Consider the following 70,235-nt stretch of genomic DNA (forward strand, 5'->3'; position numbering starts at 1 on the left):
GGCAGTCTTCAGGAGAAGTGTCTCCACACCCTGGCAGTCTTCAGGAGAAGTGTCTCCACACCCTGGCAGTCTTCAGGAGAAGTGTCTCCACACCCTGGCAGTCTTCAGGAGAAGTGTCTCCACACCCTGGCAGTCTTCAGGAGAAGTGTCTCCACACCCTGGCAGTCTTCAGGAGAAGTGTCTCCACACCCTGGCAGTCTTCAGGAGAAGTGTCTCCACACCCTGGCAGTCTTCAGGAGAAGTGTCTCCACACCCTGGCAGTCTTCAGGAGAAGTGTCTCCACACCCTGCACTCATGGCATCCAGTAAGGACATCTGGTCATATCGATGGTGGTCATAAACCTTCCACCTCCACGCAGAGAAAAAGTATGGAGGCAGGAATAGTACTGACATCCTGGGATGTGCAGCAAACCAGTCTGTGACTGCAGCAGAGTGGTGGAATGACACATTATCCCACAGAACGAAGGTAGGGGAGTTTCTTGCCCTTCTCTCCTCCGCTGGCACAAGTCGATTATGCAGGTCATCCAGAAAATAAATTAGCCTCTCTGTTGTATGGGCCAATTAATGGTTTGTGTAACCGCAAACCATCATTGGACAGTGCAGCACACATTGTGATGTTAGCTCCTCTCTTGCCGGTGACATCCACAGTTGCTCTCTGTCCAATCACATTTCTTCCCCTGCGGCGTGTTTTTGCCAGGTAGAATCCAGCTTCATCCACAAAGATGAATGTGTGTGCAGTTTGCCTGGCTTCCATCTCCATTACTCTCTAAAATACAGTAAATCCACAGTTTTACAGTACTTTACATTATGCACAGCTGTGTATGTACCTGTTTGGTTATTGAACAGACTTCTTACCTGAACATATTGATACCGGAGTTCTTTCACACGTTCACCGTTTCACTCAAAGTGTACAGTGCTTCATCCTTATTTTATGTTTCTCTGGGACTCTAGCAATTGTCGTTGTGCTGACCGTATTCACATTCCCAAAAGTGGTATTATCTGCCAGCACTCTGTCCCGAATTTCCCGCAGTTTTATTGTATTGTTGCCAATTACCATGTCAACAATGGCAATTTCCTGCGCATCTGATAATATTCTGCCTCTCCCTCCTATGGGAGGCAACCTTTGTATCCTACTGAAAAACACAAAAACAATCAATATATTTCAAAATGTCAGTACATGTTAAAATATTGTACTGCACTGTAATATGTAGTTCAATTATCATTGAAGGATGCACATCTCACCTGTTGTTTTGCCTGGAAATGTGTACTATTGATGCAAAGGCTGCACCCTTAAACCGGCCTCTCTCAAAGAGAGACCATGGTTTACATGGTCAATAATTGTGGCTCTTATCTCATCAGAGACCCCCGCTCTTGTTCTTCCTCTCCTTTGTCCTCCACACATTCTCCTTCTCCCTGACACTCTTCTTTCCCCACCAACCTGTCTTCTTTGATCCATGTTTCCAAATGAAATCATTCCCAAGCCGTCCTCTTTTGTCTGTTTGGTAACGAGACTAAAAACAAGACACTTGGGTCGGCTTTCAGCTGAAATTGCAATCAGCTGGGTTTGGAATTATAAAATATTCTGCTGAGATTTTCTATATGCTATATGCAAAGCATTTGCCATCATTCTGTTTTGAATGTGTTTTTAACAGTGTGTTTGCATTTGAAAACATGTGCTGCAAATATATAGTTTTGCAGGTGGTGGAGTATGAATGAGAAAAGAGTTCATGGATTTCAGAGAATGTGGTCATTTGTAACGATGTGCGCTGAGAGTCAGGAAGCAAGTTCAGGGAGTGAGTGTTTTAATAAATAAACACAACATAATCCAAAACAAGAAACACGAACAACACACAGACATGAAACTGAAACATAAACAATAACGCCTGGGGAAGGAACCAAAAGGACTGACATATAGGGAAGGTAATCAGGGAAGTGACGGAGTCCAGGTGAGTCTGATGACACGCAGGTGCGCATAACGATGGTGACAGGTGTGCGCCATACCGAGCAGCCTGGTGACCGAGAGGCCGGAGAGGGAGCACACATGACATCATTGAATGCATTTTGTGTGAAAGCAATGGAAAATGATTTACAGTTTGGTCCACATACATTTCTGTTTCGCTGACTGTGTGAAAAGTTTTGACAATGCATGTTAGCAATTGAAAAAATATTTAATTGGGGAGGACCGGCTCGTGGTAATGGCTGGAGCGGAATCGGTGGAATAGTATCAAATACATCAAACAAACCAGGTGTCTGATGCCATTATTATGAGCCGTCCTCCCCCCAGCTGCCTCCGCTGATTCAGAGGCTGTATTGTTTTGTTGGGCATGCGTACAAAGTCAAATACTAGTGCTTTCACGTCATAGTCTTCGTAATGTTGCGCTACAGCTGGACTGAATGCTATCGCTATGGCAGACTAGTATAAGAATACAGTCAGGTAACAACTCATAGAAGTGGGGTTACTGTAAATTAGTCTAATGACAGTCTGTTAAGTGACTCACAGTGTGATTGGCTCCAACTACATTGAGGTTTCAAAGGCAAAGAGATGATGATGAATGATTTTCTGTCCGTCCTCCATTTCCCTTTCATCAATCTGTAGAATCACATTAAGTCAATATACTATATCTTACTAGGACACGCGCAGTAGACAATTCTACAGGGGTTTTGCAGAGAGAGGTATCAATTCACAGACATTGGATGATCTAATTTTGCATCAGTTATTCACACATTTAAATTGTGAAATGAATTAGGTCTACTTTGACCATTCCTTTTTAACGTCTTGTCCAAATGAATCAAGAACATGTACTTGTGAGTGTAGGATAAGTCCATTGAAAAACTAATGTGGTATAGCGACCTCTTGTGGTCATACCGGGCTCTCACATTGTTGTTGTCTGCTTGAGTTAGATCAACATCTCACCATTTGTGGACTACTTCTTTGGAATACTTAATATTTCATGATATTTTCACTTAGTCTGACTGAAAAAGCAATGCAATCAAACTAGTTAAGCATAATGACTAGACATCATTATCTGATATAGGTTTAGTTTGTCTTTCATATTTTATATATTTACATACATTACATACACATTTAAATATATACTAGTTTTTTTTAAATGAAAAACGACATACAAGTTGATTAGAGATTTCACTTCTCCTGTGGAAATCATTCACTTCTGCTGCATAAAAGTCACTGTGTCGCCATGGAGAGATGACTTCCTTTTGGAAGAGAAAGCGGTCCAGCCGATGGTCAAATAAAGAAATAAAATACTGTCATGGTGCAATACCTGGGGATGACAAAAGAGGTTGCTACATGTACTTCCCTAATGAAATAGCATGCAGTATGGGTGCATCTCATACTGAAGTGGCTTCCTTTCCTTTCCTCCTTTCCTTCATCCCTACTAGGCACACACTGGTTGAATCAACGCTGTTTACACGTCATTTCAATGAACCAAAGTGGAATAGATGTTGAATTGACGTCTGTGCCCAGTGGGTCTGCATATATGTCGTTGGATAGAGTTGGACAGGTTAAAGCAAATACCTGATGAAGGTAATCACCATGTTGCTTTCACCTTTACTTTATTTTCAGATCAGTGCAGATGAGGAAGTTGAGAAGAAAAGAGGAAGCAGCATTAGACTATTGAGATGCACCCTCACTCACAGGGGTAGTGGTGGAAACCACATGTCCTGGTCTCTAGTCTATATAACTCAGCACATCACTGTCCCCCTTCCACTTTTCACTCTCTCTCTGTCTCTCTCTCACACACACACACACACACACACACTCAATCATCATTTCACCATGGGCAACTTTGCTGCCAACGAGGGACTTTCGGTCTTTGTCATTGTAAGTCTGTCAAATTAAATTCTATAATTACTCCACGTTTCTGTTTTGGGGTGTAATGTCCTACTGATCTAACCAGGTGAATTGGGTCTGTTTTAGCTGGTATGGCTGGGAATCAACGCTTACCTGTTTGTCCAGTTCTACATGAACTTCCTGACTGAGAGATGGTTCTACACACGGGTCCTTCTTGGGGTAAGTTTGAGAACCAAAGTCCTTAGATTTTCTATTTAAGAAATGGAGGTCAGTTTAAGATTTCATACTCTGCTCTTAGTGTATTAGACATCTTGGCAACCCAGAACCAAATATGAAGTGCTGGCCTCTGGCCAACTGTTGTCATCTGTCAGCAGGGCCTGCTGTATTACATATTTAACACGTAGACCTTTATCCTTATTTGATTTTATATTTACATGTATATTGTACAGTTAGTAGGTCATTCATATTGAATATGTGTAGTCCATATTATGCCTAACCCCTCTTGTCTGACAGAGATTGAAACAAAAGAGGAATCACAAGTTGATGTGATATCTTTACTCTGTGGTTACAGCTGTGTGTATGACTGACTACGTGTTCCTCACAGGAAGCCCAGGTGGCTAAACTAAAAGTAGCAATGACCAGAAGTGAAACTGAGTCTGCACTTTACTCTGCGCCCCTCTCACTCCTGCTCAGTCCCCGAGGGCCCCTTTCAATTGAAACCAGTAACCAGAAGTAAAACAAAACAGATTCAAACTGTAAAAATGGTGGTGTTCGACAAATGATTCCCCCCCTCTCTATCTAACCCTACTATCACTCCCCTCAGGATGCCCTCTCCTGGGCCAGGGCTCCTGCAGCCTGTCTCAACTTTAACTGTATGCTTATTCTGCTGCCAGTCTGCCGGAACCTTCTGTCCTTCCTGCGCGGCTCCATTCAGGTAACACAGACACACCCCGACCCTATTTAATTCAAATCTGTGTGGGTAGTCATCTATAAATAATAGCTGTATCACATTTTTTCTAACTTTTCCTACACGTTCAGTGTTGCAGTCGCACAGCTGCTCGACAACTGGACAGAAACATCACCTTTCACAAGCTGGTAGCTTACATGATAGCATTTCACACAGGTACCCTACTCACTCACTTAGTTTGCTTTACATTTGCCTTTGATTGTCTTCATTCGTCTTCATTGTTCATCAAACAGATGTCTCTGTACAGATTGTAATCTTTACTTTGCCTTTGTCCTTGCCTAGCGGTCCACATCATCGCCCACCTGTTTAACTTTGAGTGGTTCATGGGAGCCCAGCTGTACAGGAACAGCAGCTCTCTGCCCTTTGTGCTGTCCCAGATTGGCACCGGAGACAATGCCTCCTACCTAAACCCCATCAGGACTGACCAGACCGTGAGTATTCTATTAGCTACAGATTTTCATTGTTCATTATGTCTATGACTACCTAGGACACTGTGTTCATTACGTTTATAACTGCCTCGGACACTGTGTTCATTATGTCTATGACTACCTAGGACACTGTGTTCATTATGTCTATGACTACCTAGGACACTGTGTTCATTATGTCTATGACTACCTAGGACACTGTGTTCATTATGTTTATAACTGCCTAGGACACATTGTTCATTATGTCTATGACTGCCTAGGACACTGTGTTCATTATGTCTATGACTACCTAGGACACTGTGTTCATTATGTCTATGACTACCTAGGACACTGTGTTCATTATGTCTATGACTGCCTAGGACACTGTGTTCATTATGTTTATAACTGCCTAGGACACATTGTTCATTATGTCTATGACTGCCGAGGACACATAGTTCATTATGTCTATGACTGCCGAGGACACATAGTTCATTATGTCTGTCACTGCCTAGGACACTGTGTTCATTATGATTATAACTGCCTAGGGCACTGTGTTCATTATGTTTATAACTGCCTAGGACACCTTCTAATGTATTATGTAGTGCTATAAAGGCTTTAGGAATGCATAAAGTGTTAGAGTATTCTGTATTTAATGTAGCTATGTCAAGAGGTCAGTTCTGACCAAGGACAGAATGTTGACAATTGATAGCAGATTATGACAGAGAGGAATCTCCCAGCATAGAAATAGAATGAATAGAATGATAATGTATTTCTATGTTCCTCAGCCCATAACACACTATGACTCCTTCATTACTCATTGGCTGCCTCCTCTGAACAGAGAGACATAATATATGACTAAAACAGATCGTAAAATGGTCAGCAAATGTCCCACTTCTTGTAATATTAAAGCAAGTTCATTATGCTAAATCAGAAGGAAGCATTTCTGAACATTACCGACTTCCCTAAATAGGTTGAGCAGATAGTCCCAAACACAGCCTCCACACTCCCTCCGAGGCAACAACATGACTGCATTACTCTGAAATCCCCCTTCTCTGATTGGGTCAGAACCCAACCATAGTGATGTTCACTACCATCGCGGGGTTAACGGGCGTGGTCATCACCTTGGCCCTCATCCTCATCATTACATCATCCATGGAGGTCATCCGCAGGTCATACTTCGAGGTTTTCTGGTACACCCATCACCTCTTCATCATCTTCTTTATCGGACTCGTCTTCCACGGCTTCGGGTGAGTCAGTTAAAATGTGTGCACATTCATTGTTTCTCCATATTACCTCGTTTGAGTCAGTTGAACATTTACCTACAGAGACATAACATATTATTAGCCTCATTTTAAGATATTAAAAGGGTTCATACATGCTTATAACAAGTAATAAAAGCATTATACCTGCAGGTAAAGCCCTACCGTTTTATGTTATGTTTAAATCTCTCTAAAACGGTTTGCCACAGGCGAATTGTCCGAGGGCAGACCGCTACAAGTCTCCTGGAGAACAAGCCATCGCAGTGTGCAGATCAGTTTGAGTCATGGGGAAAGAACGGGACCTTCTGCCCTAAGCCAGAGTTTGCTGGGAACCCTCCTATGGTGAGCTATGACAGCTCGTTTTTTTTTTACATTACTTAAGTGTGCTGCTTCATTTTGGAAAGAACATTTTCTCTGTCGGTTTCCTCTTCAGACATGGAAGTGGGTGGTGGGGCCTATGATCTTGTATGTGTGTGAGAGACTGGTCCGATTCTACCGCTCCCAACAGAAGGTGGTCATCACCAAGGTCAGTACTGTCCTTCAAGACAGCTTGTACACTCCCAACAGGCAATTTCTCTAACGGACAATTTCTTTTAGATTTAAAGCCAGTGTGATTGAGACAGTCGTCCTTGTTAGAAGGCAGCCCTGGCCAAGAACCAGAATCATGCACTATGCAGTTCACGTCTACTCATCCAACAGTTAGTTGTCTCTTTTGGCCTCCATCTTGTTTTTCTCCCATCCTTCTCCTCTCCAGGTGGTGATGCACCCGTCCAAGACCCTGGAGCTCCAGATGAAGAGGAAGGGCTTCAGGATGGAGGTCGGCCAGTACGTCTTCATGCAGTGTCCCTGCGTCTCCCAGCTGGAGTGGCATCCCTTCACCCTCACCTCCGCCCCCGAGGAGGATCACTTCAGTGTCCACATCCGTATCGTGGGCGACTGGACCCAGGGCCTGTACGAGGCCTGCGGGGGGGACAAGAACGAGACCCAGGAGGCATGGAAACTGCCCAAGTACGTGCTTGAATGCAGAGCTAACATTTTCTACGACCCCGTCCCCTTAACTAATCTTCGGTTAAATATCCATTAGGTTGAATGTCAATTAGGTTTTTGTACTGCTATTTCTGCACTTCATGTCCCTAGTTGACATCGTAGTGTAGTTAGTGGGCTGTCATTTGGAACGTGACGATGGGGTTGTAGTGTTTTCTTTTTACTGTGAAATAACGGTGAGGGGAAGTGCCACAAGAGAGGAAACGTGGTTTTCAGCAGTGGTACATTACAATAATCGCAACATTGTGTAATTGTTTAACCAGAAAGTATCCAGTATATTAGATTCTTTCATGTGTTTACCATATAAATGTAATTATAAGACTATTAAACTGTTATATGACTGTAACTCTCTCCCTGGATGCAGAATGGCGATAGATGGCCCGTTTGGTACGGCCAGTGAGGACGTGTTCGGCTATGAGGTGGTCATGCTGGTGGGTGCTGGCATCGGGGTCACCCCCTTCGCCTCCGTCCTCAAGTCAGTGTGGTACAAACACATCCAGGAGAACCAGAACGTCTTCACCAAGAAGGTGAGAGAGGAGCTCTGTCTGTCTGGTTTATTGTCTTTCTAAATTGCAGTGTAGGGTACTTCCCCATTTCATTCCACCAATGTTTCAACTAAAATGTTCTTCATTGCATTGTGATTTGCTTTTCTATTTCATTTCATGAAGTGAGAGACAATCTCACTGCTATGAGTGCAATGTTCATTTATTTTCAACGTTGACATCGTTCTTTTAGGCTGCTCTTTACTTCTTGTTATATGTCCAATTTGTGATTCAAAATTCAAATGGGTACTCGCACATCTGAGCTCTTTGTTGCAGGTGCACGGTAACAGTTGAATAAGATGAGGAAAAAGGAGAAACCCGCGCACTGCTCTAGATAGTATCACTGCTCTTGATAGTATCACTGCTCTTGATAGTATCACTGCTCTGTATTAAGCTTCACGCTGTGGCCTCAAGGCCTTCCTCAGATCTTTGTTTTGTCCAATATGTGAAACGGACAATCTTTCTTCCATCTCCTCGATGCCAGATCTACTTCTATTGGCTGTGTCCTGAGACCCAGGCGTTTGAGTGGTTTGCTGACCTGCTGCAGTCTCTGGAGGGACAGATGACAGAGAAAGGCATGGTGGACTTCCTCAGCTACAACATCTACCTGACCCGCTGGAAAGAGACCGAGGTCAGCACACCACACTTTTCAGCAGGGGCGCAACTTTGGTTTTAGAATCTTTAAAAAATGTATATATATCCAGTCAGAAAAAACACTCCAAACACTCCAACCAGCCTACCCGACCGCTCTGAGATGTCCGCATGGTCCTAAAGCACACCTTTGCCACATTTTGTATCACATTCCAATTATAAAACTGGGGGGACAAAAATCCAATTTCAGAATGTGGTCCTCCCCCCGTTGTTGTGCCCCTGCTTTTCAGAGTAATACTGAAGAGAACTAACATTTTCTTAAACTCAAAAGACAAACCGATGTACAGATGCACAGCACTAACACACACATATTTATGTTGTATGTACAAGGATGAAAGCTAAAAAATCTGCATTGTCTCAAACTGAATAACTATTGCCCATAGATGAGAGTGGGACAATGCATAATCACAAAATTAATCTCAAAAAGTTTTTTTTTTTTTTTTACAAAAGGCTGCTCACTTCAGAGTTCACCATGAGGCAGAGAATGACCCTATCACAGGGCTGAAGCAGAAGACTCTGTATGGGAAACCTAACTGGGACAATGAGTTTACTACTATTGGGACAAAGCATCCAGAGTGAGTGCCTTTCAGCCTCTTCTAATCCAAATTACAGCCAACAGAAATGGCATATTCCAGAGACACATGAGTTAGATGTACTCAAATTGTAAAATGTGTTACATGTATAGTTCACAACTTGTGGACTATTCGTAATTAATGTGTGTGTGTCCAGGAAAAAAGTAGGAGTGTTCCTGTGCGGTCCCACCCAGCTGGCTGACGTCTTGGAGAAGCAGTGCCTGTCTCACTCTGAGGCTGGTGTCAAGTTCATCTTCAACAAGGAAAACTTCTGAGACCCCAACACCCCTCCAAGAGTACCAATTATTCCTACTTTATCAAAGTTAGCTTTCAATATTGCTCAGACCCAGAGTATCCTCTGGCTTGTAAGCCGTTTCACATTCCTAAACTGTTGTGTTGTTATCCCCAACATAAACAATTCATGTTTTTTTGTATGGATTCTTTGGGTGAATCACTTTTTTTTTTTAAACTTAAGTGCCCTTATCTCACACAACAGTTTATCAGATCATAGCAACAAAAATGGAAGTAAACTTCACTGTTCTAATGATCATGACCTTCCACACCCCTCCTCAGTGACATTTCACAATAGGTTTCTTGCACAAATCTGTGAAGAAATTCCCAAACCTACCCGCATTTACCACAGAGGCCAGAACGTTATTCTTGTTCTGCAATACAACATGCAAACACAGAAACTCTAGTGTCAAAACTCTCTTGTTCCACTTCCTCCTGTTTCTGGTGTTGTATTTACACGTTTGTATAAGCAAAATAATATGCATAAAGTTTACTTCATTTAAAAAAACATTTTCTTTTCACTGCACCAGGGATAGTCTACCAGACATTTTGCCTTTGCAGATTTCTTCAGTGTGTAGGTACAGCAAACGTTTGTCTAAAATGAAAATGAGCAGCAACAAAAAGCTGTTTGGGATGTGATATTCTAGTTATCCCAGCTGCAGCTTCTCCTGCTGGACTCAATAGCAGCTGAGAGTTTCTGTAGGCTGGCCAAGTGAGTGATACATTTCAGCGACCAGTGAGCACACTGAGACATGTCAGTCCTATGCGTGTAAGTGTGGGAGTTCAGCGTCTCTTTTTACTGAGGTCACGGTCAAATAAACCTAAAGTGTTGGTGAGGAAAAGTCTTGCAGCGTGTGGCTGATCTACTAGACTGCATAAAGTATTGTGATAACCCTTGGCTAGAGTTGTTAAATACCTATGGATCTGCATGGTGTTGTATTTGTGCTGCTTGATATAAGTTATACACAGACATCATAAAAAGGTTTAATTTGAACGTTTAATGACATTCAGCTATGGGTCCTACAGTCTATTGATGGCACCTTCCACCCCACAAAATTACAGGCATATTACTATTTCTATGGAACTTGTTCTTTTATTCTTCATTTGTTTAAACAATGATTGCAACTTGAAATCGTGTCTGTATACACTATCCTGTGATCGGTTTACATAGCATTTCCTAAAGCAAGTTGATCTGAGATGTAAAATAATGTACATAATAAACACTGCTTTTCCTCACCCTATACCAAGGAAGTGGGACAACAGGACAAATATAAGCACCCACCAAAATAATGACTTATTCATTATAAGTAAAGCCAACATTATAGTTGGAACATTGGTATCGTAAGGTAGCAGCTTTGAAGCCAAGCTGTCATAATAGGAAGATTTCAACTGATGCATTTAAAGTCAATGAATAAAGTGTCTTCGGGGTAGACAGCATTTCAGCCCATCCAGAGCATTTCACTAGATGCAGTAAATAGGTCAATGGAACGCAGACCGTGGGGATTGAAGGACGCAGGATCGGGGCACATTCAACAAATCTGATCTAACAAAGTAAATATTTGTCAAATCCATCATGATTGATGTATTGTAACGGGCCCACAATGTGGTTACTAAAGTTCGATTTGGATATATTTGGCTGTTTTCACTGCATAACATTTAGAAGTTGTCCCTTTTCAGGTTTAGAAGAAGTGACCGCTAAATGCTAACTCCCATTCCTATAAGCTGGTAGCATAGCTAGCATACAGAAGTCAGTGGTGGTCGTCAGTCGTTTCTTCTTCTAGTATTACATTGTTTTTGATTATTGCATTGTTGGGTTTTGAGTTTGCAATAAAGGCATTTCACTGTACTTGTGCATGTGACATTAAAAATGTGACTCTTGATGACATGAACATGTCTTGTCAAATAACCACATTTTTCTGGAGGGCAATTAGGAGAGTCGGGATCTTTCCTACACGCATTTCCATTGTTTTGGTCGAGTTCCATTGACCCCTTTACCACATCTATAGCCGTATCGCTGCTTGTCCCATTCAGCATAGAATGTACAGTGAGCTGCTGATTACTGAATACCTCCCCTGCAGGATGGGTGAAGCATGGCACCTTCTATAAGCAGTATCAGGGTTGGTCCTGGTCTAGGGGGTTAAGGCCACAGCAAACACACTGACCACACAGTACATGGTGCGGTTCTCCCATTTCACTGTGCAGCTCCCTGAGAGAAAGGAACAGACAGTGCATGAGCCAGTTTGATAAGCAGTGTTTCCTAGGCAGCTGGTTTAGTGAAGAGACATGTGGTTCCACCCCAAAGCGCCGCATGTCATGATGAATGAAAGAAGATTTGAGATAGACAAGATGGCGGCATACACATTGATGATTACTTCATGAAGTTAAACTTTTTTTTTTTGAATAACGGCGCATTTACTAAATTAAAACACCACCTGCCACTGGACATTTCATAATATACATGTTTGGCTGAATCAAGAATGAAGTATCGCCAACTTAAGGTCGTTCAAAAAATTCACTGTGCTACCAAACAGTACTTAACCTGTAACTCCCAGTAATAGATACCAAAAATCTTTGGTTAAATATCTTTATCTGGTGTAAGAATTTGTAACTAGGAAACCCTTTGAACTGAGCAGTGGTGGATGTTATCTTACCATCAGTAACAGTGTCCCAGTAGCAGGAGTTAGCTGTGTGGAGACCAGCACCACTCTTCTGCATGACAGCACAGCTAACTGTAGAGAGAGGAACAGGCAGGGGTCAAATTATGATCATTGTTAACAAAATATCAGTAAGTAATTGTGTTTTTTCACATGTTTTCCCACCATTGGTACCATACAATAAGTTTGCATGCTGGATTTACAGCAAAATTAACAAGTTTGTGTTCAATAGGAGATGAAGGCAGCCATACCAATGTACTTGTATGACTTAGTCTGTTTGACCATCAGGGTGAGGGCTTGCTCCACAATCTTCGCTGTCCACTGGTTCACAGTGTCCTGTCTGTAGCTCTCTTCTCCAATGATACTCTGAATACACTGCAAGACAGACAGTTTGGACACAGACACACATCTGAGAAGGCTGGCCCCTTTAGGCATGTGGGGAGCATGGGATCTGATGTGAACAGTGCTGTATTCAGAGTCACGTCTATACTGGGGATATGAGTGTTTGTCTTGAGTAACCAGGGGACAAACAGACTGCGAGACTGGATACTGTTTCACATGATACCTCACTGTAAATTTACACTTAGTAATAGCTAGCTAAATCTATATTTCAAAATCCATCTTAAATATCCATATTTCCATTTGGTTATCCAAACGTATTGATGCTGAATCAATAGATAACGTTAGTTGTTACCTCTTTCACCGAGTTACTGGCCTCTTCAGAGTTGAAAGAGCCCTAGAAACAATGATGTGTCAGACTTGCACTGGCATCTCTTCAACTCATCACACCTTTCACTGCAGTTAGAATGGTCAAAACTCTAGGACTAAAACTGAAATGCAGTAATAACAAGGTAGTTAAGTAAATGCTATAACGCAGATATCGTCTAGGTGGTTTAAACTTTAAACAATATCTAGCTAGTTGTCTTTTCCACTGTAATTGTATGGCTATTTGGCTAGATAAGAAGATAACTCGGCTAGCTAACAGGCGTTGTTGTGCCAGCCAGTTAGCTATCTATCTACATTCTGGATTTCATACTCAAAAGACGAACGAAATAGTTGGTAGCATATTCAGTACCTCTTCACAAGAAAATTCCTCCATTCTCGCCTTCTTAAAAGTGATAGAAATAGCTGCTTTTACAGTGAAAATCTGCTTGATAAATGTTTGAGATTTCCTGTTTGCCGTCACAGGTGGTTAACGAGTGGAGGGAAGCAGGTCACAGCCCCAAGAAATGACCTGAGGTTCTGTGAACACTGCCACCTAGCGGGCGAGCCTTAGAATAACACAATATTAAAGAGGACGGCGCTTTCCAGCAATCTCGTTGCATTAAAGTGAAAAATGATCAAAGCTTTCACATAAAGTTGTTTTACTAGTATCCAAATCATGAGATGATTGTCACACCAGCACCAAGTTCAAACGGTTTATGAGACGATGAAAATAACATATCAGAACACACACAAATGTCATATTTTCCTGAAAAACACACAATAAGGTTACATTTAAAGTGCAATTGTGCATTTGGGATATTTCAGTCAGCAATAAATAGTGTATCCTCACAGTTTAACACACACAACTACGTTATAAAAACACAATCAAAACACACTGTGGTTAATTAAAGACATTTTTGCGCACGTTAAATACAAGTATACACATTTATAATACACATTTATAATACACGTTTCGCATATGGGAAGTTTGGGAACTGAATGTCAATAAATAGGTCACTTTGTGAGAAGTTCGCTAGTGTTCAAAGTGGAGTGGTTGTTTGTTGTGTACAGTCAATGTGCATCCTCTTCAAGGGTTTATTGGTTGTTGGCGCTGCCAGTCCAGTTCTCCAATACCCAATGAGTGGCGTCACAGTAGGGTGCAGGTGGTAGAGCGGGCACCTCTACCACCAGAGTCCGAGGGTGCTCTCAGAGGGGGCTGGGCACCACTAGCGCTGGTCTCTGATGGATCTCTGTTCTCCAGCCCTGCAGAGGGACCCTTGGCACTGGCAGGCAGCTCCCCCATGCCGGTGCCCTCTGCTGGGGCTTCCGCACTGTCCTCTGTCTGCTTGGCTTTGGAGGAGGACAGGCGTTTGAACAGCAACAGCTGAGGGCCGTAGAGAGGAGAGAACACAGTGAGATCTGACCTACTCAATCACTGACAATCACATAGCTTTATGACGTGGTTTTCTGTTGTTTAGCTTATGCCTCTTTGTTCCAATGACTTTCTGTCATACCTTTCTGTTGGTCCTTGGTTGGTTCTTGGGTTTCTCCTCTGTTGTTCGATTCTGCAGCTGAGTGCTGGATGCAGAGCTCTCCTCTGTCGGAGCCAAAGGACTGGGCTGACCTGAGTCCTCTGCAACTATACACAACAGACACTTCATGATAATCCATCCACCCGTAGCACAGAAACAGTAAAGCATTAACCACATAAATAGTTCAAGACAAAGTTCACCTGTTTGTCAGACATTTCAGAAAATCTCTTCTATGCTCACCTTTCTGCCCACCGTCTGGGAGAGTTTCTTCTTTCACACCCTCTGGTCCCTAGAAAGAGGGAATTCTGTTTTAGAAGTTAACATACAGGTCCTAGATCTGTAGATTAGGGTCATCGGTAGGGTAGCGTACCTGGAGGGGTTCTGCTGTGGACTGGCTCTGACCCTGTAATGATTGTCCCTCCATGTCCTCAGATTTCTCTTTCTCCTCTGCTTTGTTGTTCTCCTCCTTCTCTTCTTCTTCTTCTTCTTCTTCTTCTTCATCATCCTTATGTCCTTCCCCCTCTTCAGCTCTTAAATCCTGCAAAAAGGGATGAGAGCGAGTGGGGCAGACTGGTTAAAACAAGCGATAGTAAGTTAGGTAACAGATACAACTTAGTCAGGGGAGAAACTGCACACTGGCGCACACACACACACACACACACACGAGGGAGAGTCGGCACTAAAGAGACGTGAGGAAGACTAGAGGTGGGAGCTTCACATTGGATATGGATAGTGGAGTCACAACAGGGAGCTAAGGGATTACAGACAGGGATAAAGGAATAAAAGGGATCCCACCTGCCACTGGAACAGTTTCATGCAAACAGCACAATGCATTCATGTGTAGAGAATGTGTTCAACACAAATAATATCATACGTGGTGGGACTAGTTCTTGACACTGATTTTGATAGTTTTAGAACAACAAATATTTATTTAAACATAAATAAAACTATTTTGTAATATTCATTATATCAAACAAATCATGATAAAGAAAAAATTTAACAAAATCGTTGGAGGGCATGCCTGGAAAATAGTAGCTACTATTAGTAAATTGTCTTTACAGAAGAACAAAGTTGAAAGGGGTATTTAAAAAAAGCATTTTAGCATCAAATCTTAACTGCCATGTAAAATGGTAAAGGACTATACAAGGAGATTGAAAGACAAGGCTGTGGACATTCAGTTGATACAGTAAAACAAAATGGAAGTTGTGAATAAAAACAGTGAGACAGTAAAGGCAGTTGATATACAGTAAAACAAAATGGAAGTCGTGAATAAAAACAGTGAGACAGTAAAGGCAGTTGATATACAGTAAAACAAAATGGAAGTCGTGAATAAAAACAGTAGGAGAAAAATCTAGTTATACAAAAAGTTATGGGTTGTAAAAAGGCATTAAAATGCTCAATTAAGAGTGTTCCTGAGAGAAGTTGACAGACAGCACTGGTTTGGAACAGAACAGATAGGGCTATCATTTGAGATTGAGGTACTGAGGTAAAACATTGTCCCAGAACTCTTCCCCTTTCCCTGACCTCTGTTTGGACCCGTTACGTCTGGCCGCAGCATTCTGATGACTCTCCTGGCCTTCATTAGCTTTTACTTTGTCAACCACCTCTTCTTCCTCCTCCTCATGTTTACTCTCCTCCTCCTCCTCCTCCTCCTCTCTGGCTTCATTTTCTTCTTTCTCCTCCTCTTTTCCTTCTTCTTCCTCACCTTCACTCTCCTCCTCCTCTCCAGGTTCTTCTTCTTCCTCATCATCATCATCATCATCTTCACTCTCCTCCTCTCCAGCTTCTTCCTCATCTACACTCTCCTCCTCATCTCCAGGTTCTTCTTCTTCCTCATCATCTTCACTCTCATCCTCCTCTCCGGCTTCTTCTTCTTCATCCTCCTCTTCACTCTTATCCTCTTCTTCCCTCTCCTCTGCAGTACTGCTCTCTTCCTCTCCTTCCTCCTCTGCCTCTGTTCCACTGCCTGCCTCATTCTCATCTTCCTCCTCTACAGATCCTACACTCTCATCCTCACCTTCTTCCTCTTTCTCTCCATCTTCTTCATCCTCCTCTTCATAATTGGATTCCTTACTCTTGCTCTCAGTGTCACTATGCGATACTTCCCCACTCTCTTCCTCCTCCTTGCTCTCTCCGCCCCCTTCTTCCTCCTCTTCCTCTCCCACACTCTCTCCCTCTCCTCCCAATGGGCTACTTGTCCCGTCACCCTCCTCCTCTTCCTCCAGTCCACGCTCCTCTTTCTCTGCATCCTCTAACTCACTTTCGTCTCCCTGATCTGTTTCAGTCTTACATGGCTCATCTCCTCCCTCGCTCTCCTCCTCTAATTCAGAGATCCCTCCATCCTCCCCCTCTACCTTCACCGTGTCATCATCCTCACTGTTTTCCTCATCTGTCACCTCATCACGGCTCTTGGCCACTTCTTTTCCACCCCCACTTTCTGCCCTCCTCATTCCAACCCCTCCCTCACTCTCTTCCTCTTCACCCTCACTCTCCTGCTTGGCCAGTGTCTGATCGTCGCTGCTCCCTGTCTCGTCTCCACTCTCCTCCCCTCTCCTCTCCTCCTGTTCTCTGTTGTCTGGGGGACCAGAGTAGGACCTGCATTGCTCCTCCTCCACCCCCTGATCAGAGCTCCCCTGGGCGGGGATGATGTTGATGCGGACTGCTGTTCTCTTGCCTCCTGGTTCGGAGGCCATGGATGCAGATGACTGGCTCCAGGAAGACTGGGCGTCCTCAGCACTCTGTCTGCTGAACCTCTGGGCCCTGCTCTGACTCCGGACTGACTCACTGTCTGAGGGAGAACCAAACTGTCCGGCTGTCACTAGCCCCACACCTGACCCCAGAGAGGACACTCCGGTCAGTAAGCTGCGCAGCGGTGTCTGTTCAGGTGGTTCAGTCTTGGGTTTGCTCTTTTCTCTTTCTGTGTTTTCATTCGTAATTTTTTGTGGCACTTCAGACACCAGGTCTGGTTCAGTTGTCTTGTCCACAGGCAGTGCATCCGTTAGCTTAAGGCCTTGTGAATGTCTGCCACTCTTTCTATCTGGTGTCCTCCTAACAGCTACATGTTGACTTTTCACCTTTGTAGATATAGAGTTGACCTCAAAGAGAGTATTTTTGACCTCTGAACTTTGACCTTTGGCTGTGCCCTTTATTTGGATTGCCTTAGAATCCACGACAAATCTCTCCCTCACTTTTCCCTCAACTGCTAACAGTTGTTTTTTCTGTGCGGACGGACAGGGTTTGGACTTGGCCGTGCTAATGTCCCCTATGCTGGATGGCTTGGCAGGGCCAGCCTTCAGCTCAGCAGGCTTTATCGCCTCCAGAGCCACAACGAGGTTCTCCTTGCCACTGCCTTTGCCCTGGGCAGCCCTGTGGCGCGGTCTCTTCTCTACCACCAGAGACCTGTCACTGGAGCTCCTCAGCAGCTCTGCGGGCAGTGCCCCCCACGGGGTGGGATCCACCCTCCTAGAGGTACAGAGTTCTGGCTGTTCCTCAGCCTTACCATGCCCTTTCACAAGCTTACCCTTCCTCTATCACCAGCGCCAGGAAGCAGAGGATGAAGAAAATATGAAAGAGTTAGAGGAAAATAGTAAACATGCAGAGAAAACAGAGTGAAGAACTCAATAGAGCTCAACGCTGAAAGAAAAACACAGGCAGATGGTAGATAGTCACTGTAAATGGTACAGGGAAGCAGAATGGCTAGCGTGACGTAAATGAAAGTGTATGTCCCTGAGTTCCTCAGTCAGACCGTCCCTTGTTCAGGAAGACATATTGATAGTGCCAAGTAATTTTGCAAGGAGCTTGCTGGTCGGTGCGCAGAGGCTGCTTGATCACAATAAGAAAACTCCTTAGTTGACAGTTATGCTGTGTGTGCATCTTACCTTCTGTACAGGGGACAACGTCAACGTCTTGTCACTGGGGTCCATTTTCATCACATGAGTCTGCCACAAAGAAGAGACTTTTGTTCAGAACTTTTGTGATAACTTCTGTATGAAAGCTCCACAGAATGTACAGGACAGAATTGGGTCAGAGTTGGTGACTCACCATGTTGAGGAAGTCCGTGGTGTCTCCCAGATCTTTAACACTCTCGTTGTCCATCATGTTCTCCACAGTGCTGCTGTCTCCCTCATCCCTTCCCTTCTCAGCTGACCTCTTTTCTGCCAACAACAAAATATCACAAGAATCTTTTCACTTCTTAAAAAGGAATATGTAGTCTCAAGAGAAGTTAGGAGAAATGTGAACAGTTGCATTGTGATGTGATAATGAAAAAGGGACCATGCTAGCTGTTGAAAATGCAATGCTTCACCAAGGAATATGTGTGTTTTCTAAATAGTTCAACAATCGAAACAGATATGCCTGCAATGTAATGTAATGCAATGTAGTTCAGTGTAGATACCCTTCTTGTTAGACCCAGTGCTCCTGTGTTGGTGAATGCCGTTGTGCACCTTTCTGTTGGTTAGCTCCTTGGGGGGCAGACTGGAGGGGATGGTCTGGCTAGACACGGGCAGGGGTGCGGAGGTATTGAGGTGTCCGGACGTCAGGGGGGGCAGGGTCCGGAACATGAGCCCAAACTGCTCCGGGGAACGCTCCTGAAACAGAGAACACAGGGTTAGTTAGCTGTGTTAGCTTAGCTAGCTTACTTATATCCACTACTTGTTAGGCCCATGATTAGGCTCCATGTTGTTACTTATCTCCACTACTTGTTAGGCCCATGATTAGGCTCCATGTTGTTACTTATATCCACTACTTGTTAGGCCCAATGTTGTTACTTATATCCACTACTTGTTAGGCCCATGATTAGGCTCCAGGTTGTTACTTATATCCACTACTTGTTAGGCCCATGATTAGGCTCCATGTTGTTACTTATATCCACTACTTGTTAGGCCCAATGTTGTTACTTATATCCACTACTTGTTAGGCCCATGATAAGGCTCCATGTTGTTATTCATCTCCACTACTTGTTAGGCCCATGATTATGCTCCATGTTGTTACTTATATCCACTACTTGTTAGGCCCATGATTAGGCTCCAGGTTGTTACTTATATCCACTACTTGTTAGGCCCATGATTAGGCTCCATGTTGTTATTCATCTCCACTACTTGTTAGGCCCATGATTAGGCTCCAGGTTGTTACTTATATCCACTACTTGTTAGGCCCATGATTAGGCTCCATGTTGTTACTTATATCCACTACTTGTTAGGCCCATGATTAGGCTCCATGTTGTTACTTATATCCACTACTTGTTAGGCCCATGATTAGGCTCCAGGTTGTTACTTATATCCACTACTTGTTAGGCCCATGATTAGGCTCCATGTTGTTACTTATATCCACTACTTGTTAGGCCCATGATTAGGCTCCAGGTTGTTACTTATATCCACTACTTGTTAGGCCCATGATTATGCTCCATGTTGTTACTTATCTCCACTACTTGTTAGGCCCATGATTATGCTCCAGGTTGTTACTTATATCCACTACTTGTTAGGCCCATGATTAGGCTCCATGTTGTTATTCATCTCCACTACTTGTTAGGCCCATGATTAGGCTCCAGGTTGTTACTTATATCCACTACTTGTTAGGCCCAATGTTGTTACTTATATCCACTACTTGTTAGGCCCATGATTATGCTCCATGTTGTTACTTATATCCACTACTTGTTAGGCCCATGATTAGGCTCCATGTTGTTATTCATCTCCACTACTTGTTAGGCCCATGATTATGCTCCATGTTGTTACTTATATCCACTACTTGTTAGGCCCATGATTAGGCTCCAGGTTGTTACTTATATCCACTACTTGTTAGGCCCATGATTAGGCTCCAGGTTGTTACTTATATCCACTACTTGTTAGGCCCATGATTAGGCTCCAGGTTGTTACTTATATCCACTACTTGTTAGGTCCATGATTAGGCTCCAGGTTGTTACTTATATCCACTACTTGTTAGGCCCATGATTAGGCTCCATGTTGTTATTCATCTCCACTACTTGTTAGGCCCATGCTTAGGCTCCAGGTTGTTACTTATATCCACTACTTGTTAGGCCCATCATTAGGCTGCATGTTGTTATTCATCTCCACTACCTGTTAGGCCCATAATTAGGCTCCTTGTTGACAGTGCTAAAAGGTGAAGGACGTCTAGTTAGGGATCTCCTTAGAGAACCAGGCCGCTAACATTAAAACAAACACTGACTCAATAGTTTCAGACAACTATCTGAGGAACTAGACCGCATCATCCCAGGGACATGTGGCGGTTCAGGGACTGGATGTTGAGACTCCCAACACTCCCACTTTTACATGTGTGGACCCCCAGGCCAGTACCCAGTACCCACCCTCTCTCTCCTCCTGACCCGGGCAGAGAGGCTACTGTTCAGGATAGCAGGAGTGGAGGTGAGGGTGTCCCCTAAGAGCTCTGTGTAGGACTTCTCCATGTAGTCCTCTGTGACATCATTCTCCTCCAGAGTCACTTCCTGACAGCTCTTGTCTCTGGGCTTGGCTAGAACCAGCATGTGGCAACCTCCGCATGTCACCTGGAACAAAGACAACATGTAATTGACCTGAATCTTGCACTAGACAAAATTATAAGATAAGACTGGATGTCCAACTATCATCACTTTTTTACGCATTCAGGGAAAAATCTAAACTTGAGATAAATTTGTTATCAGCCATGCTATGATGTCAAAGTGAAATTCTCAAATTACAATTCAGCCTTCAGTTGAAAACACGAGGCACAGTTGAAGTCGGAAGTTAACACACTTAGGTTGGAGGCATTAAAACTCGTATTTCAACCACTCCACAAATGTCTTGTTAATAACAAACTATAGTTTTGGCAAGTTGGTAAGGACATCTACTTTGTGCATGACAAGGGTCATTTTTCCAACAATTGTTTACAGACATTATTTCACTGTATCACAATTCCAGTGGGTCAGAAGTTTACATACACTCAGTTGACTGTGCCTTTAAACAGCTTAGAAAATTCAAGAAAATTATGTCATGGCTTTAGAAGCTTCTGATAGGCTAATTGACGTCATTTGTGTCAATTGGAGGTGTACCTGTGGATGCATTGCATCTTTGCTTTACATCATGAGAAAATCAAAAGAAATCAGCCAAGACCTCTGAAAAAAAATTTTAAGACCTCCACAAGTCTGGTTCATCCTTGGGAGCAATTTCCAAATGCCTGAAGGTACCACGTTCATCTGTACAAACAATAATATGCAAGTACCAACACCTTGGGACCACGCAGCATCATGCATTCTGTCTCCTAGAGATGAACGTACTTTGGTGTGACAAGTGCAAATCAATCCTAGAACAACAGCAAAAGACCTTGTGAAGATGTTGGAGGAAACAGGTACAAAAGTATCTATATCCACAGTAAAACAAGTCCTATATCGACATAACCTGAAAGGCCACTCAGCAAGGAAGAAACCACTGCTCCAAAACAGCCATAAAAAAAGACAGACTACGGTTTGCAACTGCACATGGGGACAAAGATCATACTTTTTGGAGAAATGTCCTCTGGTCTGATGAAACAAAAATAGAACTGTTTGGCCATAATGACCATTGTTATGTTTGGAGGAAAAAGGGGGGGGGGCTTGCAAGCTGAAGAACACCATCCCAGCCGTGAAGCACGGGGGTGGCAGCATCATGTTGTGGGGGTGCTTTGCTGCAGAAGGGACTGGTGAACTTCACAAAATAGATGGCATCATGAGGAATTTAAAATTATGTGGATATATTGAAGCAACATCTCAAGACATCAGTCAGGAAGTTAAAGCTTGGTCGCAAATGAGTCTTCCAAACGGACAATGACCCCAAGCATACTTCCAAAGTTGTGGCAAAATGGCTTAAGGACAACAACGTCAAGGTATTGGAGTAGCCATCACAAAGCCTTAACCTCAATTTGTGGGCAGAACTGAAAAAGCATGCGCAATCAAGGAGGCCTACAAACCTCACTCAGTTCCACCAGCTCTGTCAGGAGGAATGGGCCAAAATTCACCCAACTTATTGTGGGAAACTTGTGGAAGGCTACCCGAAACGTTTGGCCCACGTTAAACAATTTAAAGGCAATGCTACCAAATACTAATTGAGTGCATGTAAAACCTGAGCCACTGGAAATGTGATGAAAGAAATAAAAGCTGAAATAAATCACTCTCTACTATTATTCTGACATTTCACATTCTTAGAATAAAGTGGTGATCCTAACTGACCTAAGACAGGGATTTTTACTAGGATTACATGTCAGCAATTGTGAAAAACTGAGTTTAAATGTATTTGGCTAAGGTGTATGTAAACTTCCGACTTCAACTGTACATACCGCTTGGACGTTGTACTTGAGGAAGCGTGGACAGAGAGTGGGCTTGAATTGATTGGTGAAGTTCTCCTCTCCCAGACCCAGCTTCCCATGTCTCCCGTCCCCAAAGGTATAGAGAAGACCATTGTCTGAAACCATGACAACTACATGTCAGTCAACTTAATAGACGCGGGCAATGTTATCATGGCAAATGGCAATGGAGTTTATCCATAAAATGCTAGTACCACTGTTGTATAACAGTTTGCACATTTACAATGTCTCTGTAACATTTTCTGAATTATAACTGTTTTGTGGTGAAAATTGTGTCCGCTAAGCCTGTTTACCTGTGATGACAGCAGTGTGGTTCTCCCCACACATCACCTGACGTACTCGGCCCTTCCTGAAGTGATCCACCGCTCTGGGCAGCCTCGCCTCAAAGATGAAGGTCCCCTGGCCCAGCTGACCAAACTGACCCAGGCCAAAGGTGTACAGGTCCTCCTCTAGAGTCAAATGAAACACAGCGCTACATGGTTAACCCACTATCTCCTGATGCTTTGTGCCATAGAGAAAAACCCCAGACAGTTTCATTACGCATATAAAACAGAAAAGTAGTACACAACCACAAACAGGCACAACAAAATCTTATAACAATGTGCATTTAGACTTTACACAACCTACCTTCACTATTTGGATAAATACGAGCATTTTAAGGACACTTTCAAAGTGGGACCAAAACCTGTTCATGGGACATGCTGAAAGCCACAGCCTTGTGAGAGTCAACTGTCCACTGGTTGACACCAAGCTGCCTACCTGTCACAGCCACGGTGTGCCCGCCTCCACATGCCACCTGGGTCACCTGGTCTGTGATGCCCTTCACCAGCTGGGGCATGCGGTGTCCATCGAGCTGACCCGTGGCCAGGCCCAGTTTGCCGCTGTCGCACTCCCCAAATGTGTACAGGCCCCCGTCAACTGTGACAAAAGAGATTCCCTGTTGATTAATTGCATTAACATATTTACCTATTTTTATTTCTATATCTAGACATTATTCTACCAACCCAAGAAAAATGACATGTTCATACACAATGGGGTAACTCCCTATTCCTACAAAGTTGTGGAATCATGTGATCTGCCACACTGACAGTGCTGAAGTAGGCTATGCCATTGTCCCCTCACCAGTGACGAAGGCAGAGTGGTAGTACCCACAGGACACCCAGGCCACTGGCCGACCCACAGTGATCTCCTGGGGGGTCAGGGCACTGCTCTCCTTCCCCAGGCCGATCTGACCCTCAGTGTTGTCACCCCACATGAACAGCGTCCCACTCTCTAGAACAAGGACATCATCACCGTGATTATTTCCAGCAAAAACCAGATGAGGAGGAGCAACAGAAATATAGACAGTTGTTAGTAAATTAATGCAACTCTGGTCTATGAAGTAAAAATGTTTGTCATCAATATGAACCAGAAGACACTCATAGTGACACTCATAGTGTACATAGTTGTAACTCAGAGGTTGTGACTTATAACGGGAGAGTCTTACCTGTGAGGGCAGCAGAGGTGTTGGAGCCGGCAGCAAGCATTTTGATTGGTCCATGTGAACTGAAGAAGTCCACCAATTGGAAGGCTGTCCTCTCCTCACAGTCTCCCAGACCTAGCTGACCTTCGTTGTTTCCACCGGTAGAGTACGCGTTTCCCCGAGCTGTGGACAGGACACATACGTGAATCAGTCTCAGTTCTACTACCACAAGGATTATAATATAAAACATTAAAGGCAAAACTTCACTTTCCTGTGTTTATTTATTTATATAAATATATATATATTATAATATAAATAATATAATTATATATATATATATAATATATATAAATATATATATATAATGTATATATATATATAATTATATATATATAATATATATAAATATATAATATATATATATATATAAATATATATATAATATATATATATATATATATATATATATATTATATATATATATATTATATTATATTATATATATATTATATTATTGATTATTTTTTATGGAATATCTACATAGGCGTACAGAGGCCCATTATCAGCAACCATCACTCCTGTGTTCCAATGGCACGTTGTGTTTGCTAATCCAAGTTTATCATTTTAAAAGGCTAATTGATCATTAGAAAACCCTTTTGTAATTATGTTGAAGCTGAAAACTGTTGTTCTGATTAAAGAAGCAATAAAACTAACCTTCTTTAGACTAGTTGTGTATCTGGAGCAGCAGCATATGTAGGTTCGATTACAGGCTCAAAATGGCCAGAAACAAAGAACTTTCTTCTGAAACTCGGTAAAAGGCCTACTTAAAGGCATAGTCCTTGCAGGACACAGAGTCAACTTTCACTTAGTAATATGATCATAATTTGGTACATGTCATCATTTATATTGTACCTGTGGTCATAACTGTGTACTTACAAGTGTAAACTATAGTGTGATTTCTTCCACAGGCTGCAAGCCGCACCTTTTCAGACTTCAAAGCTTAGAGAAAAACAAGAATGAGAAAGACACCCATTTTCAGATTGCAATCAGCCACAATAGCAGGCCAACCCTCTCTTTCGCTCCTCTGCTGCCCTCCTGCTCGGGAGATTAGATTATTCCAGATTACAGACCCCTCCAGATTGGGATTACAGCAGTGACAAATCTCTCTTTGTCTTCTGCTACTAGTAAACCCATTCACAATTTACAAAACAACAGCATCATTACTTAGTTTAAGCCACAGAAAATCCAACTAATTTTGTGGGGGAAAAACATAATTGGACATTTGATTTCAGTAGCTATATTGTCTGTCGTCGTCCCCCACTCCCTCTTGTCTAGTACATTCAAGGGGAAATAAGCAGCTGTGTATGACAGAAATACAAGAGAGTACTGCTTTTGACCCAAAACAAAGGGAGAGCAAATTTAGACCCACCTTTCACACAAGTGGGCTTGTTCACCATGGTCTTTGATCCCAAACCCAGCTGACCCCAGTTGTTACTGCCAAACATGAAAAGCTTGCCATTCTCTGTTGAAAAATAAATAAATAAAACCACTTGAGAAAGCTACAGGAACAGCGACATTAATACTAATAGAAGCTGCAGTTGAGCAGCATTTCATTTGCATAAAAATGTATTTGAAATGTGTGATAGGTGTGTTAGCAAATTATTTGATCTTACTTCAGATGTTGCATGTTCTTCAGAATTGCAGGCCCATTTTCATATGGCTCTGATCACTACCATCAATTTGAAAATGTAATCAGTCACTGACCTGTTATCAATGCTGTGTGCTCATCCCCACAGGCGATTTTCAGAGGTATATCATTTTTCAGCCAAAATTTACTGGGGACGTTATCTGCAAATTTGCTTTTTCCAAAGGTGAAGACTGCTCCCGTTTCTGTTAGAACACAAACCACATCGATCACACTTCAAACAGCTAGATAGCCGACAAATAATACACAGTCATGGCTAGATGGGATACAAATTGACGTCAAATTATGCATTTTTAGCTAACCCTAACCCAACCTTTTATTTTTTTTATTTAACTAGGCAAGTCAGTTAACTACAAATTCTTATTTACAATGACCGCCTACCCCGGCCAAACCCGGACGACGCTGGGCCAAAGGTGCGCTGCCCTATGGGACATATATATGTGATAGAGCCTGGATTTGAACCAGTGACTGTAGTGACGCCTCTTGCACTAAGATGCATTGCATTAGGCCGCTGCACCACTCGGGAGCCCGAAACGTTCCAATACAGCCATTTTATTTTTTATCTCAATATCAAATAATTTCTGGGTAACAATGAAGTACCTTAATGTGATTGTTTTCAATTAAAATAGTCAAAAATAAACAAAAATAGTTAGCAAATACTAGCAATTTCTCAAACAATTTTACTAGGACTGTCGGTGTGGTCTGAATGGGGAGGGGAAAACTGAAAAAACACTAGCTGTTATTGGCAGAGGTTTGGAACTCTTTCTTATTTGTGTTTTAACAAATTTACCCCCAAACTCCATCCCACCAAAGCAGGCTGAAATTACAAGTGTGTTTTTTCAAACAGCTAAAAGGACATTGTCATAATTTCCACAATTTCACAGTATTATTGCAACCTCATAGTATGGAAATATATATATATATAAATAAAACACTGGGAAATCACGTTGTTGGTTGCACTGGCCCTTTAACCCAATTCTCATAACCTGCTACTCAAAGTCCACTCTGATATAAACTGTATCCCATCTAGTCCAAACAATAATACACAACTAGAAGCTAATTTAGATAGCTTACTACCTGTTAACCACATTATCAAAGATACTGATAACTTTTCCCTTTTTCCTGTGACATTCTCCGTGACAGACGTAAACAACGGCGCACATGGAGGTTGTCCCTTGTTGCCAGCTTGTTAGCTAATTTTAACTAGCGTTGTCTTGCCTGGCTACTTTGCTCATGCGTGATAGTTTATGTTAGCTAGCACACTAGCTAACGTTAGCAAGCGATATATTTCATGTTCATTCCGAAACATTTTCAAACGGGTGAATAATGTTAACTAGTTAACGTTAGCTATATAGCGAGCTATCTTACCAGGTATCTCGTCTTCTGTCTCCCCTGCCATCGTAGTGTTAAATCGGCTTAGCAACTACACTACACAGGGTTAGCTGCTTCTATGCGTGTTGTGTGTTGTTTTCGTCCGAAACAACCCGGATGTAAACAAAATTTCACCTGTAGCAACCAAGGCTGCGTTTCATTTTGAACCGAGTCGCTCCCTCCCCTGTGTCATTTGTTCAGTCCCCCTCGCACATCTGGGGCGTCTGTTGAAAGCAAATGGCAGAAATAATGTTCCCTTTTTGCTTACATTTATCCAGTGGTCTCAGATCTGAAGGGGAATGAGGCAGGGCAGAGGGGAGGAGGCATATTATAAACTGAAAATCAGCCCAGGGATCAACTTATATTGTGCAGCCATACGTTACGTTCCCTTAGTCAACGAATGGTTGCGTGCAACGTCATCGATTGTGTCATCGACTGACAGATTGCTATAACATTATGATGCGGTTAGCTGATTTGTTAAACACCTATCCAGACGTTGTAAGATGTGGCAGGCGTAAGGAACACCTGGGCAGAGGAACGTGCCGACAGATAAGAGGGTAAGGTAGTTACCGGTATTTTTTTGTGCGGTCAGTGCCAGGGGTGTATTCATTAGTCGGATACCGTTTACTCCAAACGTAAAACCAATAGTTTTTATTGGACAAATTCAGTTAGGCATCTCCCCGTTTCGTTCAAACCGGTTTTGCAACAGACAATCAACTGAATCAACTAATAATACACCCATGGTCAAAGATGGTTTTTAACTCTGTGGCTAGGTTTCCCTTAGTCTGGCAAAAACACCTAACTCTCGAAGTCCTCCTGACTTCACAGTTAGCCTGGACGAGGTTAACTGGCCTATTAGACTATGTTTGTGGAGCCTATGCCCCCGTTGGTTGCTAAGATCTTTCCCTTGCAGTTTCACGATACGTTGCAATCTCAAGCATCTCACATGGAACACCAGCCTGTCAATTCTATTACCAGTCTGTGAACACTTTTCACACCTTGTCAGATGATCACATGAACTTTAGTCACTCTCCAAATGGCAATACCTCCTTTGCAGCCAACCATCTTGCTTTTACATTGAGCAAAAGACTTGTGGCTTAATTTGTGGATTAATTTCTTTCCAATAGTTCTACCCCTAATAGTTTTTTAAAAATTAAGTGCAATAAATAGGCTTTGTCTTTAAACCAGTATTATACTGTTTTTGTAACGACTTTCACATAAAATGCAACACGTATTTTAAAATGATTAATTGACTTTGTAACACCTGTTATATACACCCCATAATAATCATTGATCAGGGTTTTCACTGCAACCCGTGAACCCCGCCAGACGGCGCATGGAGAGGTCCGAGGCCTGTAGAACCACCTGCAGCTCATTCATTTACGGCCAGTGAGGAGAGAGCGACTGCGCTGTGAAAGACTGCGGGTGGATCAACTGAACCAACAAAGCCCAGTGGAGAATCACAGCAACGCAGCCCCGCTGAAAACCCAGCACCCCATTTTACAGTAGAATGGCATCAAGAAGAATGGAGACCAAACCAGTGATAACCTGCCTCAAAACGCTCCTCGTCGTCTATTCCTTCGTGTTTTGGGTAAGCAGACATGTCAAAGCGATAGTTTATTGTTGTCCTAAATGTAATATGTAGGTAATAATCTAGTTTGTGAACGGTATGATTGAATAGTTTACGTTGGAAAAAAACGGATGTTGTGCCGTGCGCACAGGCTGATGCCTTGGAACAAGTGCATGTTTATTAGTGGGCGCGCTGCGTGGACCGTTATCTTTATTATAGCCTAGCATTATTATAACGTTTGAAGAGTTTTTTCTTCTTCTATAGGCTAGGAAATATGTATCAAGTAGGCTATAAATATTGAAACAAATGTTGATTATGTGAAATGTCGTTAATATTTTTTCGCTAATACTGACGAAGCCATCATTTATTATATATTTTTTTTTACATTTCTTTTTCCTGTGATTTTGTAAGTGGACAATAACATTCGCATGCTGTTGTAAGAATGTTAAGAATAGTCCAACTGGTAACCTAATCAACATCTGGTCACACTTTATTTGGATAGTCCGGATTTTCCATCTGTAGATGCTCTACAGATGGTCATACTATCAACAAACTATCTGTTGACAAGCAACTGCTTCATAAGGTTATGGTTAGGGTTATGTTTAGAATAAGGGTTAGAGGTTAGGCTTAGAATAAGGGTTAGGGTTAGGATAAGGGTTAGGGCTAGGGCTAAGGTTAGGGTTAGTAGATAGTTAGTTGAAATGTTACTGATAGCCTGTTGATAATCTGTAGAACATCTACAGATGGACTATCCAAATAATGTGATACCCAATGGTGGGAGGTTCAATGCATCAAATGGTGGCAGGTTCTCAAAGTACCATGATGGACACTGTGCACATTAAAGCAAAGGTGCAAACTCTCCTGTAGCACCACCCCAATTAGTTGAATTATGTGTGTGAGACAGAGTACTGTTTGGGTGTTATGCCTCTTATTTATTGAGATAGCCTATAATTGTCTCACTGTATTGGATGAATGATCTTATTGCTTTTCAGGAAGGAAAGGGTAAGTAAGTTACCCAGGATGTAATCAAAGGATAGGAGTCTACATCTATTTTAGCACAGGGCAGGGCATGCCCTCTCTCTGCATTTACATACATGGGTCCATATGGAATATATGCTTGTGACGGATGAGAGTAGGCGTGGTTCAGTCAGTCCCATAGGTTAGTGGGGCTGGAGTCCCTTACACGAGGCATAGTAGCAGTGGTGGAAAAAGTACTCAATTGTCATACTTGAGTAAAAGTAAATATACCCTAATAGAAAATGTCTCAAGTAAAGTGAAAGTCACTCAGTAAAAAATATGCTTAAGTATCAAAAGTAAATGGAATTGCTAAAAATGTACTTAAGTATCAAAAGTAAAAGTATAAACCATTTCAAATTCCTTATTTTAAGCAACCCGGACTGATAGCCAGGGGCACACTCCAACACTCAGACATCATTTACAAATGAAGCATTTGTGTTTAGTGAGTCTGCCAGATCCGAGGCGGTAGGGAGGACCAGGGATGTTCTCTTGATAAGTGTGTGAATTGGAACATTTACAAGTAGGCCATTATTGTAAATAATATTGAGGACTTGTGAGGCGTCTGTTTCTCAAACTAGACACTCTAATGTACTTGTTCTCTTGCTCAGTTGTGCACCTGGGCCTCCCACTCTTCTTTCTATTATGGTTAGAGCCTGCTTGCACTGTTCTGTGAAGGGAGTAGTACACAGCGTTGTACGAGATCTTCAGTTTCTTGGCAATTTCTCGCATGGAATAGCTTTCCTTTCTCAGCACAAGAATAGACTGACGAGTTTCAGAAGAACGTTCTTTGTTTCTGTCCATTTGAGCCTGTAATCGAACCCACAAATGCTGATGCTCCAGATACTCAACTTGTCTAAAGAAGGCCAGTTTTATTGCTTCTTCAATCAGCACAACAATTTTCAGCTGTGCTAACATAATTGCAAAAGGGTTTTCTAATGTCAATTAGCCTTTTAAAATAATCAACTTGGATTAGCTAACACAATGTGCAATTGGAACACAGGAGTGATGGTTGCTGAAAATGAGCCTCTACGCCTATGTAGATATTCCATTAAAAATCAGCCGTTTCCAGCTACAGTAGTAATTTACAACATTAACAATGTCTACACTGTATTTCTGATAAATGTTATGTTATTTTAATGGACCAAAAAATGTGCTTTTGTTTCAAAACAAGGACATTTCTAAGTGACCCCAGACCTTTGAACGGTAGTGCATTCATACTTGGGTTATCACCTTTCAACAGAAAAATATAGACAATCACTGGAGGATGTCTTTAAGGAGTACATCCACTACAGGGCATTACCACTTAGACTGTGATTGAACAGAAAGACCCACTCCAATGAGATACATTGCTCCAATTATATGTAGTGGACCGGTGTTGTGTTCACTCTGGGATGCAACATTACAATACAAGAATGTGGAGGGAGTCGGATACAAATAAAATTGGCTCATTCATCATGACACAATAGGACCAGTAATCGTAGTTCTGATCACATTTTCTCCCCATTCAATTTTGACATGTTATTCTCTGTGTTTATTGGCTTCTTGAAGTTGGGTTGGGCTTTGGAGGGATGTTTGATGTTATAGGTCCTATGCACAGCGCAACAGCAACAACCTACGTTTCTATCTTATTGCATATTATAAACCCGGTGGTTTGAGCCCTGAATGTTGATTGTCTGAAAGACCGTAAACCACGGGTATGATAAAAAAGTAAATTTTACTGTTCTAATTAAGTTGGTAACCAGTTTATAATAGCAATAAGGCACCTTTGCATCCAGAACAGCCCTTACCTATGGTATAATGGCCATATAACACACCCAGTTGTGCCTTATTGCTTAAACAACCAAACCAGACCTAACCACCTTGACCCATCCACCCAGCCAGCCACCCTGACCCATCCACCCTGACCCATCCGCCCTGACCCATCTGCCCTGACCCATCTGCCCTGACCCATCCGCCCTGACCCATCCGCCCTGACCCATCCACCCTGACCCACCCACCCACCTTGACCCGCCCTGACCCACCCGCCCTGACCCATCCTCCCTGACCCAGCCACCCACCTTGACCCGCCTTGACCCACCCGCCCTGACCCATCTGCCCTGACCCATCCACCCTGACCCACCCACCCACACTGACCCATCCACCCTAACCCACCCACCCATCTTGACCCACACTGACCCACCCGCCCTGACCGATCCGCCCTGACCCATCTGCCCTGATCCATCCGCCCTGACCCATTCGCCCTGATCCACCCACCCTGGCCCATCAACCCTGGCCCATCCACCCTGGCCCACCCACCCTGACGCACCCACCCAGCCACCCTGACCCATCCACCCAGCCAGCCAGCCACCCGCTGCAGCTATACTTGTATTAAAATAGACCCACTCCTTCTCCAACAAGCAGACTCCATTGATGTTGACCTGAGGGCTACTTTAACAAAGAAAGCCATATGGCCTGCTTAACTAAACATATTAGAGGCCGTTTTCCTCCCTAGCCAGACAGACAGATGTACGAGGATGGACTGCAGATAGAGATAGATAAACAGAGACAGGAGGAGACAGGATGAGACAGAGTGCCTCTGCTCTGCTGTCTTACTTGTTTTGAGAGCTTACCAGGGGGAGGTTGTTTGAGAGCTTGGCAGGGGGAGGTTGTTTGAGGCCAGCTCAGCTGTCATTCTGCCCTGGGTGCCTACTCTTTTTGTCTCTAACTTCTATGCCAAGAGCTCCAACCCCAACAATGGCTACATTCTTAGAAAAAAAGTGTTCCAAAGGCGTTTTGTGGCTGTCCCCATCTGAGAACCCTTTTTGGTTCCAGGTAGGACAGTTTTGGTTCCAGGTAGAACTATTTTGGGTTCCATGTAGAACCCTCTGTGGAAAGGGTTCTACATGGAACCTAAAATTGTTCTACCTGGACCCAAAAGGGGTTCATCAAAAGGTTCTCCTATGGGGACAGCCGAATAACCTTTTTGGTTCTAGATAACACATTTATTTCTAAGAGTGTACCTAGAGCCTGGCTATCAATCTGTTATTTACTGCTGTTGCCTGGACCAGTACCAGAAAGGTTCTTTGCATGATTACTGTGAGAGTATCTGACAAATTTGGCATAATTACTCAGCACTTCTCACTCCGTTCGTCACATTGTAGTAAACCAAGGGCTTAGCATTGTGTAACGTATATGCCGGGAGTCAGCAAAATGGTGAAGGTGATTTTAATAAAGAACCGAAGCAAATTAACAAACATGACACAATAGGACCAGTAATCGTAGTTCTGATCACATTTTCTCCCCATTCAATGTTGACATGTTATTCTCTGTGTTTATTGTCTTCATGAGGTACATAACGTGTGAGAAAACAATAAGACCTAGTGACTGAAGACAACTGAGGGATAAATAAAGGGGCGGTAATCAAGGAGAAAACTGTGGGTTGCCAGGTCCGGTGGTTAGTAGACCGGTTAGTAGACCGGCGATGTCGAGCGCCGGAGGGAGGGCGTGACACATTGTTAGATTTACTACTGTTATTTTGGAGAAATATCGTTTTGGGTACAAGACTGTCAGTGTCAAGACAACAAATAACTTTTATTTTGAAATGCTGTTTTGCACAAGCACCTTTTAACCATCTAATTAACCTGATAATAACGTGTAACTCTGCTCTCTAACATGGTAGCTGGTAGGGTCAGGCTGTTAAAGGCTTCATTTAATGTCAGGCCGGGAGTGTCATTTCCTCAATTAAGATTTCTGCAGGGACTGAAGATTGACCTAGTTGTTGTTAGGTTTGTGTTGTAAATGTACACTGTCACCATTGGCCAGACTTATTTTTATGGGTTGGTTTTCAACTTGTACACTCTTTGAAAAAAAAGGTGCTATCTAGAACCAAAATGGGTTCTTCGGCTGTCCCCATAAGAGAACCCTTGGAAGAACTCCTTTTGGTTCCAGGTAGAACCCTTTTGGGTTCCATTTATAACTATTTCCATAGAGGGTTCTACATGGAACCCAAAAGAGTTCTCCCTGGATCCAAAAAGGGTTCTCCTCTGGGGACAGCCGCAGAGCCCTTGTGGAATCTTTCTTTCCAAGACTGTAAGATGGTCTGATTTTATGGATAACATCTATGTTTTACTGTTCTAATTACGTTTTCAAGTCCACTCAGGCCATACCCTTTTGCAGAGTTTCTCCCCTTCATATACATGTTTTCTATGAACTGTAGCTTGAAGGTAGCTTGAAGACTGTGTAGCTTTGCTAAAACAAGACTACAGATGCAGTACATTGATAGACAATCCCATAGCCTCTTGGTATTAGGCTTCTCTGTGTAGTAGGAATGGCAGCTTGTTCAGTAGGCCAAGAACAGACAGACGCCCTAAGACTTGGCCTAATTCATGCTGTGGAGGCATATTATTAATGCCCAGATGGGAATAAGAAGCATCATGTATTGTGTGTTTTGTGTTCCCTCTGTACCAGGCTTTTGTTGGGGCTTATTCCTCTGAGAATGTGATTGTGTGTCTTATTGTACAGCATTTAAATGGCTGTGCTCAGCTAAAGTTATTTCTAAATAATCATAGGAGATTGGCTAGGCTGCCGACTGAGCAAAAACATCAGATCAATATTCAATTTTAGCTCATATATCATTGTCAACAAACCAAAATTAAACTTCAAATAAATGCTTAAAAAAAAAAAAACTAATGTTGATTCTGTGTTTAAAATATGGGTTAAAATGTCATCAAGAGAAGTTGAAATAACAAGGAGTTAAAACCTTTACCCATCTACTTCAGCCATCTAGAAGTATGGTTAACAGAGACAAACAGTTATACTCCACCAGCCCAGCACACATCTCCCAGGCAACCATATCAGTAGTCGCCTCCTTGTCCACTCTGTTAGCGCTGCTCATACAGATGTGGGATCTTCATTTGAGCCAGTTTGCTACAGCAGGAAAATAATCCTGCAGCAACAGGACATGTTCATTATTATGTGGATTATAATTAATGGAAATTCTTGTAGGGGTTAATAAATTTTTCGTAAGGGAAAAGTGGAAATTACAAACTTCAGAAGCCTTTTTAAACCTGAAATTCACTACAAGGAAGGTGTCCTGCAACAGGTTGATCAAATTAAGATCCTACATGTATGTATCTGTTTCTCAGTATTCATTACAAATCCCCCTCTACACTATCATCATCTCCACCGTCTGGTGGACTCCCTCCTCAGACCGACATTAGCCTAGCTAGCTCACCTCTGTCTGAAACCCATTACTGAAGGCCTCAAGAGGAAACAACCTCTGGTCTCCAGGCTGAAAGCTAGGCTGTAGAAGCTCCAGCTAAAGCTTACAATGTGTAAGGCTTAGCTGCGGCTGTGTTAACGAACGGGTAATGCATTTAAATCTGCCTGATAGGAGCTGCCTGGATCTGATCTGGATCTGGCCTGGCACCGCTTAGTTACATTGGTTGCTTGGCGACAGCATTTACACTGGTCCAAAGGTCACTTATTTTCTTCTCAGAAAGGGAAAACAACGTAAATGGGGCAATCTGCAGTTGCAACATTCATTTTTTAACTCATAAATGATACATATGTATATGTATATGTACCCATTGATTAGTGAAGAATACAACTTATAAAAGCCTCATGAGGTTCGTTCAACTGTCGTACCCCATCATTACCCACAATATAACCTTGTTTTACTCCAATGTTTGTAAACATAGTAAATGTAAACAAACATTGTAAAGCCTCAAAACATGGTTTAAATTATACTTTTGATATGAGTTATTTTGCATACATAGCTCTGTCTATTAATTTGAGAGTGGTTATTTTTCTCCAGCACCACCCCCAGCTTTTTACCGAAACAGTGGCAGGGAATACACTTTGTTCTTGTTTCAACTGCGGATTGCCTATTTAAAGGGTAAAACACAAGGAGAGTGAAGGTTACAGGGGAATTGAATGAATAAGACCTCGCCTCCCTTGCAGAAGAGATGATTAATAAAAGAGCCTAAGGACTACAGTAACACTACACAAGAGACTGAAGAAAGTAAGGGATTTAGAGTGATGGACTTCTGATCTCGGTGCGTATAGATCTCTCCGGGCAGCCGGGATACTGCCCATCACTGAGGCAGCTAGAAAATATCTCATTAAGAACTTCCCTTCAGACTTCCAACCGAGTGGGGTTCAAAGGTGAAATAGCCACAGAGGTCATCCAACCAATTAGTCTGTGATTGAGGAATTCCAAGGTGGCTGAAAATTCCAGTAATTGTGTGGTGTGTTAGATTTAGAACCAATAGATGTTGAACCAACAGTGTCTCTGACTCTTAGTCAGGGCTTTACATGTTGCCGGTAATGAAATATGGCCTAAACTTAGCCTGCAGCCTGTGAGGAGGTGCTGAATGCTTTGGATTGACTTTGATCACTCTCCATCATTCCCTATGTGTGAGTGAACACAGTAGAGTGAGCAGGCAGCTGTTAGCATCTCAGCTATGTTCAGCATGAGGTGATTTGGACGCTCACCCAACAAACGCATTCTCAATCGCTGGGTCATTTGACTCTTTCACAGCACTACCGATTGTCATTATGGGAAATGTACGGTAGCTTAACAGTTTGCTTGTCACAAATCAACACTCTGGATGAGCATTATATTGTAGACTAGTGATCACCTTTATAGATTCAGCTGTAGACCTACTGACAATATGGACCGCAGTGTTGTTGTAGCATATGTCCTTCATTGTTGACGATTTAAAGCCATATATCCAAATCTGTATTGCTTTGAAAGCAGACCTTTAAACCTCTTGCACCTGGCCTTTAATCCTTTGTTTTGCCTCTTTATCTTTTAAAACATGATATGTTCCTTGTAGTAGATACACTATGTTTGCATGAATTTAGATCCATTTCAGAGATTGGGTTGTTTTTTGTCATACTCAACCAACTCCCAGAACTAGCCTCTAAGGCAACCTCAGAAGGCTGTAGCTAGTGTATGGCTGTGTCAGGTTAGGCAAGTGGCCGGCCAGGGGCAAGGCTAGCTATGGCTGGGGGTTGCTTGAACCCCCAATAAGTGATGTGGCATTCACAGGGGATCTTGCTATTCCCTGGTCTAGTAGGAAGGCTATATCCGACAGGAAGACATTAAACATGAGTCATTGTTGACCCGTGGACCAATGACAGTGAGCCGCTGGATCAGGGGGAATATTAAGTGCACTGATGTCTGTTTGCCTGTCTGATGGCGTGAGAGTGTTACCGTGCTTCACGTCTTTAACATGCATGCAGTGCTCAGCTCACACATCACACACACTCAGCTCACACTTTCCTGCAAAGCCATCAGGTGACTGACTGTAATATGTCATATGTAATATACCGTATGACTAATAATAATTGCAACAAATGAATCCATAAAGACTATAAGATGAATCACTATGGTGCTCTTCAAAAGACGTTTAAACAAGACGATATCCTCCTCCAGATAGGCCGACTGTCTCTCCAACGTTTTCACCCGGTCCCTGAAAGCAAGCACCTCAGAAATGTCCAGTATGCTGTTTGTAAACTGCTAGTACACGTCTAGACATTTTACTTCGGTCCCTGAAAATGAGACCCTCCAAAATGTCCAGTATGTTTTTTAAACACATAGGCCTGCAGAACCCAGAATGTGCTTCTGAGACCCTGTGTCATCAAGGCCACTGTGGTATGGGCTCCACTGTGAATTGTGTGCCAATAAAATGGGCCAACCATTTGTTTGGGGGTCACACTGACAGCCACCTGCCTCAGCAGGTGGAGGGGAACAGGCTCCTCACTGGCTGGCTTGTCACCTGTTGTGAAACATTTGTGTCGTGTTTGTGCTAGCTAGCGACTCACAAGGCCTAATGTCACGCTTGACTCCAGGTCAATAAAAACAGGCTTATTTCCAGACACCATACATCCACTGGAGATATGTAAACAATATGAAGTATATCTTATCTATCCCATACCAGGAAGTCTCACAGGGCACAGGCAGAGGAGAAAATGGATGCTGCTAATCCCTCAGTGGGACTGGAGAGCCAGGCAGTGCAAAACCCAAACAACGCTGCTGCCTGTTATTACTCCTATCCAATAACAACACTGCTGCCTGCCAGGCTGCCTTTTATTACACCTATCTAATAACAACAATACTGCCTGCCAGGCTGCCTTTTATTACACCTATCTAATAACAACACTGCTGCCTGCCAGGCTGCCTGTTATTACACATATCCAATAACAACAATACTGCTGCCAGGCTGTCTTTTTTTTTACACCTATCTAATAACAACACTTCTGCCTGCCAGGCTGCCTGTTATTACACATATCCAATAACAACAATACTGCCTGCCAGGCTGTCTTTTTTTTACACCTATCTAATAACAACACTGCTGCCTGCCAGGCTGCCTGTTATTACACATATCCAATAACAACAATACTGCCTGCCAGGCTGTCTGTTTTTTACACCTATCTAATAACAACGCCGCTGCCTGCCAGGCTGCCTGTTATTACACATATCCAATAACAACAATACTGCCTGCCAGGCTGCCTGTTATTACACATATCTAATGACAACAATACTGCCTGCCAGGCTGCCTGTTATTACACATATCCAATAACAACAATACTGCCTGCCAGGCTGCCTGTTATTACACATATCTAATGACAACAATACTGCCTGCCAGGCTGCCTGTTATTACACCTATCCCATAACAACACTGCTGCCTGCCAGGCTGCCTGTTATTACACCTATCTAATAACAACACTGCTGCCTGCAGGCTGCCTGTTATTACACATATCTAATGACAACAATACTGCCTGCCAGGCTGCCTGTTATTACACCTATCCAATAACAACATGGCGCAGAAGAAAAGTATTGGGTGTGAAAACAGGGACAATGGCCGGTTATAGTGAGACCAACACAACACAATAGTAACTCTCATGGCCACGCAGGCTGGCTGGCAGGCAGGCGGGCTGCTGAGACTGCCGTTGGAGATGAACTCCCCCGTTGGTTCTGTGTAGTGCCTGGTTAAGTTTGGTGCCTTCACTGTAGAATGGACCCACAGCTTTGCTGAGAGAGCAAGGGAGCCTTGTTGAGCTTATAGTTTCATTCCCAAGCATCATACTTTATTTGGCACCATGTTGAGCCTTTAATGAACTAATGATCAGTCCAACTCAGAAACCCTGCCAGCACCAGTGAATAATGTGAATCTCTCTATCCCCCTCGCTCTGCCATCTCCGTTTGTTTCTCTTTCACATTTTCTCTGCCTCTCTTTTTGTCTCTCTCTCCCTCTCTCTTTGTCTCTCTCTCCCTGTCCTTCCCTCTCATTAATCAAAAGTGAACAGACATTTACATATAAATCATGGTTGAGAGGTACCCTTACCTTCAGTCTCTGCTAGCTGTTTCAGCTACTACTGTATAGCTCAGAGTAGTCAACCCTAATGTACAGTATAAATGCAATAATTTCCATCTTCTTTTTCCACTTTGGAAGCACAGTCAATCCCTCTGGGTTTGAAGAGTAGTGCAGAGAAGGAAGCCTATGGTGTGCTCAGCCAAGGATGCACAATATGGCTGTCACTTTAAGGACCCTTTTAGGATGTCATTATCCACCTTGACGAGCACAACACTTCCCATCTTGTCTTCTTTGTCTGTGTTCGTTACCTCCAATGATGTATGGAATTCTGTCGTTGACCCCCATCAACATGCATTACAGAGTCATCTTGGAGTTCTATCATTGTTGTAGTTCCAGTTGGTTACATTAGAAGCACAGATTCAATCTAGAAACACCAAAGTCCTCTGGAGTAGAATGTTTGTATTTCAGAGGTGAATGTTATTGACCACTCACTACCCAGACTGAGTGAATTTAACAAAGCAATCATTGTAATACTGTTAGGGCTGCCATCAAGCGAAATCAAACTTTCTGATCCATGCTGTCATGCACACACAAATTATTACTGGAGTGTTTTTGCAAACATTACTGTAGTGTGTTTGTAGACATTGCTGTAGTATTTACTATAGTGTGTTTGTAGACATTACTGTAGTATTTACTAGTGTTTTTGCAAACATTACTGTAGTGTGTTTGTAGACACTACTGTAGTATTTACTATAGTGTGTTTGTAGACATTACTGTAGTATTTACTAGTGTTTTTGTAGACATTACTGTAGTATTTACTATAGTGTGTTTGTAGACATTACTGTAGTATTTACTATAGTGTGTTTGTAGACATTACTGTAGTATTTACTATAGTGTGTTTGTAGACATTACTGTAGTATTTACTATAGTGTGTTTGTAGACATTACTGTAGTATTTACTATAGTGTGTTTGTAGACACTACTGTAGTATTTACTATAGTGTGTTTGTTTTATTATTTTTTATTATCCTGCTGGACAAATTATAAAAGAGCTAATTTTCCATAACCTGTAGGTAGGTAGGACTGGAGTCTGAATGGATAGTTGAGAGCTTCAGTTCTTTTCTATAACACAATATATGGTCTATACTGTACTTGGCATGTAGGTTTCTCACTTATGGCTGGCACAAATTGGGATATGGGGGAACATAACATTTCTTGAACACCACATTGGAGTTTCAATAAAACACAATTCAGATTGGGGTTTCATTTTCACTCTGATTCTAGTCCCACTTCAACCCCCCCCCCCCCCCCCATCCTAAAGTAAACAAATAAATAACAACAACAAAAAAACATTTTATTTGAACAAGATTCAACGATAAGAGCCTGGCTTTGAGCGCCCATAGAACAACAGTACTTTTGATCATGTCTCTGCTAAGGGGAGAAGGAGGGGTGCGCTTCCCCTTTGAAATCTAAAGTGCCTTGCTTGGCTTTCAGATACAGAATAATAATGATCCAAGAGGGTCTCCTACTTAAATGCCTTGCATGTGTGTCTCTTCATCATGTTCCCCTTACTGTATTTCTACCGAAGCTAAAGCTCTATCTCAAAGGCTCTTCCTGCAGCTCACAGTGGCACAGCATAAAGGTGCGATGTCGTCTCATGTTTGCATGAGCGTCAGTGCACCTGCCAGGGCAGATGGTCAGACCATTAGTCAGGCCTCGGCCCCAGCCCTCTCATTTATACATAGAGGCACCTCCAATCACAGTCCCTGCCCAGTGGTGGTGGATGACGTGTTTCCTCTTACACAATGTGAAGCGTCTAGTCTGAGCATCTGGAAAAGCTCTCTAAATCTAATCAATTATTCATTATTGTTTGGCGACAAATCTCTTTATGTTAGTGTTTTCCTGTGGATGTTCCTGGTATCACTGATCCAGTCTTTTGAGGAGAGTCAGGAGAGTGCTAGAAGAGAGCAATAAGTAAGACAATCAAAACAGGTAGAACAGTTGTTGCTGTCGGCCCAATACCTCAGCTCCAGGACAGGATTCTGACACCTCTACGTATCACACTATGAGATGTGGAAGTGAAATCATACCAGAGTACATATCGTGCCACCTCAGTTCTTGGAAGTCTAGTCCTGTCTAGAAAAGTTTGGGGTGAGTTGTGGATCTTTTCAAGCTAGCTCAGCCAACTAGGCCGCTACATTACATTTCATCTACATCATGTGTCTCTGGATATGAGCAATTCTGACATCAAAAAACATTTAGAACTCAACCTTCAGTGGCAACTCTGCTTGGAACAACGTCATGACATAAAAATCCCCAACAGTTCATCCTAATCCTCTGGGTGGTGACAGTGGTGACTCCATGCTGTCCTGGCGTCTGCCTTACTCTGTTGTCACAGAAAACAACATGAATCTACCCATCAGGATGGACCTTTTTCAAAGTCTGAAGAGTTGTCATGGTGCTCTTATTTCTAGTTCCTTTCTTGTTCTGTATATTAATAACAGCCACAAATGGTTTGCTATCAACCGGATGTATTGGGACTGCATACGGGTGCTGGTAGCTTGCCAAGAAATATTACCTCGAACCCATCGTCAGTAAAAAACAGCATGTGGTTGTACCACTATCGTCACAAACCTCATTTTGTATTTCTGCGAGGCCGGCAGCTGCAGTGATAGACGGATGAGGAGAATGTCCGGAGGGAAAATTGTCATAGCTGACGAATTCCATTACCTCTGTCAGGCTGTGTGAAGACTCCAATCTGGTGTTGAAATGAAACTAGCTCCTGTGCACCACCCGCGACGGACTCTGATAAAAGTGGCTCACTTTAACAGACTGGGAACTTCAGTGTTTATAGGTAAAGTGGCTGACTTACCTATTCATACTCTGAAAGCCCTAGTTCCCTCAAAGTCAAAATCAACATAGGCTACATACAGTACATCACATTGTAAAGGGACTTCGTCATCTAGGATCGTGTATACATTTGTGTTTCAGATGTTGAATTTATTTTTACTGTGACCGAAACACGTACAGTGTAACTGCCAATAAAGGGTTGAAACCCTATGACCATGTCTCATGACTGTGGTGTAACGTCACAGCTGAGATAATATACAGTACACATAAATACTTAAACACATAGCCCTGCTGAGTTAACTGAGGCCAATATGGCCGCCGACTGCAAAACACCCCACAGGGCCTCTGCTTCATGTTAGCCGGGGCTCTTTTTGTCAGTCCCCTCACACGCACGCACGCACACACACACACACACACACACACACACACACACACACACACACACACACACACACACACACACACACACACACACTCTCCCCTTAATCCCTCCTGCCTAGGATGGTACCCCCTGCTGATGGAGCATGTAGGGGAGGGAAGCCCCTCGCTTGCTACAGCAGATGGCTCCATGAATCATTCATAGTGTCACGTTGAATAAGACATGAACACTTTAGAGGAGAGGAAACTGGGGACAGGGGAATGGTACATTACAGGGAAATGAACCTACCGCTGCTCCAAGACATTACTAGAAAAGGAACGGTGGATGGGCAACACTTCCGGCGTCGACAGAGATGGCCGCCTCGCTTCGCGTTCCTAGGAAACTATGCAGTATTTTTTTGTTTTTTTACGTGTTATTTCTAACAATGCTACCCCAGTTTTATTACATACAGTCGGGAGGAACTATTGGATATAAGAGCAACGTCAACTCACCAACATTACTACCAGGAATACGACTTTCCCGAAGCGGATCCTCTGTTTGGCCTACCACCCAGGACAATGGATCGGTTCCCAGCCGGCGACCCAAAACAACGATGCAGTAGAAGGGGCAGACGGAGCGATCTTCTGGTCAGGCTCTGTAGACGGGCACATTGCCCACCTCTCCCGAGCATACTACTCGCCAATGTCCAGTCTCTTGACAACAAGGTTGATGAAATCCGAGCAAGAGTTGCCTTCCAGAGAGACATAAGAGACTGTAACGTTCTTTGTTTCACGGAAACATGGCTCACTCGAGACACGCTATCTGAGTCGGTACAGCCACCTGGTTTCTTCACGCATCGCGCCAACAGAAACACGCATCTCTCTGGTAAGAAGATGGGCGGGGGTGTAGGCCTTATGATTAACCAGACGTGGTGTGATCATAACAACATACAGGAACTCAAGTCCATTTATTCACCTGACTTAGAATTCCTCACAATTAAATGCCGACCGCATTATCTACCAAGAGAATTCTCTTCGATTATAATTACAGCTGTGTACATCCCCCCCAAGCAGACACATCGACGGCCCTGAAAGAACTTCATTAGACTCTATGTAAACTGGAAACCACATATCCTGAGGCTGCATTTATTGTAGCTGGGGATTTTAACAAGGTTAATCTGAAAACAAGGCTCCCCAAATTCTATCAGCATATTGATTGTGCTACCAGGGCTGGCAAAACACTAGATCACTGTTATTCTAACTTCCGCAACGCATATAAGGCCCTCCCCCGCCCTCCCTTCGGAAAAGCTGACCACGACTCCATTTGTTGCTTCCAGCCTATAGACAGAAGCTAAAACAGGAAGCACCCGCGCTCAGGTCTGTTCAACGCTGGTCCGACCAATCGGATTCCATGCTTCAAGATTGCTTCGATCACGTGGACTGGGATATGTTCCGCATAACGTCGAACAACAACATTGACGAATACGCTGATTCGGTGAGCGAGTTTATTAGCAAGTGCATCAGTGATGTTGTACCCACAGCGTCTAATAAAACATTCCCCAACCAGAAACTGTGGTTTGATGGCAGCATTCGCGCAAAACTGAAAGCGCGAACCACTGCTTTTAATCAGGGCAAGGTGACCGGAAACATGACCGAATACAAACAGTGTAGCTATTCCCTCCGCAAGGCAATCAAACAAGCTAAGCGTCAGTATAGAGACAAAGTGGAGTCGCAATTCAACGGCTCAGACATGAGAGGTATGTGGCAGGGTATAAAGTCAATCACGGACTACAAAAGAAAACCAGCCCCGTCGCGGACCACGATGCCTTGCTCCCAAGACAGACTTTGAGGACAATACAGTGCCACTGCCACGGCCCGCTACCAAAACCTGCGGGATCCTCAACACGGGGTCCCCACAAGGGTGCGTTCTCAGCCCTCTCCTGTACTCCCTGTTCACCCACGACTGCGTGGCCATGCACGCCTCCAACTCAATCATCAAGTTTGCAGACGACACTACAGCGGTAGGCTTGATTACAAACAACGATGAGACGGCCTACAGGAGGAGGTGAGGGCCCTCAGAGTGTGGTGTCAGGAAAATAACCTCACACTCAACGTCAACAAAACAAAGGAGATGATCGTGGACTTCCGGAAACAGCATAGGGAGCAGCTCCCTATCTACATTGACAGGACAGTAGTGGAGAGGGTGGAAAGTTTCCTCGGCGTACACATCACAGACAAACTGAATTGGTCCACCCACACAGACAGCGTGGTGATGAAGGCGCAGCAGCACCTCTTCAACCTCAGGAGGCTGAAGAAATGTGGCTTGTCACCAAAAACACTCACAAACTTTTACAGATGCACAATCGAGAGCATCCTGTCGGGCTGTATCACCGTCTGGTACGGCAACTGCTCCACCCACAACCGTAAGGCAATCCATAGGGTAGTGAGGTCTGCACAATGCATCACCGGGTGCAAACTACCTGCCCTCCAGGACACCTACACCACCTGATGTCACAGGAAGGCCAAAAAGATCATCAAGGGCAACAACCACCCGAGCCACTGCCTGTTCATCCCGATATCATCCAGAAGGCGACCTCAGTACAGGTGCATCAAAGCGGGGACAGAGATACTGAAAAAAAGCTTCTATCTCAAGGCCATCATACTGTTAAACAGTCTCACTAACATTGAGTGGCTGCTGCCAACATACTGACTCAACTTTAGCCACTTTAATGATGGAAAGATTGATGTAATCAATTTATCACTAGTCACTTTATATAATGCTTACATACCCTACATTGCTCATCTCATATGTATATACTGTACGCTAAACCATCTACTGCATCTTGCGATCTTGATGTAATTAAAAGTATTACTAGCCACTTTAAACAATGCCACTTTATATAATGTTTTCATACCCTACATTACTCATCTCATATGTATATACTGTACTCTATACCATCTACTGCATATTGCCTATGCTGTTCGGGTATCACTCATTCATATATTTATATGTACATATTCATATTCTTTCCTTTACACTTGTGTGTATAAGGTAGTTGTTGTGAAATTGTTAGGTTATATTACTTGTTGATATTACTACATGGTCGGAACTAGAAGCACAAGAATTTAGCTACACTCGCATTAACATCTGCTAACCATGTGTATGTGACAAATACATTTGATTTGATTTTGATTTGAGATGGGGACAACGAGATCTCACTCATATGCTGTCTCTCAGATGTGTTCTACAGCGCTGTCTAAGTGTCATGCTACATGTCAGACAGTGACTCATCTCTCGCTCTCTTTAATCTCTCTCTCTCTCTCTGTTCTATCTCGCACTAAATACACTCTCTTCCCTCCCTTTGTCTTCCTCTCTTTCGTGCTTTGTTTCTCACTCTACCTTTCTCTCCATCTCTCTCTCTCCCCCATCTCCCCATCTCTCTCTCTCTCCCCATCTCTCTCTCTCTCTCCCATCTCCCCATCTCTCTCTCTCTCTCTCCCATCTCACTCTCTCTCTCTCCCCCATCTCCCCATCTCACTCTCACCCATCTCCCCACCTCACTCTCTCTCTCTCCCCCATCTCCCCATCTCTCTCTCTCTCCCCCATCTCTCTCTCTCTCTCTCCCCCATCTCCCCATCTCTCTCTCTCTCTCTCCCCCATCTCACTCTCTCTCTCTCTCCCCCATCTCCCCATCTCCCTCTCTCTCTCCCCCATCTCCCTCTCTCTCTTCCCCATCTCCCCCTCTCTCTCCCCCATCTCTCTCTCTCGCTCTCTCTCTCTCTCTCTCTGTGTCTGTGTCTGTGTCTGACTCACTCCATCTGTCAGAGTGTTGCTGTTCCTTCTCATGCTATGTTCTTGGGTAATCAGGCAGACAGAAAGGGAGGGAGACAGACAGACAGGGAGGGAGTCAGGCAGGGAGAACGGCAGACCGGGAGGGGGCAGGCAGGTTGCTCTGTATGTGTCAGCGGGCCTCCGTCGCACGGCCAGCGCCAGACATGCTCAGAATCACAACAACATTTCCCAACGCATGGTGGCTACAGGGAGGTGACACTTCCCAAATGACACCCTATTCCCTATATAGTGCACTACTTTTGACCAGAGCCCTATGGGAAGTGCACTATGTAGGGAATAGGGTGCCATTTAGGATGCAGATGCTGTGCCACTGCTCGAGGTAGATGTTGCCCTTTACCACAGATCTAGGATCAGATCTCTCTAACTCCTATCCTAAGCTTAACCATCAGGGGAATGACAAAATATCTGACCCTGTATCAGTGGTTAGGTAACCTTTTTCCATGTGCTTCCTCTTTGCCGTGTTCGTTGTCATGTTAATCATGAGGCATAGCAATGATAAGGGAATTATTTACTGCTGTTCTGTGTGGGTTAGACACATATTGGTTTGGGGCGGCAGGTAGCCTGGTGGTTAGAGTGTTGGACTAGCAACCGAAAGATCTAGATCAAATCCCTGAGCTGACAAGGTAAAAAAATTGGTTGTTCTGCCCCTGAACAAGGCAGTTAACCCACTGTTCCTAGGCTGTCATTGTAAATAATAATTTGTTCTTAACTGTCTTGCCTGGTTAAAGAAAATTTTGAATAGGCTGATATTTATGGCAGAGCACTGGTCTTATGAGAGTCTTATGATACTGTGTTCACATCTCACCAGCTGAGCCAACGCCTTCTGGCTTGTGTAAGGAAGGAGTGAGCTTCTACCAGAGGCTACAAGCTATAAGGTGAGATAAGATAAGCATATTTAGTTATGGTTGAGGGCAGGGGTGATAGTTTCTTCAGTGATGTCATTGCTATGCTAGTAATGGACGACTAGCCGCCTTAACAATGAAGAAAACCTTGACCCAACCCTGCGAACTGCTAACTGGTTTTACAAAGAAAGGAACTCCAGTTATTGTCATTTTAGATGTAATCCTGATTCCTGATCTTCCCTACCACACACATGTTAATTAGCGACTAAAATATGCATATATTAATAATAATGGAGAGATAGAGAGGAACTCCAAGGGGGACCCAGTCCTTGAGTGGAACCCCTGCTTTGAACAAGGACCACAAATCCCCAAAGTGAATACATTAACCCACTTTTCACTCCACATTAATTTAATGATATGGAGGAGGAGATTCATACATTTTTTTTGGTTTGGGATTTTTGTTTTAGATTCTGTCTCTCACAGTTGAAGTGTACCTATGATAAAAATTACAGACCTCTACATGCTTTGTAAGTAGGAAAACCTGCAAAATCGGCAGTTTATCAATACTTGTTCTCCCCACTGTATCTGTCATGTTTTTTTGTGTATGTGTAAATGTGGGGCTCCCGGCGCAGCCTTCTAAGGCACTGCAGCTCAGTACTAGAGGTGTCACTACAGACCCTGGTTCAATTCCAGACTGTATCACCATGGGCTGTGATTGGGAGTTCCGTAGGACGGTGCACAATTGGCCCAGCGTGTTGGACCCCAGGAAGAGTAGCTGTAAATAAGAATTTGTTCTTAACTGACTTGCCAGGTTAAAGAAAAAATAATCATTTACCAGGTACATGGTGAGGTTAGATAGTACCAGTAGTAGCCTACCTTTCTAGACCCACAATCTCTCACTGTTCAGAACAGTTTGTATGATTTTTTTCCTCATCAAAGGGAATGGCATCTTCTCCTCTGGACAGGTGGGCGTGCCACTGCTGTATTCCTTCAGCTGTTCTTGTCTAATGATGTTCTGTATTATGTCATTCTGTATTATGTTTCATGTTTTGTGTGTTGGACCCCAGGAAGAGTAGCTGCTGCTTTTGCAACAGCTAATGGGAATCCTAATAAAATACCAAATACCAAATTCCAGTCTTTACCAATAACCACAGCACCATCTGCTGGTTCAAGAACACACTACTAGAGGGCTCTACACAGAATAGTCTGGTGCACACAATTATTTATTTATACACTAGATGACTGATAGGGGGCGCTGTGTTGGCACTCCCTCACTGTTGTGATAGAAATGCAATAGAAATGCATGTATTAATGTGTACATTTGTTTTTGCCTCGTTTATTCTGTTACAGACACATTTATGCACACTATTATATTATGTGAGCTAAACATAAAATAACAATATATGAAAACATTTTCCTTAAAATATAATTTGTTTTATTACTAATGTTACTGTCCCCACGTCAACAAAAAAATACTTAAATGCATGTTCTTGAAACATTTAACTGAAATACAGTAGCATCCCATATATTCCTATGGAGGACTGGTCCTACTGGGGAGTGCCAATATGGCCGACATGTGGCTTCAAAGCCTCTCAATGGCCAATACATAGAATTCACAATCCAGGGTTTATACAGTGCCTTGCGAAAGTATTCGGCCCCCTTGAACTTTGCGACCTTTTGCCACATTTCAGGCTTCAAACATAAAGATATAAAACTGTATTTTTTTGTGAAGAATCAACAACAAGTGGGACACAATCATGAAGTGGAACGACATTTATGGGATATTTCAAACTTTTTTAACAAATCAAAAACTGAAAAATTGGGCGTGCAAAATTATTCAGCCCCCTTAAGTTAATACTTTGTAGCGCCACCTTTTGCTGTGATTACAGCTGTAAATCGCTTGGGGTATGTCTCTATCAGTTTTGCACATCGAGAGACTGACATTTTTTCCCATTCCTCCTTGCAAAACAGCTCGAGCTCAGTGAGGTTGGATGGAGAGCATTTGTGAACAGCAGTTTTCAGTTCTTTCCACAGATTCTCGATTGGATTCAGGTCTGGACTTTGACTTGGCCATTCTAACACCTGGATATGTTTATTTTTGAACCATTCCATTGTAGATTTTGCTTTATGTTTTGGATCATTGTCTTGTTGGAAGACAAATCTCCGTCCCAGTCTCAGGTCTTTTGCAGACTCCATCAGGTTTTCTTCCAGAATGGTCCTGTATTTGGCTCCATCCATCTTCCCATCAATTTTAACCATCTTCCCTGTCCCTGCTGAAGAAAAGCAGGCCCAAACCATGATGCTGCCACCACCATGTTTGACAGTGGGGATGGTGTGTTCAGGGTGATGGGCTGTGTTGCTTTTACGCCAAACATAACGTTTTGCATTGTTGCCAAAAAGTTCAATTTTGGTTTCATCTGACCAGAGCACCTTCTTCCACATGTTTGGTGTGTCTCCCAGGTGGCTTGTGGCAAACTTTAAACGACACTTTTTATGGATATCTTTAAGAAATGGCTTTCTTCTTGCCACTCTTCCATAAAGGCCATATTTGTGCAATATACGACTGATTGTTGTCCTATGGACACAGTCTCCCACCTCAGCTGTAGATCTCTGCAGTTCATCCAGAGTGATCATGCGCCTCTTGGCTGCATCTCTGATCAGTCTTCTCCTTGTATGAGCTGAAAGTTTAGAGGGACGGCCAGGTCTTGGTAGATTTGCAGTGGTCTGATACTCCTTCCATTTCAATATTATCGCTTGCACAGTGCTCCTTGGGATGTTTAAAGCTTGGGAAATCTTTTTGTATCCAAATCCGGCTTTAAACTTCTTCACAACAGTATCTCGGACCTGCCTGGTGTGTTCCTTGTTCTTCATGATGCTCTCTGCGCTTTTAACGGACCTCTGAGACTATCACAGTGCAGGTGCATTTATACGGAGACTTGATTACACACAGGTGGATTGTATTTATCATCATTAGTCATTTAGGTCAACATTGGATCATTCAGAGATCCTCACTGAACTTCTGGAGAGAGTTTGCTGCACTGAAAGTAAAGGGGCTGAATAATTTTGCACGCCCAATTTTTCAGTTTTTGATTTGTTAAAAAAGTTTGAAATATCCAATAAATGTCGTTCCACTTCATGATTGTGTCCCACATGTTGTTGATTCTTCACAAAAAAATAAAGTTTTATATCTTTATGTTTGAAGCCTCAAATGTGGCAAAAGGTCGCAAAGTTCAAGGGGGCCGAATACTTTCGCAAGGCACTGTATACATCATTGGGTGCACATAATAAGCACTAGTAGAAACACACAAATATAACAACAACATAAAAGAATGGGAAGAGGGTTTTGTATGATGCACTGACAAAATGCATCATAACCCAGGGTTAGAGCCAAGATGGAGGTGCGGATGCTTCAACACAGCATCCCCTATTAGTCATCTAGTGTTTATATCACAGAGAGAGCAAAGTGTTCAGTCTACAGCGACTAATGCATGCTGGTGTTGGGTGGGCTTTTGGAAGGCCTGCATTCACCCAGTCACTCTTTTCACTCCACTTTGATACAAAGTGATTTTCATAGTAGGTTAGGAGAGCATTTTCGCTAACCCTAACCCATTTCCTAACCTTAACCTCAGTCTCCTAACCCGCTACATTAATTATCCTAACCTGTGGCGTAAGTTCTACTAACCTTCTATGAAAAAAAAAAAGTTTTTCACCTCATGAATATGGAGTTTTTCCTGGTCACGACACATGGTCAGGAACCATTCATGAGTAGGGCCAAAGATGGTGGAAAAATCAAGATACCCCATAAAGGCTGTTTGCCATTGAAACAAATGTTCACAGTACCCATCTACTTAATGGAATTGGTATTTGTTTCATTGACCCATTGTTGACATTGTCCCAAAATGTTTTGCTTGTCGGCACTTACGTTTTCACGATATGTATCTTTCAAAATACAGAAATTATCGTACGATTTCTGTATTTTGAAAGTGAAATATCTTGAAAACTTGACAGCAGCTGGGTCTGGTCTACTTAGTAAGTATTAGTTATTTTTAACCAGAAAAAGGAGCCTATAAAATATCTCGCTTTCTCTTCTGTCTCATGAGCCATGCAGTGAGGATTCAGTTTATTTCATTGGGTGGCAGCAAAGAGCTATCTCCAGTGCCACTAACAGCATTATAGGAGATCGGCAGTGTATAATTTACAGTGTAATCAATGGTTTATTACACAGAGAAATTGACTGCTTTTATGGACGACTGCTTAAAAAGACCACTGACATTTCATATCATATGAACGTGTAATTTAGCATGAAGCTGTGATGGTTGTGTTACAGTTGTGCCACCAATCATCTCTATGGGTCTGAAACCTCCAGTGATGCCCTTGATGACTTTTTAGTGACAGGGCTCTAATGCTCTTTCACCTTCTCTCGCCCCTCTCTCTTTCTCTCTGTCCAGATCACGGGGGCGATCCTCTTGGCTGTGGGACTATGGGGAAAGTTTATGCTGGGTGCGTACATATCTATCATCGCTGACAGCTCCACCAACGCTCCTTATGTTCTCATCGGCACCGGAACATGCATCATCGTGTTCGGACTGTTTGGATGCTTCGCTACCTGCCGCGGGAGCCCATGGATGCTCAAGCTGGTGAGAGCTAGGAGAAGTTGGTGAGAGCTAGGAGAGGTTGGTGAGAGCTAGGATAAGTTGGTGAGAGCTAGGAGAAGTTGGTGAGAGCTAGGAGAAGTTGATGAGAGCTAGGAGAAGTTGATGAGAGCTAGGAGAAGTTGATGAGAGCTAGGAGAAGTTGATGAGAGCTAGGAGAAGTTGATGAGAGCTAGGAGAAGTTGATGAGAGCTAGGAGAAGTTGGCGAGAGCTAGGAGAAGTTGGCGAGAGCTAGGAGAAGTTGGCGAGAGCTAGGAGAAGTTGGCGAGAGCTAGGAGAAGTTGGCGAGAGCGAGCTAGGAGAAGTTGGCGAGAGCGAGCTAGGAGAAGTTGGCGAGAGCGAGCTAGGAGAAGTTGGCGAGAGCTAGGAGAAGTTGGCGAGAGCTATGAGAAGTTGGCGAGAGCTAGGAGAAGTTGGCGAGAGCTAGGAGAAGTTGATGAGAGCTAGAGGAGTTGGTGAGAGCTAGAGAAGTTGATGAGAGCTAGGAGAAGTTGATGAGAGCTACGAGAAGTTGATGAGAGCTACGAGAAGTTGGTGAGAGCGAGAGGAGTTGGTGAGAGCTAGATGAGTTGGTGAGAGCTAGAGGAGTTGGTGAGAGCTAGGAGAAGCTGGTGAGACCTAGGATAAGTTGTCATCCGAGTAACTGAAATGTGTCTTTCTTCCCACTGGGGAAGAAACAGAATTCAACATCTGTTCCACATTGGTTCAAAGTAATATCATTGAAATGACGTGGAAACAACGTTAATTCAACCAGTGTGTGCCCAGTGGGTTTGTTTCTGTCTTTGTTTCGTTTTTGATTCCTTTCCTTCTAAAAATGTCTTCCTTTCCTACTGTCATTCAACGTTCCTTGCAGTGTTTCGAGAATCTTATCGTGAGCAAAGGGTGAGAAAGTCTGCAAAATATACACAGTAACTCAGTGGCCGTTTTGTGGCGCCCTGTGTGCCCTCTCTCTGCAGTATGCCATGTTCCTGTCCCTGATCTTCCTGGCTGAGCTTGTGGCTGGCATCTCCGGCTTTGTCTTTCGTCATGAGGTAGGTGGCCCTGCCATACATGCCTCTGGCACTCACCCACAGGATCATGAGTACCCACCCACTTGGCACAGATGTCAATTCAATGTCTATTCCACGTTAGTTCAATGTAATTTTGTTGAACTGACGTGGAAACAATGTTGATTCAACCAGCGTGTTCCCAGTGGGCAGAATTCATCAGTCAGAGTGTCCATCTGTTTCACAACGGGAGAAGCTATGAACACAACAAGAACTTTGTGTTTGTGTTCCCAGATAAAGGGAACCTTCCAGAGGACCTTCAGTGAGGCAGTGAAGAACTACAATTCCCAGGACGAGAGGAGCCTGGCTGTGGACAATGTGCAGCGCAGTGTGAGTGACGGTCATTTTGACAGCCAAATTAGGGTTGTGATTAAAAACGGACTGTGATAAAACTCTCTCTCTCTCTCTCTCCATCCCCCTCTCTCTCTCTCCCCATCCCCCTCTCTCTCTCTCCATCCCCCTCTCTCTCTCTCTCCATCCCCCCCCTCTCTCTCTCTCCACCCCCCCCCCTCTCTCTCTCTCTCCCCCCCCCCTCTCTCTCTCTCTCCATCCCCCTCTCTCTCTCTCTCTCTCCATCCCCCTCTCTCCCTCCAGTTGAAATGCTGTGGTGTGTTGAACTACACCAGCTGGTTGTCCAGTATCTGGTTCCCTAACAACGGCATCCCACCCAGCTGCTGTGCCAGCATCTCTGACTGTAACGCTTCTGACCTGCACAATGTCACCATAGCCCCCAGCAAGGTCCACCAGCAGGTCAGACACACACACGGACAGACAGACACACACCGTACACACTGACAAACACACTCACTTGTCTTGTCTTCTACAGGGCTGTTATGAGCTAGTGACTGACTTCATTGAGACTAACATGGGGATCATTGCTGGAGTGACATTTGGAATAGCGGTCTCACAAGTAAGTAACAGTATGGGCCAGCTGTTCTTCCACTCTCCTTCTGTGTGTGTGTGTGTGTGTGTGTGAGCGTGCACCCAGTGCAGGTTATTAATGATTACACACGGCTGGGGCGGTGTTCACCACTGCTCCTTCAGACCCAATCAGCTAGTCCGCCACTCAGAGCCTGTTCCATCACACACATACCATTCAGGCGCGTCTCGGGAACTATTATGCAGACCAGAGTACAAGAGCACACACACACACTCTCCATCCCTCTCGCTTTTCCACATATGCATACAGACACACGCACACTCTCTCTCTCCCCTACCTCCTTCCTCATTTCTCCTCTCTCTCCCTCTCTCCTCATTTCTCCTATCCCTCCTTCGCTCTCTCCTCTCTCTCCTCTGCGCGAGTGTGGTCGTTACCTCCTGCTCGGCTGACATGCTCGATTAGCCCCACAGCGCCGCTCGTCGTCACAGCGACCCCCTCCATTACCCCTAATGGGCCTGGGGGAGGTAGGTAGAGAGAGTGAGAGTGTGTGTGTGTCTCCGTGGACGCTGTGACCTGCGACGGCCTGCTCTTCTGCAGTCCCGAGCCCATTAATTGCACCGTAAACGTTATGGAGGGAAGCGGCGAGGGGAGAAGGAGGGGTGGCAGAGAGAGATCAATGACACCTCTTAGAGGAGCAGCCACCCCTTTAATGTATCTTATCCCTATCCCTCCTCTCCTCCTTCCCTGATCCCTCCTCTCCTCCTTCCCTGATCCCTCCTCTCCTCCTTCCCTGATCCCTCCTTGGCCCTCCATCCCCCGGCAATGAGGATGGAGGGAAGAGGGGGAGGGTGGAGGGAAGAGGGGGGAGATGGAGGAAAGACAGGACCTCTAAGAGAGATGATTTATTGTGTGCTGTTGGAACTGACTCATTTTCATCACCACCCCCCTCCCTTCTCTACCACTCTCTCCCCCATTATCTCTCTCTCTCTCTCCCACTCTCTCTCTCTTTCTCTCCAGTCAATTGGTATGCTGTTGGCATGCTGTCTGTCGCGGCTTATCACTGCCAACCAATATGAGATGGTGTAGCAGTGAGGTGCAGGTGAGTCTGACACACACACAAATACTTCATTTGAATCCACCAATCAAATTGACAAAAAAAGGATCCAAACATGTCAAAGGTCCCTGTGTGCAGGGCACAGAAAGCACATCCTTCTCCAAACAGCTAGGCTGCCCATGACAGCTGAAACAGAGCAGTACCTAGCCAATTGCTTTGCCCTGGTTTTTGTCAGGCCTGCAATCTGGAGGCCACACACTGCAAGCCTGTGTACGTGGCCGAGACTCCCAAATATCAGCCCCACCAGCTTGCACCTCCACCCCAGACTGTCCCAGCATGCCACGAGGGGCTGTTATTTAAGCAGCTTCTCAGCAAAGGCCTGCTCCATGTAGCCATCCAATGAGCATCCCACTTCCAAAACGAACACCTCCCCCTGGTCTCCCCCCACAACAACAACAACAACATCTGGCACACAGGAAAACCCATTGTCATCAATATCAAACGAGCTTCCATCACACAAGAATGTTTATGCATGCGTGCTGTTGGTGAGACCACTTGTTCCACCTCGCTGGCTATCAGGTCAACAAGACGGTCATGTCTAGCAATGTATAAATCCTTGTATGATCCCCAGCCATTCACAACATGGGCAATGGACTCCATTTCATTTGACTCATGTAGAATACAAAATGGGTCATTATCTACAGGGTACCAGAGTGCTACACACACACACTCTTGTGTAGTGCTATTTGTCTCTGTGACTAAGTGCAATGCATCCAGTGTAATAAGGGGTTGTGTCACAGACCTCCATGGCTGGAACCCCTACAGCCCCCTGCAAGTCGCAGTCAAACACACACACACACACACAAACGTGATCTCACTATGCAAGGTAGTTATCGCTAGCTCACACCTTCCCAGCAGGTCCCTTTAATTGGCGGTCCCCGACTGTGCTGCTGTGGATTATAAATAAAACTGTTTGGCTCGCAATTAAACACTCTGATTTATACCGTGTTGGCAGGGCTGTGTGGCGTGATTATGCCTTAAAGAGTTAGAATCCCCCACTTCTCCCCCCTATGACACACTGGCTTAACCTCATAGGATTTAGCCTCATAGGGTTTAGCCTGATAGTGTTTAGCCTGCTAGCGGTTAGCATGGCCGATCTTCACCAGAGCGTCATTGTCAATTTGAAGCTTGCAGAAACTGTTACTGGCTCCTATCCATCAGACATTGGTTGGCTGTTTTGTCACTTCAGAAGCCTCAGGGCTCTAAATAGACCAGAAGCCTGGCACGGGATGGTTAACCGACAGACTGCGTTCCACAGGTGCAGAGAGAGAGAGTGGCATTTAGGCTTCTTACACACATCACAGTCCAAAGGCTCCGCTCATTACAGCAGACAAATGGCTATCCCTCTGGCTGTGTGGCGGCCCTGCAGAGACTTCTCAGGGAGATCTGTCTTCCAAAAGCTTCAGGTGACAAGTTCCAAAAGAGAAGATCCCCTCGTTGTCACTGATTATGGGTGGTGGGGATGGTGTTTTCAGGGAATGTAGTCACACATGCGCAGACACACACGTACACACACAATCATGTTGAGTCTCTCTGTGATTGTCGGCACCTTTGTTCTTGTTTCCTTCCAGAGAGACCAGGAGGAGGAGAGCGTACACGTCACCTTGGAACCTGGGGAGGAACACACCCAAACGCTGGCACAGTCCATTCTTACTTTTCCACACCTTATCTTTCTTCTTACTTTATCGCTCTCTTTTTCTCTCTTTCATCTCTTTGAACACATTCCTTAATATGCCACCATGCCATGATTAAAAATGTTACCTTTCAAGACCTTAATTCTTCTAAAATGAATGGTTGTCGATTAGCACCTGCCTCAGCCATATGCTCTGATCCAGGCATGCCATGCCTAATTCAAACAGTACCAATCTTCACTTACACAAGTTGACAATATTCCTAAGAAATTACCTTGATGCAACATAGCAGTGGAACGAGGAGCTATCTTACCCAGTCTAAATTTCCTGGAAATTATTTTTGGGATGCCATCAGAATTTCCAATATGAGGTCTTTGAAAGAAACTTGAGCTCACTCAGAAGTGACTGAGTCTCTCTCTCTCTCTCACACACACACACACACACACAGCGTCTGCTTTTTGCTGCTACATGGACTACAGTAAACCTACATCCTGCTTCTAATGACTATCACTCTAAATGACTTTGTGCAAGTTGCTCTCTGGGGATGTGTATTTGTGATGCGTTTAGATCCTCTGTATTCAGTCCTGTACTTGGTGATCTCTGCCACTCCCTCCCCTGTGCCTTCTGTCTGTCAGTTGGTTAGTCATAATGTTGTTTTGTTGTTGTAATATTTCATTTTAAAAGTCTTAACTAGTCATGTGTGTTTCTATAACAGTAGTCTGAGACACAGCCATTTTTCTGGTTTAAACCCCAGTTTTAGTGTTCAAATGTTTTTACACATTCCCCTTCTGCTTGAGATCCCACTCTATTTGACTATCCTTGTCCATTCTCCAGCACATCCAGTTCTCTCTCTGTCTCTCTCCACCGCCACACCCCAGTACATTCGGTTCCAACACCCTCCTCCCTGACTGACGCATATCGCTGCACAAACTAGTTTCACTGAGTCAGCACTGCTTTCTGATGATGAGAGAAGACTATTCTACTTCCTGTCTTTTGTTGTTGCCGTTTGCTTCTCACTATATGGGATTGGTAGACAGAGAGAGAGCCAACTGGGCACAGACTGGTTGAATCAATGTTGTTTCCACGTCATTTGTGGAATAGACGGTGAATTAATGTCCGTCCAGTGATAGAAAGAGAGAGAGATTCATTCTCAGTGGCAGGACTTGAGGTGTTCGAGCTCGATTCGGTCAGTCATTGCTCTGGCTTGGAACAATCAAATGAAATACCACTTTTTGAAGATTTGCCACTTTTGTGTATTACTTAAATGGAGAATCAGTAATATGACAGCAACCTCTTAGGTGGGAATGACTGTAGGAATACTACGCATTAGCGAGGGCCTGGGGGTAGAATGGAATGGGGCAGACCACCGAGGTCACTGACACTGTTACTGGTTCCATTCAACTGCCATGTGAGCACAGAAAGCTGGTTCCAAGATTCTATTTCTCTAATTACTAGGATTCTTTTAGGTTTTTGTTGTTGTTTGTTTTGGGGTTTTGAGCATTCTGAAGTAGCTCTGTGTTTTCGGGGATCACTATACAACCAATGTACATGATCAATTTATCTCTCAATCCAAAATTGGACAGATGAAATAAGACTGTATAAAAAAATAAAAACGTTTTAAAATGCATCACCAGCTAGCATGCCAACAAATGTATGTTGATATTGTGAACAATTGTGATCTTGAATATATGAATAAAATGGTCATTACATCGTTTCAGTTGTGAGCTTCTGTTGTGAGATATTTACTCTCTCTTTTGTTTCTAGAACCGAGTATTTTTTGTTGTTGATAATAAGGTGGGTAGTTAATCGTCATTAATTAATTCTGCCCCTGATAGATCCAATATAATTTACAGGTAGCAATAATATTTTTTACCCCACGGTGTCACTATCACATCTATGAAAAACGTATTCGCGATCCCGTCTAGAAAGGGTGTTCGTGAGGCAGGTTTGACCATAGAATTAGCTATTAGAATAATTTAATTATAGTAATTGAATAGGATTTTTATGGGCTTGACTGTAAAAAAAAAATTACGAACAAGAACAACATCAAATGAAATCCTTACCGTTTGTTACAATGTAACGTATTCACAATGGACAACCGTATTCGTGATCATGAATCTGTTACAGAATCAGCAACTATACTTTGTTGATACAGCATAAACAACTAACTACTTTGTTGATCGTGTATACCGTTAAAATGGTCACTAGTACACCTACTACTTAGTGTTTTTGTGGGCGGGAATGACGCAACCCCAGCCTGAATTAAACTCCTGTTTCAACACGTCGCCAGTTTCCTCAGATGAGCCTGCTCTATTCCACATCTCAAATAGCATAATTGTGATTCTTTCCTCGCCTCCGTATTTCTCTGAAAGGATGTCATTTGAGACCCTCAAATTCAAACGTACACGAGCCCTGGTTTTACTAAAACTGTGAAAGCAGGTTTGTCACAGTACACATTTGAGTCATCAGTATTGAAGTGACATTATGTTATTTTCTTCATAATCTCTCCAAAAGAGGAAGTATGGAAGGAAGGTAAAGATAGGTGTTTTTGTTGAAGGAAGTAAACATGTTCTAACCGTGAGTTGACTTGGCAGAAAATCAGCGGGGTGTGTGAGAGACCGGCTAAAATCTGATTGGCTGAAAACGGAGTTACCGCTTGTGGGCTGACGCAAGTACGCCACTCTGCATCTCGCCGTCCTCCTGCTGGTGCTGAGGATTTATTAATTAAGCTAGCAAGCTGCTATCGGTCGCTTGGCTCACACCAAGCTGTCAAATTAAGACTTTATGCCTTCCACAGAAGTTTAACAGGTGAAGTGGTTATTCGGAAAAATACCAGGGACTGTAACATCACGGTGAGTTTGTACTGCTTGAGCTAAATGTATTCTCCACATATGGCTAGCTAGCTAATGTTAGCTGGTAATTCAGTGAGTGAGAACGGAAGCATCAATTGGCCACTGTAAGGATTTCTTAATTTTTGGTAGGCCTACTATGCAACTAATGATACTGAAATAACGTTACTTGAAGTAACTAACCGTATGGTGTCTCTTATTTCAGGTCGTTCATCCTGTTACTTTGGCCCGAGGGGGAAAACATTCGACTGAGACAGATCCGGGAACGCCCTTAGAAAAAAGACACTTGTTAGTCAATTAGTGAGTAACGTTAGGTAGTACAGTTCTCACAAGGCAGGCAAGACGTTTGAGAAGTCTGGACGTTTCCTCGGGCTGAGTAAGCTTTTGCAGCAGCTAAATTTGTAATTGTAATCCGATAAAGAGCATTAGCTAGTTAGCTTGTTAAGGTTGATTTCAGACTGACGGAGTAAAACTGCATTATCATCGGTGACGCGAGGTAACTAGATTGTCTGCACGCGGTCAGGTTTCTCGCAAAAATGATGCAAATTTCGGATTCGTACAATCAAAAGAATTCATTGTTCAATGCAATGAACAGATTTATTGGTGCTGTGAATAACATGGATCAGACGGTGATGGTTCCTAGTCTGCTAAGAGACGTGCCTCTAGACGAGGAAGAAGAGGTGAAAACGATATCACCGATTAGGACCGCCAGCAATGGGTCAACCACCTATTTCCAGGACGGGGACATGTACAATTACTATGTACTATTAAAATCGATCAGGAATGACATCGAATGGGGGGTCCTACAAGCCGATGACAGGCGGAAAGAAAAAATGGGGGTGACCGCGTTGGACATATCCAGAATAGAATCCGATGATGATGATTTGGAAAAACAATTTCATTATCATTTGACCGGACTACACACGGTTCTGTCCAAGCTTACCCGGAAAGCAAACACCCTCACGAACAGGTACAATCAGGAGATTGGAATAAGGGGCTGTGGACTGTGACTACTAGAAAGTTGAGTGTGTCAGACGATAACATCAAAAGTCATTGGTGAACAGTGGAATTGGGGGGGGGGTCCTAGTGATATCGTTTGTATTTATTCCCACAGTGGCAATAAATAAATGTAACCTACTAGACGTTTCATATGCATTGTTCAACATTTCCCATCTACTGTTTGAATGATTGTTTGCACTAAATCTTGTGTATTAATGGCTTGTTGTATGGATGGTCTATCCACATTAACATTTTTTGTTGTTGATTGGGCAACATTGCATAATGCCTACTGACAGTGATTTCATATGTTATGGTAGCAACGAGTCATTGCCATACCATTGACTAAATCATATGCTTAGTCTGTGAACTGGAATCAAATGATAATTATTTTGAATTTGAGTGATTCCAAGAGATTAACATCAACTGTAAACATTTAAGCACCATTTTATTTTTCTATAGAAATGACGGCTCGGTGATTAAACATCTGCTTATTGTTATGTTGTGATCAGTTTATTTGACACAGTCACTGGTTTATTGAGAGGTACACAACTTCGGCATGATAGTTTTGTGACTTGATTAAACTGTAAGATTGTGATTAGTCTGAACTGAAGCCTACAGTGGGTATAGAAAGTCACCACCCCCTTTCAAAATGTTCACCTTTTGTTGCCTCCCAGCTTTATTTACACACCATAACCCACAACATCCAAGTGAATCTTTCTCTTCTAAACTCAAAGTAAAACAGTAAAATACCCTATTTGGACCCCTTAGAATTGCAAACTTGTTTTCAATCTGTGATCCAGTTTAGGACTTTGATCAGTTCAGAATGAAAGCAGTTTTTTATAGAGGACTCCACTGCTCAGTAGTGCAATTCAAAGCAATGAGTCCACTATGGTAGGAAAGGTACTGTCAAAGGATCCATGAGATAAAGTTGTGAAAAGGCACAAGTCGGCCTGGATATAAAAAGAATTCAAAGGCTTTGTCCCTTGGAGCACAGTTAAGACCATTATTATGTGTTTTATTTAACTGTTAGTTTACCAGGTAAGATGACTGAGAACATTCATATTTACAGCAACGACCTGGGGAATAGTTACAGGGGAGAGGAGGGGGATGAATGAGCCTATTAACAAGTGGTTAAGGTGTATGGCACCACCCAGACCCTGCATAGATCAGGCCATCCCTCCAAACTGGATAGACCGGGCAAGGAGGAGACTGATCAGAGAGGCTACCAAGAAGTCATTGGCGACTTTGAAGGAGTTTCAGGCCTTTATGGCAAAGACTGGTCAATGTGCCCACTATCACAAGCACTCTACAAATCTGGCCTCTGGGAGGGTGGTAAGAAGAAAAAACCCACATCAAGTCTCGTTTGAGCTTTGCCAAAAAGCACATTGTAGATTCTGAGGCAAAGTGGAAAAAGATGCTGTGGTCAAATGAGACCAAATTGAACTTTTTGGTCTGAATGCAAAACGATATGTCTGGAGAAAACCCAATACATCTTTCCACCCAAAGAACACCATGTCTACAGTAATAAAGAACACCATGCCTACAGTAAAGAACACCATGCCTACAGTAAAGAACACCATGCCTACAGTAAAACACGGTGGTGGCAGCATCCCATTGTGGAGGTGTTTCTCTTCAGCAGGGTCAGGATAGAAGAGAAAATGGACAGTGCAAAATACCGACAGATTCTTGAGGAGAACAGGCTGCCCTCTGCCAGGAAGTTGAAAATGGGAAGATGGTTCACTTTTCAACATGACAATGACCCAAAGCACACTGCCAAAGCAACTGTACAGTGGCTGAAGGACAAGAAGGTGAATGACCTCGAGTGCCTAGTCAGAGCCCCGACCTAAATCCCATTGAGAATCTGTGGAATGACTTGAAGAGTGCAGTCCATAAACGGCCACCATGCAATTTGACTGAGCTTCAACAATTCTACAAGGAAGAATGGGCAAATATTGCACAGTCAAGGTGTGCAAAGTTATTAGAGACGTATTCAAAGAGACTAATTAATGACTAATTAATAACTAATTAATGACTAATGACTAATTCAAGCAAAAGGTGGTTCAACCAACTCTGTTCATTTATCCGAATAGGGTATTTTGCAGTTTTAATTTGAATACATTTTTTGTACGAATTATTAAAAAAAAAAAATACTTGGATATTCTGGGTTACTGTGTGTAAATTTAGCCCGAAAAAGCCATTTGATGTGTTTTCATTTCAGGCTGTAACAACATGCCCAAACCGGGACGCGTGCGCGACCGTGCGCAAATTGAGTTTGTCCCCCCGCACCAAACGCAATCACAACACGCAGGTTGAAATATCAAAACAGAACCAATTATTATCTTAATTTGGGGACAGGTTGAAAAGCATTAAACGTTTATGGCAATTTAGCTACCTAGCTTACAGTTGCTAGCTAATTTGTCCTGGGATATAAACATTGTGTTGTTATTTTACCTGAAAGGCACAAGGTCCTCTACTCCTACAATTAATCCACACATAAAACGGTCAACCAAGTCGTTTCTAGCCATCTCTCCTCCTTCCAGGCCTTTTCCTCTTTGGACTTTATACGGCGATTGTCATCTAACTTTCATAAAAAGGTGTATTACCACAATCGACTGACCTCAGTTCATCATTCAATGACCCACGTGGATATAACCAATGAGGAGATGGCACGTGGGTAATGCTTCTTTAAACCAATGAGGAGATGGGAGAGGCAGGACTTGCACGCATTCACTGTCACAAATAGAACTGACTTGCAAGCAGATGCTTGTTGGCGCACGTGAGCAGTGTCAGTGCAATGATTGAATAACATGTATGTGTAAATTTATTTTGCAATGCACGCGACACGAGCGATGTGTGGTCAGCATGTCAGGCAACAAAGGGTGAACATTGTATATTCTGTATATTCTGGGCAAATATGAATTTGTCAATAAGGTCATCTGAGGTCATACAAAGGTCAGGCATAATGTAATCAAACATTCACAGGAACTCAAACGGGTCCATTTCCAGTTGGCAAGAAATACCTCTTATGCAGTACTGTTGATTCCAAGATTCTTCTAGGTTGTGGGATTCCATGTATCCGGGATAAAACTATTAGATTGTCGACCTCTGAGATACAAGATTCAAATCCTTCAGATACTTGATCTTCCTTGAACCCCTTTCCCCATTGGGCTTATTTAAAGAGTTGCCAACCACATATGGCCTGTGTTCTGGTGTGGTGCTGGGACAACTATTAGGCCAGTGCAGTACTGTATGTCTGGACATGAGATTAAAGTCACTGTGGCCAGATTTGGACCTGGCTGTAATTGAGGCTGTGACACAACCTTTATACTTGACTGTCTGCCAGACCTGCTGCCATTCACAGCCAGCTCCCAGATATCTCACCAGCCTCTCATCTCCATCCACATCAATCGTAAAAAATAAAAGAAGTGAACACAAATTGGAATTCTACACTGTTTAGGTATAACAGCTGTATTAGGGTCAGTAGGCCTTCAGTATAGTCATTTAGTAGGGGATTGTTTTGATTCACTAGGCCTTTGGATTTCTGTGTGTCCTGTGCTTAAAGTTATGGTACGCGTTATGGTTAGCATTTTAAACCAAAGTCATGAGACGGCAGTTTCATAACTCCTAGAGTTAATTGCATCATCTACCTCTCAACTCCAGTGGATGCAGCAACTCTGAAATAGACAAATTCCTTTGAGATGGAAAAGTGTTCCAACACCTATCCACTTACTCTCTCATTTCAAAGCTTGCCTTGACAACGGCCAAACCCCTTGACCCTCTCTGACAGCACAGATTATTCTGTATATCTAGTCAGACAGGTACAGTAGGTGACCTTCACCCTCAAAGGGAGAGGTGTCACACCTGATAATCTTATATGAGGTGGCATTGTGCTGGCAAAGCATCTCTGCCAGTCAACAGGGATGACTGTTGCTGTGGAGAAATATAATCTAGGCAGTACTTTGCCATCTATTGTAGTCAATCACAACAGGTCTGACTCTATTTTCAGTTATTTTCTCCACATACAACACTGTCACCCCAGTTCACCCGAGTCTTGTTCGATCATATCACACCAGTGTACCACAGTTCAAACCGTTTGTTTGATTGTCTCTGACGTGGCCACAGATAATGCAGTAGTGGCCAACTGTGTTAAGTAGCAATTAAATGTTCACTGTTAATATAACCAACTGAGAAGCCTTTAGATAAAGGTCTTTGTCTTAAACATACATACAGTGGGTTTCTATACGGAAGGATCTGTTCAGGAGAGCAGCGCTACAGTACATGATGAATACAATGCTAGCATTGAGCTACATCCTCAGGTCAGTTTGACTCACGTTCCAGACTGTATCAACTGACGTTGTCTTTGTGAGCAAACATCTGAAGGGATGTAATTGGATAATTCATCCAAATTGCAAATTGCAAAATGACGTGTTGGTTTTCTTGTATGCAGTCTATGGACAAGGTATGACAGCAGAAAGCTATTCATGCTTTGGTTTAGCTTCCCTGGCACTGTTTCCATGCGCGAAAAATACTCATATCAGGACCATGACGTGAATGTGATTTATGCCACAAATGCTAAAACGTTAACATTTAGAAGACGTGTCATGAAAATAAAACCAAAGCATGAATTGCTGTCATACCTTTTACGTAGACTGCTTATAGGGTAAGGAAACCAATGTGTCATTTAGTAATCTGGGTGAACTATACCATTAAGACGTAATGTCCCTTGGATATAGTTATAGGATTGTGGTGAGATGCATCACTGTAGTCTTTACACCCACATGAGAGAAAAAGACAATGTTGCATGAGTATGGAAGTCTATAGTGAAACTGTGTAAAGGGAAGTTGATGAAGCTCATGATTTGTAGCTAGCATGACTTGTACTGTACCTTTAAAGGCCTGAGTTGACACGCAGGATGCTAAATTGGCCATGACAAATAAGAGTGTGATTAAACTCAGTCATAGAACGACAGACTGCCAGTCTGTAATTAAGTATACTGCTTTTTGGCACGTTCCTAACTTCCTCTTGAATTAGAAATCATTATAGGCCCTTCCCCATTTCAGCACATTAGCAATATTTCTATGTCTGCCTTCATTAAGGAAAGTGGAGCAGTAAGCAGTGGATGTAAGATATGTCATTAAGCTGATATTATCTCTTTCTCTCTCTTTCTCTCTCTCTCTCTCTCTGTCTCTCTCTCCCTTTCCCTCTCTCTCTCCCTTTCCCCCTCTCTCTCCTTCTCTCCCCTTCCCCCGTCTCTCTTTCTCTCCCCTTCTCTCTCTCTCTCTCTCTCTCTCTCTCTCTCTCTCACTTTCTCTCCATTCTCCATTTCTCTCCCTTTGAATGTGGCTAATGTGCATGATTTTTAAAAGAGCTGGCGAGTTAGAGAGCTGTGTGGGGAGCACAGGAAACGCGCAAGCGAGGAGAATATGGATATTAAAAGAAGGGAGTAGGGTGAAGTGGGGAAGTGTATTGGTGCCTCATAATTGGTAATGTGTCTCTCCCATTGGACGCAGATAGTGCAAGTCTCTATCCAATTGGAAAATTGTGTTCGGCACAGCGGAAATGGAGACGCTGGCCTTTATTTTCTACCTAATTAGCTTTTAATTAACCCTTTACCTCTGGGGCTAGACTGGGTGGGTGGGGATCCTCTCCGGTGTCCCCTTGAGAGGCCCCCTTACACGCACGCACACACACACACACACACACAAATACACTCCGTCACATCACACACACCTCGGCCAACAGCTCGATCATGTCTATGAATGTTCATGTTTCCCAGTGCAGACAGCATTGATTTGTATTGACGCCATAATGACAGGGCTATTAGCTGTGTTCTTCCTGAGAGGCTGAGGGTATTGGTGTGTGTGTGTGTGTGTGTGTGTTTGTGTGTGTGTGTGTGTATGTGTGTGTGTGTGTGTTTGTGTGTGTGTGTGTGTGTGTGTTAACATAGTTGTGAAGGCCAGAGGACTGCAGTACAGTGTGATTGGGCCTTCTATCTCTCCAGGGGACACCACACTGGTCTGCTTGGCTCCAGAAGATGAGCGATGGCAGCGATAACTCCACCGCCCTTGAGGCTCTGTGCTACAAGAGCGCAATCACTGGCCCTGTGTGTATCTGACAGTCTGGGGACATACCACCCTAGTCCTGAAATGAAAGAGGAAACAAGGTCTTTGAGGTTTCTGCTAGCTGTGTGGGCTAACACAGTCCATTCCTGCCACTGCAGACCTGGCTTTCAAACCACTGGCTCTCTGAACAGAAAGGACTGCTGATGGGCTGCAGCTACTGAGCACTGCATTTCTGTCCAATCAAAGCTGACCAGCTGACTCAGAACCTCCACATCACTGGAGGGATGTCTCAGTTGGGTTATACAGAGTTGTCAGCATCCTATTTTGATTCACCCCTCCTCCCCTCCCTCTTGCCCCTGACACACACTCCAACCCTCCCACCCTCCCTCCCTCTTGCCCCTGACACACACTCCAACCCTCCCACCCCCCCTCCCTCTTGCCCCTGACACACACTCCAACCCTTCCAACCTCCTTCCCCTCCCTCGTGCCCCTGACACACACTCCAACCCTTCCACCCCCCCAGTCCCCTCCCTCTTGCCCCTGACACACTCCAACCCCCCCTCCCTCTTGCCCCTGACACACTCCAACCCTCCCCCTCCCCCTCTTGCCCCTGACACACTCCAACCCTCCCCCTCCCCCTTTTGCCCCTGACACACTCCAACCCCCCCCCCCCTCTTGCCCCTGACACACTCCAACCCTCCCCCACCCCCTTTTGCCCCTGACACACTCCACCCCCCCCCTCTTGCCCCTGACACACTCCAACCCTCCCCCACCCCCTTTTGCCCCTGACACACTCCACCCCCCCTCTCCCTCTTGCCCCTGACATACTCCAACCCCCCCTCCCTCTTGCCCCTGACACACACTCCAACCCTTCCAACCTCCCTCCCCTCCTTCATGCCCCTGACACACTCCAACCCCCCCCTCCCTCTTGCCCCTGACACACTCCAACCCTCCCCCACCCCCTTTTGCCCCTGAAACACTCCAACCCCCCCCTCCCTCTTGCCCCTGACACACTCCAACCCCCCCCCCCCCCTCTCTTGCCCCTGACACACTCCAACCTCCCCCCCCTCCCTCTTGCCCCTGACACACTCCAACCCTCCCCCTCCCCCTTTTGCCCCTGACACACTCCAACCCCCCCTCCCTCTTGCCCCTGACACACTCCAACCCACCCCCCTCCCTCTTGCCCCTGACACACTCCAACCTCCTCCCCCCTCCCTCTTGCCCCTGACACACTCCAACCCTCCCACCTCCCTCTTGCCCCTGACACACTCCAACCTCCTCCCCCCTCCCTCTTGCCCCTGACACACTCCAACCCACCCCCCTCCCTCTTGCCCCTGACACACTCCAACCTCCTCCCCCCTCCCTCTTGCCCCTGACACACTCCAACCCCCCCCCCTCCCTCTTGCCCCTGACACACTCCAACCTCCTCCCCCTCCCCCTTTTGCCCCTGACACACTCCAACCCCCCCCCCCCCTCCCTCTTGTCCCTGACACACTCCAACCCTCCCACCTTCCCCCTCCCTCTTGCCCCTGACACACACTCCATCCCTCCCCCTCTTGCCCCTGACACACTCCAACCCTCCCACCTTCCCCCTCCCTCTTGCCCCTGACACACACTCCATCCCTCCCCCTCGTATCATTTCTCATCCCAGAAGCCTGTCTCTGGGGGTGGGTGTTGCTTTGAATCAAAGCCCTACTAATCAATTCTGCCCATCGCCGCTCTCTCTCTTCCCCTTTCTCGCTCTGTGTCTGTGTTGGTGCGGTGCCGCGTAATGATTATCTACAGTCCTTCATCAGCCAGCCAGTGAGCCAGCCAGCCAGCCAGCCAGTGAGCCAGCCAGCCAGGCCGATTGCCAGGACAGAAGTGGCTAATTCAATTAGTGCCGACCTTCTTTCCCATGCCGGGTGCTCTCAAGCACGGAAACACGCGCACGGAAACATGCGCACGTAGTGGGCTTGAGAACATGACTCACACCGAGAGAGAAGTAGGGGATTGAACTGTGAGTCGCCATGACTACACACACACAAACCAGTGGAGGCTGCTGAGGAGAGGACAACTCATAATAATGTCTGGAACGGAGCATATGAAACGGCATCAAACACCTGGAAACCATGGAAACCATGTGTTGATGTATTTCATACCATTCCACAGATTCTGCTCCAACCATTACCTTGAACCTGTTCTCCTCAATTAAGGTGCCACCAACCTCCTGTGACACAAGCTGTAGCCAGACTCCTGCTGATGATAACTTCTCCTACAGGGATTATCATGTGTATTAATGCTAGAGGAACAAACTGAACAACATGTTTTACTGTGAGGGAGGTGTGAATGTACTGATGGCTTGTGGAACATCTAGATAGAGAGAGAGAGACAAAGGGAGAGAGGGGAGGCTGGTTTAATTGGTGTTGTTCAGTGGAAAAGATAATGACTGTATACCTGTGTGTTTGTGTGGATGTGTGTGTGGATGCATGCGTGTGTATATTGTTATACCAATCTTTTAGCATTGGCACCAGGGTTGGGAAATAAGGGACCCTTTTCATGTCTTGAATTGGAATTCCAATTATTCCCAGTAATGGACAGCATCTGAATGGAACTGACCCCAACCCTGAAGGGCATTGGTTTTATATTCCACTAGACCACATGGTCAGAAGTGACATTTATCAGTGGCTGACAATCTTTCCCAAAAATCAATACATGGACCTAAAGATGTTACAATGTCATTTAGAGTGCAATCCATGGTGGGTCAAGCCTTTTGACCTCTCTTGACCCCAACTGATTGTTATTGGACATACAGTACCTCTACGTGTATGGCTCCTTATTGGATGATTTCAACATCCATTAGGTGATAATTAGATCTGGTTAACATTTAAGATTTAGCTGTGATGTGTGTGATGTAGGTTAGGTCTGTGGATCGGCCTCTCTCTCTCTCTCTCTCTCTCTCCATCGCTGTCTGACACCTGACAAACTCTCTGCTCTCTGCCCCAACCACTCTACTGTGTCTGAGTGACCGACAGCAGAGAGAGAGGGAGAGAGAGCGAGGGAGAGCAGACCAGAGGAGAGAGGGGGAGCAGACCAGGGGAGAGAGAGGAAGAGTGTGGGAGCAGACCAGGGGAGAGAGGGGGAGCAGACCAGGGGAGAGAGAGGAAGAGTGTGGGAGCAGACCAGGGGAGAGAGGGAGAGCAGACCAGGGGGAGAGAGCAGACCAGTGGAGAGAGGGGGAGCAGACCAGAGGAGAGAGGGGGAGCAGACCAGGGGAGAGAGGGAGAGCAGACCAGGGGAGAGAGGGGGAGCATACCAGAGGAGAGAGGGGGAGCAGACCAGGGGAGAGAGAGGAAAAGTGGGGGAGCAGACCAGGGGAGAGAGGGAGAGCAGACCAGAGGAGAGAGGGGGAGCAGACCAGGGGAGAGAGAGGAAGAGTGTGGGAGCAGACCAGGGGAGAGAGGGGGAGCAGACCAGAGGAGAGAGGGGGAGCAGACCAGGGGAGAGAGAGGAAGAGTGGGGGAGAGAGATGTTTTCTACATCCCTTTAAGCCTATCCCCTCTGACGTTATTTCCCTTGAGAGGGGACTGAGCATAAAAGTGAGGTTATATCTGAGCTCGCCGGTGTGAGAGGAGCACAAAGGGTTAAGTCTGAGTACCTCTTCCAGGGGAGGGAGGGAGAGAGAGGGATTGTCCCAGCTCCACCTCTTCTTCACCTCTCCTCCCTCGCTTTGTCCTCTGGCAGTTTGCTGGGAGGGTTGCTAAGTAACCACCAAACCTACTGTTAGAGAGAGAGAGACTGGTAGAGAGAGAGAGAGAGAGAGAGAGAGAGACTGGTAGAGAGAGAGAGAGAGAGAGAGAGAGAGAGAGAGAGAGAGAGAGAGAGAGAGAGAGAGAGAGAGAGAGACAGACACAGATAAAGAGAGATAGAAAAGCGGGA

General features: G+C 44.0%; 6 protein-coding genes across 7 annotated transcripts; 3 read left to right on the forward strand and 3 right to left on the reverse strand.

Annotated features, from left to right (window-relative positions):
* Positions 1-3,666: 3,666 nt before the first annotated feature.
* LOC139372995 (cytochrome b-245 heavy chain-like) lies at positions 3,667-11,426 on the forward strand. Its single transcript, XM_071112912.1, has 13 exons — positions 3,667-3,840; positions 3,937-4,029; positions 4,634-4,744; positions 4,849-4,933; positions 5,060-5,208; positions 6,247-6,428; positions 6,650-6,782; positions 6,874-6,966; positions 7,195-7,448; positions 7,849-8,011; positions 8,511-8,657; positions 9,128-9,252; positions 9,407-11,426. Exons 1-13 carry the CDS (start codon positions 3,676-3,678, stop codon positions 9,522-9,524), a joined length of 1,818 nt encoding a protein of 605 aa, XP_070969013.1. The 5' UTR covers positions 3,667-3,675; the 3' UTR covers positions 9,525-11,426.
* LOC139372996 (dynein light chain Tctex-type 3-like) lies at positions 10,520-13,395 on the reverse strand. The gene is made up of 5 exons (XM_071112913.1): positions 13,270-13,395; positions 12,889-12,930; positions 12,446-12,569; positions 12,192-12,269; positions 10,520-11,746 (listed from the first exon to the last, which is right to left on the reverse strand). Exons 1-5 carry the CDS (start codon positions 13,291-13,293, stop codon positions 11,670-11,672), a joined length of 345 nt encoding a protein of 114 aa, XP_070969014.1. The 5' UTR covers positions 13,294-13,395; the 3' UTR covers positions 10,520-11,669.
* Positions 13,396-13,599: 204 nt separating this feature from the next.
* LOC139373955 (uncharacterized protein DDB_G0286299-like) lies at positions 13,600-15,247 on the reverse strand. Its single transcript, XM_071115038.1, has 5 exons — positions 15,227-15,247; positions 14,802-14,969; positions 14,672-14,720; positions 14,414-14,538; positions 13,600-14,283 (listed from the first exon to the last, which is right to left on the reverse strand). Exons 1-5 carry the CDS (start codon positions 15,245-15,247, stop codon positions 14,047-14,049), a joined length of 600 nt encoding a protein of 199 aa, XP_070971139.1. The 3' UTR covers positions 13,600-14,046.
* Positions 15,248-15,808: 561 nt separating this feature from the next.
* On the reverse strand, positions 15,809-27,372 carry LOC139372997 (X-linked retinitis pigmentosa GTPase regulator-like). The gene is made up of 14 exons (XM_071112914.1): positions 27,292-27,372; positions 25,983-26,108; positions 25,648-25,740; positions 25,155-25,217; positions 24,243-24,401; positions 23,879-24,028; positions 23,516-23,674; positions 23,050-23,205; positions 22,730-22,854; positions 20,751-20,948; positions 18,825-19,017; positions 18,473-18,585; positions 18,310-18,369; positions 15,809-17,958 (listed from the first exon to the last, which is right to left on the reverse strand). Exons 1-14 carry the CDS (start codon positions 27,320-27,322, stop codon positions 15,895-15,897), a joined length of 3,690 nt encoding a protein of 1,229 aa, XP_070969015.1. The 5' UTR covers positions 27,323-27,372; the 3' UTR covers positions 15,809-15,894.
* A 1,296-nt stretch (positions 27,373-28,668) lies between these two features.
* LOC139372998 (tetraspanin-7-like) lies at positions 28,669-58,020 on the forward strand. Of its 2 annotated transcripts, XM_071112916.1 has the most exons (8): positions 28,669-28,885; positions 51,532-51,720; positions 52,693-52,767; positions 53,017-53,112; positions 53,377-53,532; positions 53,609-53,692; positions 54,680-54,761; positions 56,348-58,020. In XM_071112916.1, exons 1-7 carry the CDS (start codon positions 28,805-28,807, stop codon positions 54,746-54,748), a joined length of 750 nt encoding a protein of 249 aa, XP_070969017.1. In that variant the 5' UTR covers positions 28,669-28,804; the 3' UTR covers positions 54,749-54,761; positions 56,348-58,020. The 2 variants fall into 2 exon arrangements, with proteins under 2 accessions (XP_070969017.1, XP_070969018.1); XM_071112917.1 differs by lacking the exon at positions 52,693-52,767.
* A 1,675-nt stretch (positions 58,021-59,695) lies between these two features.
* On the forward strand, positions 59,696-60,414 carry LOC139372443 (mid1-interacting protein 1-B-like). The gene has a single exon (XM_071112158.1). The coding sequence runs from the start codon at positions 59,793-59,795 to the stop codon at positions 60,264-60,266; it is 474 nt and encodes a 157-aa protein (XP_070968259.1). The 5' UTR covers positions 59,696-59,792; the 3' UTR covers positions 60,267-60,414.
* Positions 60,415-70,235: the final 9,821 nt, after the last annotated feature.

The sequence above is a fragment of the Oncorhynchus clarkii genome, chromosome 18 (assembly GCF_045791955.1).
Source record: "Oncorhynchus clarkii lewisi isolate Uvic-CL-2024 chromosome 18, UVic_Ocla_1.0, whole genome shotgun sequence".
NCBI classification, from domain to species: Eukaryota; Metazoa; Chordata; class Actinopteri; order Salmoniformes; family Salmonidae; genus Oncorhynchus; species Oncorhynchus clarkii.

What these genes read in the sequence shown, in the direction of transcription:
- LOC139372995 (XM_071112912.1), top strand. Translation starts at nt 3,676, where the DNA reads ATGTCCTGGTCTCTAGTCTATATAACTCAGCACATCACTGTCCCCCTT. An exon ending in TTGCTGGGAACCCTCCTATG is followed by an intron (nt 6,783 to 6,873) that starts GTGAGCTATGAC and finishes TTTCCTCTTCAG; the next exon opens with ACATGGAAGTGGGTGGTGGG. An exon ending in CCCGCTGGAAAGAGACCGAG is followed by an intron (nt 8,658 to 9,127) that starts GTCAGCACACCA and finishes TTTTTACAAAAG; the next exon opens with GCTGCTCACTTCAGAGTTCA.
- LOC139372996 (XM_071112913.1), bottom strand. Translation starts at nt 13,293, where the DNA reads ATGGAGGAATTTTCTTGTGAAGAG. An exon ending in AGGAATTTTCTTGTGAAGAG is followed by an intron (nt 12,931 to 13,269) that starts GTACTGAATATG and finishes CATTGTTTCTAG; the next exon opens with GGCTCTTTCAACTCTGAAGA. An exon ending in TAAGTCATACAAGTACATTG is followed by an intron (nt 12,270 to 12,445) that starts GTATGGCTGCCT and finishes CTCTCTCTACAG; the next exon opens with TTAGCTGTGCTGTCATGCAG.
- LOC139372443 (XM_071112158.1), top strand. Translation starts at nt 59,793, where the DNA reads ATGATGCAAATTTCGGATTCGTACAATCAAAAGAATTCATTGTTCAAT.
- LOC139373955 (XM_071115038.1), bottom strand. Translation starts at nt 15,247, where the DNA reads ATGAAACTGTTCCAGTGGCAG. An exon ending in CCACAGCAGAACCCCTCCAG is followed by an intron (nt 14,721 to 14,801) that starts GTACGCTACCCT and finishes CCCTCTTTCTAG; the next exon opens with GGACCAGAGGGTGTGAAAGA. An exon ending in AACCAAGGACCAACAGAAAG is followed by an intron (nt 14,284 to 14,413) that starts GTATGACAGAAA and finishes TACGGCCCTCAG; the next exon opens with CTGTTGCTGTTCAAACGCCT.
- LOC139372998 (XM_071112916.1), top strand. Translation starts at nt 28,805, where the DNA reads ATGGCATCAAGAAGAATGGAGACCAAACCAGTGATAACCTGCCTCAAA. An exon ending in TCTATTCCTTCGTGTTTTGG is followed by an intron (nt 28,886 to 51,531) that starts GTAAGCAGACAT and finishes CTCTCTGTCCAG; the next exon opens with ATCACGGGGGCGATCCTCTT. An exon ending in TGGACAATGTGCAGCGCAGT is followed by an intron (nt 53,113 to 53,376) that starts GTGAGTGACGGT and finishes CTCTCCCTCCAG; the next exon opens with TTGAAATGCTGTGGTGTGTT.
- LOC139372997 (XM_071112914.1), bottom strand. Translation starts at nt 27,322, where the DNA reads ATGGCAGGGGAGACAGAAGACGAGATACCTG. An exon ending in GGGTCAGGAGGAGAGAGAGG is followed by an intron (nt 19,018 to 20,750) that starts GTGGGTACTGGG and finishes TCTCTGTTTCAG; the next exon opens with GAGCGTTCCCCGGAGCAGTT. An exon ending in CACTGGGTCTAACAAGAAGG is followed by an intron (nt 18,586 to 18,824) that starts GTATCTACACTG and finishes TGTTGTTGGCAG; the next exon opens with AAAAGAGGTCAGCTGAGAAG.